Here is a 60948-nt window from a genome sequence, read left to right on the forward strand (position 1 = left end):
TCTTCTTTTAATCTTCTTTGATTTCGCAACACTGATGAACTCTTCTGATTCAACAGACGCCTCCAGGCTCTGCTTCAGCTTCTCGGGGGAATGACTTTACATGTATGTTAGTTAACCAGCTAGCTCCTTGGCTATCTATTCTCTACTCTAACGTTAGTTCTAGCTATATGGAATGCCGCAGCGACGCTACATCGTGTCCATTTTGTTTGATTTCGGTATCTTCGCACCATTCGCATTCTCTCCCCCCTGAATATTTTCCGCGTTGCGGTGTACTAGTCGCGCTTCCCTTTGCTCAAGGCTGAAACAGTCCCTGACATTTCGCTCTGCGCCCTGTTGCTGAGACTCGTACAAATCATTTGTCGCTCTCAAGTCTGCCTCCGCGTTGACTTGGAAACTGCGCACCGAAACCCCTTGAAACTTACTTCTCTTTTTAATGCCCGTGCACAGGTCCCCTCACCTCCCTGTCAGACAATTTACACTCCAGCAGCCAGCAGCGGCAGCGGCAGCGGCAACCCACAAACGTTCCCACGTTCACAAGCTCCACCCGGTGAAGGTGCGGCGGCTTTCGCTTACACTGTATTGTGGGTAATGTGGTCTAACTTAGAACTACAATTTTTTCCTATTTTCCTGCATAAACGGTGGAGCATGACAGAGGTGGCAGTTTGTGACTGCACTTCAAGGATTATTGAGAATTGAATAGAAGCCTCGTATAAATTCATTCTCTGGGTAGAAGATGCAGAGGGGATTTTCCAGAATGACAGCCCACCCGGTACAATAGAACGATGGATAATAAGCTTTAGCTTGATATTATACAAATATCTCAACACAACCAGAAGATGCAGCTTTTGTTGAAAAATATACAACAGACAATGCTTATACTACTTAACAATATTATTAAAAATTATATAAAAACATGTTACAAAACATTTAGTCAGTATACAGTAAACTTGCTAGCACACTGCAGCCTATATCAATATTACTATAATTATTCCTCAATATCAATAATCTTTATGCGGATCCATGAAGAGTTTTCAACAGTGAACTTATCCCTTGGTTTTCAGAAATCTTCTTTGTTATAAGTGCTGCCTCATCACGTGCCTTGTGTTTTTTAAAAAGCCTCCTGCACATATGCTAACATGAAGTGGACATATTTTTCCAGGTCTTATAGTAGGTGCTGTGAAAATTGGTAAACACAATGTAATGATGATTTTAAATGATTTGCTCCTGAATATGAGAAGTGTTTTGTGCTTTCGGGTTTACCAGCAGCAGTGTTCAATATTAAAGTGGGTGGAAGAGCCGTACATTCATGTAAATGAGTTTTGAGACATTAATTAAATTTAATTTAGATTATCCTGATTTATGATCTCTAAGATGTGTCATCAGCTCTTTTTGGGTGAGTCAACAGGGGCCTGCCCTGGGACCTTTAACTGCTTTCTGACTCACTGGTCTAAGGTCTAACACAGTTTCGTGCCAACACTTGGTAGAAATGTTAACACAGCAAAAACAATGTCATATAATCTTTTTGCTTTGGCAATAATCCTTGACAAGTTGAAGGGAAAGCATGCCGGAATTATTGTTTCCAGCTCACTGAAGAAATAAAATGGTGTAGTTTTAAAAAATATTACATCCAGTGATGCAAAATTGTAGAAGTCTCACTTCTCACCACTAGTTTTATATTAGCACAGAGATTAACCATTGAAGTTTAGGAGACAGAAAAGTTTAAATTACTGATTTTGTTATAGATAAATAGTAAGTACTGGTGTCACTGGATTTAATGTGCAGATGCTGTGAAGATACATGCTATTGTGTCAAAGTTAAAACAGAAATGCACAATAAGCCGAAATCTTGTTGAACAAGAAACAGGAAAGAACTATGTCTCTAACATCTGAAGTTGCTCAATACTTGTGGTGTGTGTCATCGAAGGCCAGACTGAAATATGTGAAGAACAAAAATGCATGTATTAAAGATTAAGATGCAAAATGGGATGCAAAAGCCATTTGCTACTATAAGAATGTTTGTTCTTTTGAGTCATGAATTATATTATTTGGATTTCACCTACTCTTCCTAAAAACCCGCATTAAAGGTTCGTGTCTGAACTTTTAGCCATAAAGGCAAAACATGCAATGTGTGAAATCAAAACAATGCCCAAGCTGTGGCTTCTGGGCCATCTGGGTTGTAATTGGAAATCTGATTCTCTCGTGGTTCATAACCTAATTTGTATTTGTATGTCATTGCATGAGTCACCCTAGCAGCTATTTGCATGTGGCACCAGTTTTGCATTTTTTTTCTTTCGTTTTCCTTTCATTTAAAAGACACAAACAAGTGGAGTAAGAGAGGAATTGTGGATAGAAAATGTAAGTATTTGCACATAACTTATTTGTTGCACCAGGATTGTTTGTGTCTATCTACATCTGTGTGTGAACTGGTGCTCTGAACCACAAAAGTGCTGAAACTGGATGACTGCACAGTTTGGTGGTTTTTGTTCTATGCTCAGTGGAAACTATTACTGCTTGACCCTGATGAAAAGTATAATAAGCAAGCAAATCATAATCAAGACTCATTCTAATCTCATTCCTAATTCTACTCAGTAGATTTTTCCTCAATGGTTGTTTATTAAGATGTTGCCATTTTGTTACAACTACTGCTCAAATATGGTTCAGTAACTGGGATCAACATCAAACTTATTCCAAAGTAAATATTTAGAGTTTTTGACCTGAAAGCTATAAAATTAGAAAAAAAGTTTTTGCTAAAGTTAAGAGCTCTCAATATCAGTAGTTTTGAAGGGCCATCATGTTTGTTTGAAAGATGTGGCTTAAGGGTGTGTAGAATGCACTTCATAGTAGCATTAAATCAGGAAGTTACCATTTTGATTAACACTTTATTTCTCAGCTGATTACAGAAAACAGAAACAAAAGTGTAACATCATCAAACCAGGGCCAACCTAAAGTTTTTCTACAATTGCAGTTAATGTAATCTTTAGCAAAAACACTGGCTAGGTTCTTTGTGTACATGTTTACATTTATATTGGAACCACGTATGTAGCTCAAATATTTTTAAATGCATTCACATCTACAGTATGTTGCCTGGTGTTGCAGGTTAGGAGTATATCATTCCCTAAGTGGAGTATATCTTCCTTTTTTGCTGCCACTGAACCTGCTTCAACAAACATGAAAAAGCAAAAGAGCTTTTTTTTACTATTACCTCACAGGTTGCTTTAATCTGTTAACTCTGTTAACTGTTTTTTTTTAACTCTTTCATTTCCGATCATGTGCTTGCAAAAGAACGCATGGCCAGCAATATATTTGTTGCAGTCTTATCATTGTATACATGTTTTAGGAGATTGGGAACTATTCTCATAATGAATACTGATCACATTAAAAAATGTATGTAATCTCTTCATCATTTGAGCTTCTTCACTCACAATCTGCAGATTCTTACTTCCTATATAGTCTAGGTACCATACTGTCTCGACTTGCTGTCAAAATGCCAAAAATTCAATCAGATTAAGGGAAAAGTATATTTTATATCAATATTGCATTAGACTAGTGAAAGCAAAACAAATAACAAAGGCAGTTGGAGATGTTTGATGATTGCACACAGAGGAAGTGTCTGTTACATCACACCATTACCATTAAACAGTTTCACAGCTGTAAATTGGACTCTATCGCCACCATGTGGCTAAATTAAGAAATGTTTCATTTTACAGTAGGCTATTTTACTAGGCCTATATGTTGAATATTGGGAATAACATTGGAATAACAGTCTCTTTACCCTGATCATTTACAAAAAGGTCAAAGACTGAGTCCGTGTAGCTAAGATGACAGAAATCTACAGAATTAACATTTATATTCTGTATAATATATAAACTGTGGGCTTTCAAAGTGACTGGAATCAACATGGCCAGACATAAATTTCCTTTAATGCAATAACGTTAAAGCTGATGACACAATCTCACCACAAGGCCATTTCAGCACCAGCAGTTCATCTTATCACACTATCCACTGCAGAATCTTTATCTACTCCCTTGCAGAGGAAGATCATGTGACATGATTGAAAGCTCCAGAACAGCTACTGAATGGATCTTGTGGTGAGATTATTTTGTCACCTGCCGTTTCCAAGGTCAACAGTGAATGTTCAACCTCAAATTAATTCCAGGCTCTAAAAATATATGTCAACAGTATGTCGTTGACATATGCCAGAGGGACTGGTTTCATCCCTGTGAAACTGTAACTCATAAAGTAACATAGTACAGTTTGAAAAGAAAAAAAGTTCTGTCTGATTCCAACAAGAGAAAAAAAAAGACACATTTTCAAGAATAAAAAATATTTTAGAGATGTATTATTCATACATGGACAAAACAGATATTGCTAATACTTGACTTCCTACTTTCATTTTCTACTGCATTTCCTGCTTCATGCATATAGATATTAGCAACTGGTTGTTGTAATTCAGCGCATGTCCACATGGTGGCAGCCCAGTAACATGAATAGATGTCACAAACTTGTTGCTCTGACGAAAGAAAATGAGAGCACAGCTGCAGAGCCGATTACAGTTTGCCTCAAGTTAAACTTTTAAGGAGTTCGCTGCAGTCAGAAAAAATGTATTTTTGTTTCGTTTTTTTTTTTTTTTTGAGGACTAAACTATTACATTTGTCAGTGCTGTTACTCATCTACATAATATCAAAGCATCTATGCAGGCTGGTCCTTTAAATGTTGTGTTTGGTAAGATTTTAGTCTTCAAATCTTTAAGCACAACAGCACAAGACACCGCATGGTCGTGCATGTTAAAAAGGGATAAATTAGAATCAAGATGAGTATATAGATGTATGTCCTGATGTATTTCAGTCAGCTGTGTGCTAATAATGAAAATAAAAATGGAATCAAAACTTTGTAGCAATTGCATGAAAATTCCAATTTTATTTCAAAGTGAAGGTAAAGCTCAACAGATAATAAGCTCTAGGGATACTAAGAATAACATTTATTTATAATTAGTGATTATTTTCTCTCTTTTTCATCTCATTTATTGATACTGATAAATTTAATACAATCAAAAATATTTCAGAAACACTGAACATTTATTTGGGAATAATGTATGTATAACAGAAAGGAATGTTTGTGACCTCTCCACTTAAAAGAATCTCTTTTTCAATATATGAATTAAATCAGACAACTGTATCTGATATCCAGATAGAACTCTTGGTTCTATGTTCTAGTCCTGAAGGAAGTGTACAGTAGCTGCTGAATCTAGTGGGCATTTCTTCACTGCTTCTGCGGCCATGTGTCTCCTTCGTAGTTCTGAATTTAAACTGACAGCCCCTGTGGAGGAGTTGGGAGACTTCCCCAGCCATCTGTCTTAGAGCAGCCCCCCTTCAACACCCCCTTCCCTCCCTCCACGCATCCCTCATTCCCACACTGGGCCTTTGTCAGCAGTTCCTGTTCCTGGACTAGGCGTGGCGTGCGCAGAGGCTGGGGCGACCGTGGGTGCTTTCAGAGGCACCTGCAGATGGGACAAAGGGCCAAGGGTGCTGGGGCTGAAGACAGATTGATGCTTTGTGCGCTGGGGCTGGAGAGAGCGAGAGAGGGAGAGAGAGCAAGAGAGAGAGAGAGAAGGAGAGAGAGAGGGTGGTGGGGGATAGTTAGCTGAGAAGTTTTCAGGGAGAGGATTTTCGGGGGGACAGGGATGGGTTGGGGGTGAAGGGGGAGGTCTGTCACTCCAGTCTGTGTGAGTCCAAGCTTTGGAGGACCTGGAGAGATTGACAGCTTTTGTGGACTGAATCTCTGCACAATGGTTGTGCTTTAATGGGCAGTAAAGCTAGAGTAGAGCTTTGGGGAAGGTTTGGAAGGGGAGGTAGTGCTTGGTAGTGGTTGCGATGGTGGCGGCGCGGGGAGGCTGAGGGATGGGGGGCCAAAGGCTTTACTGCTTTGCTTGGTGGGGACCAATTCATGGGTATTCAGTCCAAGGCTCGTTATTCACTGAATGCATCCAGTGGAGGAATGCAGCAGCATCAATTAGAATGTGTTAGCAGATAGCAATGCAGGGAAGAAAAACCTTTCTCTCCCTTTTGCTCACAGGACAACACAGTCCCACTATAGGAGGTGTCAGAGCCACAATGCCTTTTTTGTGGGTCTCTCTCCATTACATTACCAGTGCAATATGTAAGGTGGGGACTCTTTTGATTTAAATTAAGTGGAAAAAACACTAAATCCTATTTTTATTCAGCAGGGATAATGGTGTTATACTCTATAAAGGTCTTTAACTACTTATCTGTGGCTTAAAATCTTCCCCAGCTCCCTTTTCACTCCACCTCAGTGTCTTACTCTCATTGGGGGCATTATATTTATTCAATGGTGGAGGGTCAAAGACAGACTGTTAAACAGAGTTGCTTGTAGCCTTAACTGCCGCATCACTTCTAATTGTGTATCAGTGGGTCAGTGGTTTGTTGTGTTGTCCCCCTGTAAGAAAGGAAGAGCGGATATGAATTTAAACAGTATCTTGTACGGCATTGTTTGGAGTGGGCTCAGGCCACCACTTCAGACTCAGAGAGCCTTTTAGAAAAAAAGTTTTTTTTCTATAACTTTCAAGACAGTGATATAAAAGAAGAGGAAAGAGAGGAAAACACTTTGATGGTGATCACATGTCGGGGTTGACACACCATTCTTTTTTTTGAATGTAGAGAGGCCAGCCGCACATGCCCTTCGAACTAATTAGGCTGCGCTTAATTGAATGCTTTTTCAGGTTGTGCACAGCAAACACATTCTGTATTTGAAAACAATGAAAATAGCTCTAATTTCAATCAACCATGCCCCTTCGGCTTTTTTGTGTTTTGTTTTGTTTTGTTTTTTTGTCACTAAAACATTCCTACTAAATTTCCAATTCATGCTACGTGTGATAAATTTAGAAAACAGGCTTCAGGGGGGGAAAAAAGGTTATTCTGCACTAACTTGAACAAACTGATTTTTAAGTTTTCCATCCATGCACTCAGCATCCATTTTGTCTCCAATTTCCCTGCTTTTAACACAAGATGATACAGATGGCATGTGTGCTGAAATGGAACTGGGAATTTTTGTTCTCCTTAGGTTTAATGAGAACTAACTGGCAGGAACCTCTTGTAGAAAGGTGTAGATTTCAATATGAGCAATTATGCTTCATTTGAAGCCAAATGAGCCAAATTTGCATCCTCTGAAAAGGGAACCAGGGCTAAACTGTATGAAAAGTGCAGTAAATTGGGGCAAACATCGCAACGTGCAGAAATGCATCTCCGCTGTAATTGTGTAATTGTAGAAGAGCTCTAAATGCACAGCCCAATTAAACTTGCTTCTTCTGCAAGGCAAAGAATTGGCAGGTTATTATGCAGGAAAGTATCAGCACATTTAAATAGCTGCCTGCTTCATGGGTGGGGATGGAGGGTGGGATCATTTGCAGCAAAATGGAATATCTGATCAAATATGGACAGATGTCTTCATACATGTGGAGCGGCTGTGAATTGGATTGGAAGAGGCAAGATAGATGGATGGCCTCCTCTAAGAGATAGAGCTTCCTGCCCTGAGTACTGAGGGGGCACAAGAGGAAAAGGGTGAGAGAGGGGGAAGGTTAGGCTCTCAGTGGGGGGAGACATTTCCCTGAAACACCAGTTGATGGGCTTCTCCCACAAAGGGTGGAGTGACGCAGTCTGCACTGCTGCAGAACAGCCTGGTCTCTGTCTGGATTAGGCCCTGCAGCACACAAAGGAGAGCTCAAGTAAACGGTTCATGAATGTTGATTAATTGATGCCATTTTTTGCAGTGTGCCATGGAGATTTAGAGGGTAGGGGTGCATGAGGGAGGTTGTGTGTAAGCCGGGAGAACTGTGATCTGAGGCTGGAAATGTGTTTTTGTGAGTGTACTTTTCAGATATGCAAATCTTAAATGGTTGCTATAGATCACAAACTGACACAAGTTTGATTCATAACTTCTGCGGAGATTCCTTCAACTCAGCTGTGGAAAAAAGTTCTCAAAGAGCTCAATCAAGCTGGCGCACTGCGACTATCTTTGGTCTCTGTGTGCTCTGACTCCCGATGGCGTTGTCAGATGTGCCCAGCTGGCACAGTCAGCAGCTCAGGTGGCAGAGGCAGCGACGAGGTTCCCACGATGGGGTTTTTGGGGGTACAGGTGTCCTGAGAGAATGAGGGTGGCCCAGAGCAAGGAGGGGCAAAGCACTGGCCCATAGCCCACCTCAATGGAGGGATCCCAGGGGCCAACTCAATAGCCTGGGTTCCACTTGATGGAGAGAGAAAGGAGCGTTTCAGCAGGAAAGATCTGGTTGTGGGAGACCTCTTTCAAGACTCGCTGTTTGTCTGAAGGCTGTCACAGCAGATGAGTACTCAGCAAACAGCGTGAACAAGGATTTGAACCAGAAAACCAACAGAGCCTTGACAATATTGTGATTGGGCCTTGTCTCTTTAGAGGGGGCTGAAAGCCGAATTGAGAGCGGTAACAAGTGCACATTCAGAGCAGGACGGTGATGCCTTTGGGTTGTGTTTTATGGTTTTGAGGCTTGTATGTGGTGGATAAAGCAAAATCATGTTAATCTCCCCTTTCTCTCATCTAAAAGCAGAATGGGGGTGAACCTGTGGCACTTTAATGGTCTAACCAAAGTCTTACAAAGTCATTGTTCAGTCTTGTAAAGTCAAATGTGAATGAGACCTCTGCGGTCTCTTGACCCAAAACAGAAGACAAGTTGAAGCATTCTTTAAAATGTAAATATCAGCACCGCAGCAAACAGTTACATTGAGTTTTATTTATGTTATTTTCACCTTTTTCTTGAATGCTCCATCTGTTATCAAAGGACCCTATAAATACTGCTGTGGATGCCATATAGATGATACTTAATATTTTACTGTTCTGCAACTTTCCAGTGTCCCTGCTGCACCTCATATTATAATGTAAGATTCACTGTGTGTGAGACGACAAAGCAACTTTAAACTTTATTTAGTTTAGGTTGTAATGACATCTCTGTGTCTGCTTTGGATTATATCTTTTGCACTTAAGATGCACACATACACGTAGGCATGTGTGTATATGTCTACATAAGACATCAGTCAAGCCTGCTTATTTACTTATTTACATGCTTACTACATACATACATGTTTGTAAGCAGGTATTAGATGCATGCTTGCTTACACATTTTGACTCACACAGACACGCAGGCAACTTTCCGCCCCAAAAAAAAGGATTGTAAATCCATCATACCCGTGAGGAACAGAAGAGGCAAGGGGACCTCTAATACCACGCACACACTGCTGTCATATTTTGTGTTCGAATAGTATTTAAAATAATAGTGATGCAATTAAGTATTTATTATGTGGCTCAAATTCTGCTTTGTTAATTTAGAGCAGTGTGTTTTGACACCAACAGGTGCGTAAATATCAAACTAACAGCCAATGACAACAAGCAGAATGCAGAGTGGGAATCAGTGAAATCAGATTACACATAAAACAAACCGATTATATGCCTCAGTTTTGTTTCCTCTCTGACTTTGTATACATTTATCGACCTATTTATCCATTTGATGGTGAGTGAGAGGGGCATACAAAGAGCAATGTTGTCTTTTGGAGGAGTTGGGCTAACTTTGAAGGTTTCTGAAGAGAGAGACTTGTGATGGAATGGGCCGGGAAGGACTGTGACTTCTCCATTGAGAGTGGAGGGGCACGCTGGATTAGCTTGATTTGCCTGTGAATGGGCGCTTTCCATTATTCTTGTTAGGGAGCTGTCACATCGAATTGAGAAAGTGAAAACCTCCTTTTATCAACCTTTTCCAAGTGAAACTGAACAGGCAATCAATAACTGAATTCAGGCCCAGGGGAAAGTCAAGCAGAATGATATGGGGCTGTTATAAAGGGGGTATTTGTCAAATTGCTAATGGGAAAAAGCGGATAACTGATGTAAATTTGGCTCCAAATGCTGTTGAGTTTAACAGAAAACTGAAAATAAAGAAATGAAGTCATAGCAGCACAAATAGAATTTGGTTCCAAGGACTGTTACGAGTAATAAAATTATAATAAAATACAACAACCACTTTGATTACAACTGCCACAACTAATAGTACTAATCATAATATAATGATAGTAATAGTAATAGTATTCGTAGTAATGATGATTTATATTTTTGGGAACAAAACAAGTGAACAATGAAGCATTTAATTGTTTTCTGTTAGAAAACTGAAACAAAAATAATAAAAAAAAACAATTAAAAAACTTTGAGAAAGAAGAAATGCAGCAAATTACAAAACTATTATTTCCCCAGATTTAAACCAGAAGTCAAAAGACTTTGATAAGAGTGTATTTTGTGAGAGTTTTAAGTCATTATACATTCATGTAAAAATGCATTTTTTAAGAATATATTTGTCACATTATGATAATGATAATTTTGCAATGAGATGAATATAACCAAACCACAGTTAGAAAACCAAATAAACCGGGAGTGGCTCACTTTTTATTGTACGAATGACACCATATTGTTTTGGAGTTTCATTATATTGACCTTATTGTGCCATTGTGCTTGTTCTGACACCATGATAATGCCTGAATACAGAGGGAATTATGCTCTGTATAAATAGATCCCATAGTCAAGGATTGCTTCAATTATCCCTCTACACATTGACAACATGAACAGAATAAAAACTAAAGCCTTAGTCCAAGCTGGTCTCAAGGCGCTCTTCAAACATTGTTTTGGCTATTGTTAGAGGGGCAGAGGAACATCATCAGCATCAATGGCAATAGAGAAAAGAAATACATTCATCTGATCTGTGGACCTCTTTTATACAATCAAAGCATTAATTGAGGAAAAAGCTAAAGAAAAGTAAATAAAAACCTATATTTATGGCTTCTTGTGAACTACATTTAGGTTATGTTTTTGCCATTTAACCACTAACTACAAGTCTGTTTGTTTTGCCTCTTTAATATATATTTCTCATATTTTTAATCTTGTTGCATATTCTGTTCTAAATGTATTTTTTAGTGTTTATAGCGATTTTCTATCATATCAAATTGCACACATCATTATGGCGAAGGGCTTCCTGCCCATCCAAACCATTAATCAACAAATTTTCTCACATTGCTGCTCCCAATTTTTACGCTGGATGGAGAAAATGAATTGGATCATTTGGACTCATCAATCAATTTGGTAATTGATGTCTTAATCATTATACAGTTAATTGAGCACCTTGATTGTTGCCTGTCATTGTTCAAAGTGCTCAGATACATCGCCCAGCAACCAGCCCGCAGCAGTTTTGGGGTTATTAAAACAAAAGGCATGAATTTTGTTGCCATAAACTTTTATTATAGTAATATCATATTTCTAAATATTTAGAAAAAGTAAAAGGTTTTTTTTTATTTTTTTTTTTATATGTACTATATATTAGTGCTGTTTTGAAAAGGTGAGTCAAAAATAATGGTATAATGATTTTGTTGAGTGCTCCATTCCTGCCAATAAGGGTATGTGAGGTTTTCATCAGTGTAATTGTCATCCATCCATCTTCTGTGCACAGTGAGTTGATAACAGCCTATGAAAAATGACTCATGGCTGTAATGAGTGTCTCACCTCTGAGTGGTAACCAGGTTCACAGCCCTCCCTGGAACAGCAATTTCCCATTAATTCCGCTCCACTGTCTTTTCTCCACCTCATATACCCTCTTACCTTCACATTTTCACGTAACAAATCTCTCTTTCTCAGCGCAACCAGTCCTGACATTAATTAAACACTAAAGGCCCGGGGCCAGGGGACTGAGGCTGCAGAGGCCACAGGTTCTCACATAGACAGACTCTGATCCAGCAGGGGACAGGTGTAGGATAGCAGTTTGGGCTCGGAGGGACTGGCAGGGGAAGAGTCTTTAATTGAGTTACAGAATACTTTAATTAAGACTGTTTCCCACATACGCTTCGCACACCAGGCAAAAAAACAAAAAAACAACACTCAGTTCCATCCCCAGAGTGCAGCTGTGAGGCAATTATCATCAAGCACCCCTGCATCTGTGTACAAACAATTCCACAGCTGCTGGCGTTGACACTGTATGTGCCGAGAAGAGCAGAGAAAGCTCAGGTTGACCCTGGGTTTCAGTATCGCCTCTAAGACCTATTCATCCGGGAGGTGTGTGTGTGACACCTATGAACACTGGACCTGCTTACCATTTCAAATAAGCTGTCACATACTGTTTACCGCAGTGTGCGCTCTTTGATGATATAGAACGTTGAAGAAAATGCTTGTATCATTATGCAAAATGAGAGAAACAGAAATCAGTAGCTGCTCACTGCAGCACATGTCTGAATTGGGAATTCCCACTTGCCCTAAATATTCTTTTCACACGGGTGTATTTTTGAGAGAAGAAAATAAATGACCAGAGAAGAACATACAATATGGTCTACAGAGAGCCACAAAAGCTTTAACGCCTTCTCTGACAGTTTCCACCTTTTTTATCCTCTTCAGTAGCTTTAAGGTTGGAAACAATCTTATTCCACACCATTTGACAGTATCACATACAATCCGCGCCAGCATTCTCTTAATTGGATCTGAATGTTGTTTAAACACATGTAATCAGTATACATTCACATGCAGAATAATATTGTTTTTCATCTGAATCTCTGCAAACATATTTAAATACATAGCTAGAGATGTGTGTTTGCAATCAGTGTGAATATGTGTGTCTAAGTGGGGTGAATGTGTGTGACCAAAAATGTGAGTGGGCCAGTGAGAGTGACTGAGTGACTGAGTGACTGAGTGGGCCTATTTGTGAGAACAGCGTGACTGAGAGGGCCACTGTGGGATAGAGGGGAGATGGAGGATGACTTTATGACACCGAGGGGACAGGATCAGGGGCAGGAACAGAGAGGGCCTGGCGGAGGTGGAGGTGGTGTGGGGAGAGGGGCAGCCCTAGCTGTCAGCTCTGAGGGGCTGCTGGAAGACTCAGCGGGAGCCCAGCCTGGCCCCCGGGATGCCTTGTCACCACGGCGAGGCCCTGGAATGCACCGACACACAATGAGCTCCTGGGGCTCAGAGGGCACTCCGATTTGATAACCACATTAAAGTCCTAGCAACATCTGTTGGGGTGCAGGAGAAAGGCCTACTGGCAGGTTTTAACCCCCCGAAACTGGGATCATTAACCCTCAGCCCTGTGAGAGAAGGGGGACAACAGCCCTCTATTTGTCAGCCGCCCCGCACAGGGCTGCGGGGGCTAATATTTTACCAAAAACAGCGTGAGAAGAGAAGCGGCCCCGGGCACCATGGAGAGCACTCCTTCACACTTTACACACACATTAGCAGGAAAGTACAGTCTGTTTTACTTTATAGAACTCACAAAATAACATTAGCATAGCCTCCAAAGTAGCGGCCTTCTGAGCATGTTGCTCATTTACATAATATTCATCAAGCAGCTGCACTTGTCTCGCTTTAGTGACTTTAGTTTGCCTTATGTTCATAATTCAGGATGGCAACATTAAAACTAATCTTGCCGTTATTCGCGGCAATGATTGCAAAACAACCCGGCAAATACCAAATAATTATAAAGGACAGATGGATATCATCTTAACGTCATATGTAATACATTGACATCCACAAAGATGCGTGGATATTATTTTCCCCTCCAATTTGTTAATGTGCGGTTAGAGGCGAGGGGGCAAAGTTGATTGAGGACGGAGAAATAACAGGTGTTCTGTCACAAAGACACGTCTCAGGCCCCAGGATCCTCTGGTGCTTCGTGGGTCAGCGCCAAGCCTCATCCACCTCCACAGGTTTCAAAGCGAAGGCCACCTCTCTGTAATGAATAATTAGGAAAACAAAAGGCCCCGAGGGGGTGAGAGGGTGGAGGAGGAGGAGGAGGGGAGCTGTGGAGGGCCTAATGCAACTGGGCCAGATGCAGCGAGGAGAGCTGAGGTTTTTGCCCCTGTGCTTCATAGAAAACATCATCCTAAATGTATTCCCTGGAGATGAGGGGCTGCAGGAGGTGCCCCCAATGCACAGGGTCCTCAAGTGCCTCCACACAAGTAATCCCATTCACTGCAGCTCATTACATGGGCAATTAAGTGCTGGGGGGTGGGGGTAGGAGGGGAGCGGGGTGGGGTGGGGTGGGGTGGGGAGAACGATGGCGAAGAAGAAGTGTGTACGTGCGTGCGTGTGTGTGTATGAGTGTACAGGGCTTTGGGGTGGGGGGGGGGGGGGCAGAGGCCCATCACTGGGTTTTAAGGATTGAAACCCCCCCACCAATCCAATTCCCCCTCTCTACCAGCTTCGCCCTCGTTTGCTGAGCCACCTCCTCCCCACTCCTTCACCTGGGCTGGACACCTGCCTCTCCTAATGAAGATCCATGGCTTCATTTCCATTTCTGGAGTCATATCAGAGACTGCCAAGCACAAAACAGGCCTGTTTCCTCAGAGGCCTGGAGAGCCAGATAGAATGACACGGCTAAGTGCTCTGGCAGAGCAGGGCAGCTGCAGAGCCTGAAAATGGGATTTGCTTGGGGGTTCTGAAGTGGGGGGCTCGGATGGAGAGGACCTGATGTTTGGATTGGCCACAATGGCAGCCGTGTGCTACCTCAGCAGCTCCTCGGCACTAATGAGGCTTTCTGCTGAGATGGAAGAGGAGAGGAGAGGGCACGAGGAGATGGAGAAGAGGAGAACAGAGGAGGAGTGTACCACTACACACCTACCTCACACACCACTCTCACCTCCTCTGCTGATAACAGCTACGCTAACTCTTGAAGACACAAACTGAAGATCTTCTATAACACACAGAGAACACACACACACACACACACACACACACACACACACACATTTTCGCTCTCTCGTGCACAAGAACAGGTGTCGAAACTCACATAACCATCTTTGGTTTACTTAATATTTCCACCTTATATTTTGAGCATAACACACCTGCTTTGCTCCATGGCAGTTTAGACTCTTGTCCTGGGCAGCTGGCATGTACTATAAATGTTTTTTAGTACAAAGAGATAACGCAATTAAATCAAAACAGTTGAAGATTGCTGTTAATAATAAAGAAATAAAAATAAATATCCACAATGAGAAAAACTTGACAATAAGAGGATAACTCTGAAAATATATTTTTTTAGGTCCTGTCAAGACACAGATCAGTAACCACAAAACTTTTCCATGCCTCAGAAAGAGTTTGAATAAACTCTATATTTTTACCCGAAAAACATGATAGATCTGGATGCTCTGGAGCTGGATGCAAGCCTGTTACCTCCTGTGCAGGGGGCGCGTGTGTGTCTTTCAATACAGTGGTTGAGGCTGGGCTTGTTAACATGTTCTAGCTCACTGACCCCTCTCAGCACCCAGTGGGGGGGGTGGGGGGCTCAGAGCTGAGCCAGGTGAGGAAGAGGAAGAGGAAGAGAGAAGGAAAACAAACAAATACCTCAGCCATATCACAGCTGCCTGCTCCAGTAACACACCTGGAGGGAGGAGTGCACAGACACTACAGCTCATTTTATTTCTCAACAAACATATCAAGTCCATACTAGACCACAAAGCTGGGACAATACTGACCGTACGTTAACAGGAGGAAAAACGTTTTGATTATATGCAGAAAAAAGTTTGAATGGCAACAAGAAAGAGATTAATGAGACAAAACATCCACTAGAAGCAGGTGAAAGTAGCAATGAGCCACTTTCAATGTGAAATTGAATCCCTGTCAGTTTCAACATATAGTGTCTGTGAAAGCAAAGGATAAAACCAAGAGAGTCCGACTTCTGTGGAATCAGGAGCAGCCATCAGATGTGAGGGAAGTCCATATACATCTGGCACAATATTTCAAATGAAGAATTCGTCTTCTGTAGCAACTTTGTAAGAAAAAATGCAGGTCAGAGCACAAGGCATAAAGGTGTGGACGTGCCGGGGTGGAGCCTGATAGGTGGGGGGTTTAGGTGAGGATTGTGTGTGGTGTCATTTTGCGGGCCCCTCTGCACTCACCTGGAACAGAGCACTTCCCCTCCCTGAGTCTTATCAGTTCCCAGAGGAAATACCTGCTGCAGGTAAACACGACCCTTCGACCCCTCAGCCATCCACTCTGCCCCACTCTCAGCTGTCCCTGTCCGTCCCTGTCCTGGAGCCTGTCTCGGTCTGAATCCAAAGATTAGCTCTACCGCAGCCCCTTAACACCCAGCTCCACGCCTCACCTCTGCACGCAGACACAGAGGTCTTCTGACAACCCCCTGGCCCCTGCCCCAACCACCTTGGATGTTGTTCTTCATGCACCAGTGAGGAAACCTTTCTCCCCTCCCAGCTCCTCCTCCTCCTCCTCCTCCCCTCCCCCCTCCTCCATCCCTCTGTCTCAAATTTAATCTTATCTACATATCACCAGGTGTAACCAAATATCTCTCTTCTCAACCAAGATGTCTTCAGCTCTGTTTTGCACTGTCACAGTGTTGATTTATTCAGGGGGAAACTGAATATAAATAATATGTCATACGTCACAAGAATCGAGCTGTATTTGCGATGGAAGTTAGCTTCATTAGAGTATGAGAAATATGATGAATTTTCAAAGTGATCACACTAAAGAATGATTGTAATTAAAATTGAGACGTAGTCTACTTTTAATGACTTCGGAGTGTAATTAATTCTTCTACAGTATCTATAACAGAGTTTCTAATAAATGTGGGGGTGGTGATTTATTTTTAATTACTTCCTTAAGAATTTTGAAATAAGACTTTTTCTATGAAATATGACATAGCCAGTGATCACTGTAGAGCAAATGCCACACCCTGCTCATTTTTTATAAATGACATGTGCATGCAGATGCTTGGGCACCCATGTGAGTACAGACAAATAAATACACATACATGCACTTCCCAGGCATGACTGACTGGATAAAGGACAGTTGTACATTGATTTTTTTTTTTCAAATGGCAATAAACAAAGACAACTTTCCCTTTCTTACACACTAAAATAAATGGGGGTATATCACACCAAAGAATGGAAGTTGCAGCTGTGTGTTTTTGAACTTGTTCTCCCGGCCCTGCTGTGGGGTTGCTGGGAAGATGAGGAGGTGGGCGGGGGAGAGGCATTGCTGATACTCCCAGAAAGGACACCGTCTCTCAAGGGACAGCTGGCCCTGTTATAAGGATGCAAAATTCCCACAATCCCCTGTCTGCCTCTGGGACAGACAGCCAGGCCACAGGGCGCTGCCGACCCAGGCCGTCGCAACCCTCCTCCCACCCCCACCCTCCCCTCTCCAACATCACCCACCTCCCCACCACCGCCTCCACTGGGTCAGGGTTACTCTCTCACCCCTGGGCCACCTACATTTCCCCCTCTCCCAGTCCCCCTGCCCCTCCTCCGCTGTCACCTGAGCCACACAGGTAAATGCATGACTTTATTTGATGGATGCGGTTTCCCACGGCGACAGTGATGTACGCAGGGCCAGAAGCCCCTCCTCCCGTCCTCCCACCCTGGTGGAGTCTGGAGCTGGAGTGGTGATTTTGTGCTGATAACCTCCTTGGCGCACCCCTCCTCAGCTGGGGCGAGGGAAACTGGAGAGGACAAGACATCCTGTGTGACGCACCTGAGTGTACGCCTCATCAGGCTGAAACAAAGAGGGCTCCATTCTAAAAGTAGCCCATTAAGACATCTACACACATCAAAATCACATACTTAGTGGTCAGTGAATGTGATGACTGTGTAATGAATGGGAATATGTTTTGTGTGTGCAGATATGTGTATGATCATTTCCATTTTTGGGAAGTTTGTCAACTCATTTCACAATATGTGAAGTCATACAATATCTATTTAGAAATAAACTTAGCATAAGTGAAGTAAGTTTACTGCTGGCACACGACTCAAGCACACATTACGGGAGGTTAAGGTCGGCTCTAATAGAGTAAAGTGTCGCCAAAGCACACCTTAATTAACACAAAAATTATGTTTTTGTTCTTTATCAATGACAAGCCCTCCCTCTATCTCCTCCTCTCTCCTCCCCATTATTAGCAGATAGCGCTACATTAGAGATAAGCAGGACAATGGCTGGGGTGAAGGCCTGGATCACAGTTGTCTCTTATCTCTCACCTCATCTGCAGCCTGTCTCTGTCAGAGGATGTTGTTAAACCAAGTCAAACACTCAAACATCCTGTGGCATCACCCTGCCTGTGTAGCCCACGGCCCCCTGCACACACACATACACACCTCTCCTTTATGGCAGTTCACACTTGGCTGGGGTCTGACCACTGTGGACGGTTCACAGGCCCAAGGATGCCGTTTGCTGAGGTGAGGAAGTCCAGGGTTTCCTTTGGGAGACTTGAAATAGATGAGATGCACGTTAACATCAAGTTAATCAAAGCACATCAGAGCCTGATAATCTAAAAAGAAAATCGTGAGTAAGAAAAAGTGGAAACCAAAAGGAAGTTTGCAATTTGATTGTGATTGTTGAAGCCTCTGAATGGGCCAATTAATTAACAGGCAAATTTTAAATGATTACTCTCATTGTAGTATAAAATTGATCAACAAAATTGAGAGTAAAATGCTGGACCAACTTTCATCAGCACTAGGCTTCAAAATGCTTACACGCTTGCAGTCACACACACACACACACACACACACACACACACACACACACACACACACACAGACACACATCTCCCCTGTGAAGGGAGGAAGCCCGGTGCAGGCAGGTTAATATCAGGAGCACTTGACAACAATGGTGTGTTATGAGGTGCTGCAGCGGTAATAAGGTCTTTGTTGGAACTTTAGAGCACAGCCACATCACATCATTACTCATCCTGGGAGACCAGTTGCCAGTCGGCATGGCAACCGGGACTTGGCTGAAGCCAGAAGCAAGACCAGAATCTCAATGCCCGGAGAGGGAACACACACACAAAGAATGTTCTAGTGGGAGGAAAAAGTTTAGAAGTGGCCACGATGACCCCAGAGCGCAGCCTCTGAGATGGGATGGATTTGATCTAAAACCCAACAAATTAAAAGAAAATAACGTCTTTACAGGAAAGTCTTCCCGAATATGACATCTGTGAAGTAAATCGCTCACTGAATTGCAAATATAATTTCACAGCACGCTAAAATTGTAATTGAATGTTGACATAAATTTTCACATCCAATTGTATGATATTTTTTCTCCTTCAAGATAAACTTCTGATTAGTTCAGATAAGCCGGACTGAATGGATTATCCAGTCAAACAGGAAATGGATTCAATTCAGTCCTGTCACATTTGCACCCATGTTGAGTGTGTGAACGGGGAGATTAGGAGTGGACAGTCAGTCAGTGGAGGTATGCATCGGTGTGAGAGTTTTATCCTGCAGGTTGTTGGGAGTGTTGGGTCAGTGTGGAGCGGTCAGCAGCTGCTGCCTGGCCTAGGTCCCACAGTTCCCAGGCTGGGGGGATTGACAGGCCAGTAATAAAATCAGGCGCCCTGGTTGGGCTGTGTGCGGCCCATTGTTCCCCCAGCAAGGCCCGCGGCTGCTGTTTACTTTCTCCCATATGCATTATTCAACGGCACAGGAGCTCCCGGAGAAAGGGGCCCCATTCAGGGATCCTCTTGCCCTTGTTTTGTTTTGCTAATTTTCAATTAAAATAAACCATCTCTCGCCAGTGCCATGGCTGAGTGGGGAAAGAGAGAGGGACACTGTCCCTGCCATTTGGGCTGTCTGAGGAGATTAGACCGAATGTATAAATGAGAATAAAGTGGGATGTATCATTTATACTGTCAGTGATATGTTTTTCTATAGTAGGATTTAAATAGAGACAATGAAAGGGGTTGCTGTTTCAGTTGAGACCATACGCTGGCCTCTTATGTGTGCTACTGTTGTTGAACGTGTCCCCCAGCATGACCTCTTTTTTTTCTTTTTTTTAAGCGGATTAGATATGTAAACAAAAATAAAATATCTTCAGATTTATTTTCAATCAGTCAACAAGTGTGCTTTTTTTTTTCTGGAGCACATTATGAATTTCACCCTTGAGGTTGCAACAGGAGGATTCCCATATGGTAAGGGAAAGTGTGAAGTAATCACAAAGACAATGACTTTTCAATAATGACTCCCAGAGGTCATTAAATGAAGCCAGCCAGGGCAGTCTGGACTAATCAATAAGTCCAGTGATAGCTCTTTTTTTTTTTTTTTTTTTAATCGCCTCTTTCACACAGGAGGGGGTCTGAGCCAACCTTGTGGAGTGCAGGGACAGATGCAGTGACAGTGGGGAACTAGCAGAGTTAAAGATTCACCACACATCTGTCACTTCAGCTGGGGCAGCAGCTCATAGTCTGCCCCCTCTGACAGCCTGCCTGCCTGCCTGCCTGCCTGCCTGCCTGCCTGCCTGCCTGCCTGCCTGCATGCCTGCCTGACGCCATGCCTACCTGTGGCTGGGGTTTGGTCTGTCACTAAGCTTTACCATCTGCCTCTACTTTGGGGTCTCTGTCAGCCTGATTGCCCACATGTCCCTCTAATTTCTTACCTTAACCTTTCCCTTTGTATTTCTGTTTTCTGATTATGTAAACCCCCGGCTAACAACTCCACAACACACACACACAAACACCTGATATCTGACATCCTCCTCTAAAATTACCTTTTGAAAAAAATTCTGGAAAGCACTCCTAATTGGCTGGCTCCCAAAAGCCCTAACTCTCGCTACCTGTCAAACGCTGATAATTACAGAGTTTAACAGCAACCTGTTGTAGCCTGTTTTGGGTCTGACAGCAGCCAACATTCATTGAACAAAATCATTTACCACAGCATATACAGTACACGTATGTCATCGTCTACACTATCAGCTGAGGATCTGCTCCTGTCTGAAAAGTGAAATGGTTTCTCTCTGGCGGCAGACCCACGCTAGCCCGTTAGTGCCTAGTGAGTGGGGATGTGAATGTGGAGGGCCTCTTGGCTTGGCTGGACACAGTCTGTTCCCCCGCTGGGTGCAGGTGAGCTCTCAATGCAGCCCTCAGCACCTGCCCTCTTTGTTTCCCTTGTTGATGGCTTTATGGCATGAAGGGGATCTGTCTGGCTCTCGTAAAGCCAGCGGCGCGAGGCCTAGTAAAAGCCACACTGCTGCCAGGGCATTGTGTGGGGCCCCCGTGGCTCCCAGAGTGACCCCGCCAGCCAGTTAGAGAGCCTGCTTTAGTGCCCACTACAACTGACACGCATGTTCATAGCACACACCCATATGGGCATTTACATTAACACAAACAAGTACATGAAAAACATGCATGCACATATATGAGAGGACATGCAGAGAGGGGTCCCCAGAGCTGTATCATGATCACTCATCCTGGTGTACCATTTCAAAACATGAACAACTCTCTGTTTACTGCTGTCTTTTCCATTTTTAATTCTCTTTACACTGCTCTGCTGCGCTGCGGGAAACATTCAGAATATACTGACGTCAGTCCAGTAGCTTCAACCTGGGGGACGATCTGGTTTAAACAAACAAAAAATACACTGTTGCCCATAAAGTTGGAATAATTTTGTTTTTCAGACACAGTCCTCTGTTTATTCCTATTTAAATGCATCAGTAATCACTTTGGAAGAGATTAACTACTAAAGTTTTGAGAAGATATAAACTTTATCTGTCAAGAATGAATCACATTGTCACAATCATTTCATGGAAAGAGGAAAAAAATATTTTATTTCAACTTTATGAGCAACAGTATATAAATGATAATAATAACAATTATTGCTGTAAACTAAGTATATTTAGTCAAAAACTGAACTGAAGTACAATTTCAAGACACTTAAAATACATATTAAATTACCCAGCAGCATATAAAGTAATTGGAACAAGCTTAACCTTGATCAGCTAGAACATTAAAATGCTGCATATAATGTGCTTATTATGAAACAATAACATTATACAATACACATAGAAATGTAACCGAATAACCAAAAGGAGCCATTTGCATCAGTGATATTTACTTATTTTTATTTGGCTAAGATTTTGAATTCAGGAAGTTTTTATCTTGTGGTATTTTTAATTTTACAAAAGTTTTAAAAAAAAAAGATAAAGTGAGTTAAATTTAAAGTTTGTGTGTAATCAGGCCAGTTTATGATCACAGCACAGTATCAAGTAGCTGCGGCTCTGAATCTGTGGCACTACTCATTATTGTACTAGAGCTGCATCATTTGTTCTACACAGCAAGATTTATGGTTAAATTGATAAAAACTTAAGTTTAAAAACAAGTAACATCTTTGCATTTAAAGGCATGTAGAACAACCTTTATCCAAAGACTGCAACCTCAAACTTTTCACTTCGTAAGGTTAGAGTCTGTGTCCAGGAGGGTTGAAAACTTCACATCAGTTCGAGGGACAAACAGTGGGTCCCAAACCTGATAAAGCAGCTCAATGGCCGTGGGAGGTCAGTGATTGCACAGAAATAAGCCCTACATTAATGTTTAATTTATATGATTTTCCTGGATATGAAATCTTACTGATAAGCTCAAGCAAATTAAGTGGCTGAAAGGAGGGCCATAAGCAGGTTGGTATTCGAGATCAGGTCTTTGAGTGGAAGCATCTTAGAAACCAATTACCAGACAAGAAATAGATCATTATTTTTTCTTAGAGGATTGGGCTGTGGGGATGTGGAGGGGGGGAGGGGGGCAAAGGTGGTTGCTTAAAGGAAGGGAGGGTTATCTAGATTGAGGAGGGAGGGCACAATAAAGACATAATCATCTACCCTCAACTTTTCCTATCCAACTTTCAGATTTTAATTTGCCGTCTGTGAAGTGGTACCTAATTTACTTTCGCCTCATCCCTTCAATGCACCATTGTTGCTGCTGCTGAGATTCAGAGCTTCCTCTCTTAGCTCACCTCGGCGTGAAATTGGTTTAATGAAGCTGAAAGGTATGGGGCTCTCACAACACTGTGGATTCCAGTGACACTGCTTGATCCACCCACCCCTCCTCTCGGTCCACCCACCCCCCACCCCTCCTGCCCACCCTCAACCCAACTCCCTGCGCACTCGCATTACGGTGACAATTTATAACGCACCCCACAAAAGATCCCTATCTCACACATTACATCAGTGCATATTACTGTCCCTTTGAGAGCGCCAACTCTCAGGCAAACGCTGGAAGAAAAAAAAAAAAGTGACTTGCTCATCAGTTTGGGTGTGTGGCATGCATGAGGCACTTCAAATTATCAGCCAATAAAAGTATTCAAATGGATCAGATACTTGGCTGGTAAGAGAGAGATCGCTTTAAAGTGAAAGAGAAAGAAAAAAAGAATTGAGGTAAATATGAAAAGAAAGGAGAGATATGAAGAGGGTGAAACTAATCAGTGAGCAACCTCGCCTGTTTTTACCCACCTCTTCCAATCTGACCCTGTGAAAGGTGTTCTCCTGTTACTTGTCCTCCTGGGTGTGGTTTCTAATGGGAATGGGAAGGAAGTCCTGTGGGATTATTGTGTGTGCGCGCGTTACATTAATATGATCCCCTTAAGTCATATCGTTTACTTCTTCTCGTCCCCTTTTAGGACAATTGAATGGAAATGCATCCGTAACCGAATATTCCAGCCTGTACCACTCATTTCTGGTTTGAGGCCCAGTTTGGAGCTTGAAGATTGTGGAAAAAAACTGCCGAAAGAGGAAAAGAAAGTGGGGTACGTGGGTGTGTGGAAACAGCAGGATACGTGAAGTTTCCTATTGTGCTGGCTTCCCATGCCAGAGGTGAGGAAGAAGTGTGATGAGCAGCTGTTTACTAAAGGAAAAGGTTCACAATTTCTGAAGTATGTCTTAAAACAACAGCAGGTGCAAGACTGCAACAGGTTACCTTACCTTACCACACAGCAAGGAAACATTTACCAAAGAGATAAAAAGAGTGAAATTAATACAAAAAAAAATACTGTAACTTTGGATGATACTCACTTGATTTGACTAACTCAGACTCATATTCACTTCATATCTCCGTAGCCCACTCTTTACACTGAAAGCTCATTACTACCTCACTATAGTTTACAGACAAACTTGATTGACTGTGAAGCTTTCCTTTGATGCAGAGAAACAGACAGAAAGTTTGATATATAGAAAGAAAGAAAGAAAGAAAGAAAGAAAGAAAGAAAGAATGAAAGAAAGAAAGAAAGAAAGAAAAAGAAAACAGAGGAAGAGCAGGATCAGAAACCTTGAGAGGAAGAGAATAGCCTAAGACGACCTAGAAGGGGACAGGGCTGACTTACAAAGGTTTCTTTGCACTGTAATGATACGGACATTATGCTGAACTTTGGCTGCCGTAACTCAAAAGAACGACCACTTTCACTGCTGCGGAGCTCTGGCCAGCAGCACGCACTGCTGTTTGTCTTTCAAATGCCATTGTGGGTGAGGCCACTAGTGTATGCACAAAGTGCCTGTTACAACTTTCCATTCACTGTGGGATTGTGAAACTCACAAAGGAATGTCCAATTACCGTCCTATGATTTTGTGTAATTTCGAATGTCCAACCATCATCTTGTCAAAGTTGGCAAATGAGTTTTAAACACTTTCTTGTTTCATTTCATAGTCACTGAGGCCAGTTTAGTGATAGTACAAGAGTGGTTATGTATATACAGTATGCATCTCTCCCTCTCTCTCACATACACACACACACACACATTTACACTGAGAGTAGTGCTAAACTGTTGCATTTAGCTTCTTCCCGAGCTAAAACCTGATCCGCAGTGGATGCAGACTGGGAAGATTACAGCTGAACAGAGCCACGGGAGTGCTATCTTTTACAGGTAATTACCCGATTATCAGTAAACACTGTCGCCGAAGACACAATGCCATATAGGGGATCACACAGACCGCCGAATGGTTCACTTCAACACCACAACAACATGCATTCACAAACAGGACAGCCATGTGAAGAAAGGAAAAAGTCATTACACCCACTTGTCAGTACATTCTTGTTGCATGATATAAAGCGTGAAGTGTACACTAAAAAAAAACAGCACATGGGATGTAGGCTTGTCTTATTAATTCCTTTGAAGCAATAAAACCAATGCCTCGGGTCTATGTAAATGCTAAACTACCCTGCATGCATCTAACTTGAACTGACACCAATAAAAAAAGAAGACATTTCTCTCCTATCAATTACATACATTACACAGACAAACTCAACACTGTCAAATCAACTCCCAGGCCGGCTTTGACATGACGGCTTTTCACCACTAGTGGGAGCTGGTAAACAGTTGACATGAGGATCCCCTGCAGGCTCCAATTCTGAAAGAGTTCTTGTTTGAACAGTGTTGGGAACCAACAGTGATTTTATAGTTTGCTTAAAAACACAGGTTAAGACACAGACAGCCAGGTAGATAAATAGATAGATGAGTTTGCTGGGGCCAGGTGTTGGGTTACACTGATTTAGACTGAAAGGATGAGCAAACCCAGAGTCCTTTCATTAGTCTGTAAACATTTAGGCAGAATTAATAGAGCGGAGAAGATGTGACACTTGCCCTGACTGAGAGGAGTAGAGCCGTCAGATTTTAGGCTTTTACCTCCCAGCTTTTCTATCTTTCTTATTTTAGGTTGTGGTTTTCGAAAAGGTTAGTCAGAGGGCAGCTTCTTTCCCCCTGGAGCATGAAACCACACAACACTTACTAACTTAACCAGGGATGGAAACCCGTATGGTGTTACCTGCCTGTGGTCCGTGGTCATACACCTGGTCTAAAGCCACGTCCCACAGCCGCGGTACTACACACTCCCCACATTAGTTAACACACACTCAGTAAAACACTCTCCACTGGAGCAGCCCTGCAGGCCTTCTAAATCTCTCCTGAGACAACCTGCCGTGAGGTAATGAGGAATTAGAGGGGAGGAAGGAGGTCTCTGAAGATTTACAGGTTTTAACTCCTGTTACTGTCACCCAGGAAGAGCTACAGGCCTGTGGCTATCAATAACAACAACACAACCACCTCCCAACACAACCACCTCCCAACACAACGCCACCTCATAACTACTGGGAGATTTGTAAAAAAAAAAAAAAAAAAAAAAAAACACGGCTTTAAATCTTGTATACCTGTCATACACACTAACTTCTCAATGGTCTATTAAAAGCTCATACAACAGAGATAACTCTTTTCCTTTCTGGGTTGTTAGCAAATTAAAACTCTACCATTGCTCCTATGTCACATATGGGTTAATAAATATCGTAAAATGTTTCTAAATACTAACAAACAGGTTTTTTTTCTCCCGCTTTTTTTAATTCTTGAAACTGCATGAAATTAAAAAAAAAATGAATACCACATGTATGTGTTTTTATTTACTAAAATTCTCATTCTGGATATTGATTAAGGCCTTTTTCCATAAACCCAAAATCCACAATTTCAAATTTAATGTCATAAATACTTTACATAAAATTCAAAAATGCACCTGTATATTATTTTAAAAGCTGAGTGATTATTATATTCTTTGTGCTTGTTTGTTTTGGTCAAATAAAAATAAAAGGCTAGTAGATATACCGACGTATCACACTGTTGTATGTTCTTTTAGGCCAATGCCATTTGTGCACACAAAACAGGCTGAATTAAAATGCATAAAAAAAATGCATACTAATGCAGTGCAAGATAATACATGGCAAAAACAAAACAAAAACTATTTTTAGCAGTTTCCTTTTGGTGTGTTGCAGTTGTTTACTTCTAAATGTAATACAGTTGAGTGCATGCAGTGTGTTTTCACACCGTGCTTGTGTGACAACGTCTGTAGCCACTCCTCATTCCATTTGGCTTCTCCCAGAAACAAGCAGGTAAATACTCTGAAATTAGATTGAGCCTTCATTTACCTTTAACCTTCCTATCCCTTCTCCCCTGTTTCTTTTTTAATAGACTTGTTAATTAAGGTACATTCAGCATCTTACCAGGGCATCAAAGACCAGTTGTTTATTATGGTTACATGAAAATCAAAAACTTAAATACAGTGATATGCAGACAACACGTTTAGCAACTATACAAAAGCACACATGAATTAAGTTTGGGTGTTTTAGATCAGTTCTGCAACTGTATGTAGAGCAAAAGGAGCCAAAACCGGCTATTGATAAAATCATGAGATGAAAAGAAAAGCTGTGGCTCTGATTTACAGTTAAGAAAGAGCCTGATATTGGCAAGAACAAGCACCCAAAATAACTACAAAAGAATCCGCTGTTGTGATATTTGCGATGCTTTTGTGGTTGCAGACTACAGACTGTACAACCACAGACGTCACCATCAACTAAACACATGCACACAGAGTCTGACTCATTCAGATGTCATGAAAATAACTGCAGGTTTTAATGTGCACTGATTCACATGTAAAAATGACTGTAGAAAACCATCATGACTTCACTTTTGAAGGGGTGATTCTGGTGCTGTGTGTTTGACATCTCACTTATTGCTTATTTGAGACTGAACCAGCTGATTAAAGCACACAGTGAAAACCTTTCTGTGAACTGTTTTTTTTTTTTTTTTTCTCCAACAGTGTGACACAGAGTGAAGATGTACACTGACAATAACTGATTCTGAATGACAAATATGAGGCTCCCGCTCTCAGTTACGACATTAACGCGAGCCATCTAACAGAGGGGCCCCGTGTTCAGCGGATGGGCTTACACCCTGGACAGGTATGTACCGTGCAAATACCAGACTAGCTCAGAACATGCAATAATCAGTAGGTGCTGTGCCATTAAATATGGGGGCGGTGGTGCAAACAACTTTAAACAGAGACCACTAGTGTCAGGTGTCGAGATTTACTACACCTGACTAATTTTCCCTCCTTTACAACTGCGCGGGGTGTCCTCCAAGACGACGACAGTCTTGAGGACAGTAGCATGACATGGGCTGCGGTGGGTGTGACCAACCATGGGAGAATGTGTGTAGGTGTGCTTACAGTTTTAAAAATAGGGCATGCCTGACAGACAATTGACAAACCGAATGCATGTGTGCGTCTATGTTTGTGTCAAGGAGGACCGTGTGAACGTGGCTCGATCATGTCGAAGTTTGACACGTGGCATGTCGGTCTGTGACGACTCCATCCTCAGCGACGGAGACAGACATAACGTAGAGATGAGGCATGAATGTGCGTGCTGGATGTATGGAAATAGGAGGAAGTAAAGTGTGCTTACATGCTTGAAAACACATATAAGGGAATGCGTGATTTTTTGTGTGCGTGTGAGTGCGAATGCGTGTGTGTGTGTGTGTGTGTGTGTGTGTGTGTGTGTGTGTGTGTGTGTGTGTGTGTGTGCTCAGCCATGTCTGCAGGGTGAGGTGGAGGCTGATGCTTTGGCAGCAGGTCTGGCACGTCTTTCAGGCCCAAACCTGCAGAGGAGTGAGAGAGAGAGAGAAAAGAGAGGTAGAAAGCAAATAGGTGTGAGAGTCTGCCTGCCTTCATGCGATATGCTTCACTTTTAACTCACATCACTAAAAGCTCCTGGCATCGATAAACCGAATACAGGTTAAAGTGGGTTAAGGTCATTAATGCACTGAACAGCGGGGCAGCACGAAAGTACAACACTTTAAAGTGACTTTAGGTTCACACACCCAACAGTGAGTTCCTCTGTAGCTCCAACATATCTACTTCTTGTTTGTATCCACCTGGGTGGTTGCAGTTGTATGATTTTCTCTTCCGTACGTTTCTGTTTAGTTTCATCTCTACACACTTCTCCTACCAACGAGCGTGTAGGGTATCTTTGTTTTGCTTTTCCATTTCAGCCAGGCGCATCGCCTCTGATGAACACATTGTATATCAGCAGTCACGCGTTTTAGGAATGTGTACAAAATGTATTTGTGGTGTTCTTTTTAAAAATCTAACTTTGTTCTCAGTTGTCCGCACACTTCAGCTTTTATATTTTTATTTAAGGCTTCCAGAGATTCTGTTTCATGTTACTATATTAAACATTCTGCCACCCATATCAGCAGCTGGGCTCCTCAGTCATCAAGTTGGTTTAGTATAGTTTGATCTAGATTATGGGTTACATCTCCAAATTAAGTCAAAATTCTGCTGCGGATATTGTTAGATAAAAGGATTTCCTGAATAATATCCAGATAATACCTACACCTCTTCTAAACACTTCTAAAGAGAGTATGTGTTCCCTAAGGCAGTAAATCACTCTACATTGTGACCATGGCACAGAGATGACATTGGAGAGTGTATCAACTCCATAACCTCAAAGGAAATCTCTATTCAGCGGCCATAAAAGAACGCCTTAGCCCACTATCGCTGTGGGGCCGGTTACAGAAAGAGAGAATGGATTAAGAGAGAAAACAGAGAGGAGAAAAGTGGAGAGTGTACAGGTGAAGTCCTATGGCTATGGAGGTTTGCTCAGCTGTGCGGTATTCTTTTCTGTGCCCCACCCAGTAACCAAAGGCCTGGATATCTTTCCATTTCACTCTTTTCCACCCTCCCTCTCTCCATCTCTCTCTCTCTCTCCCTCTCTCTTTCATATTTGCACAGGTGAGAGGACAGCAGTCCAATAATAAGTGTGGGTGGGAGACTTGAAAGTCAGGTTTGCCTGGCTGGTGGAAGGAGTTCACCTGTGGACTGTGGATGGATGGAGATCTGATGGCGGGGGCCCAGCCAGTCTTTTGTCTGGAGAGACAGACAGCAAACACTCAAACACGCAAAAACAGAAGAATTCTGTCGAGGACCGTTTCACTCAAAAGGTTGTTAATCATGACTTGTAGCAGAGTGGAGGAGTAGGAGTAGGAGGCACAACTGTATAACCAACAGAAATAAGGAGCTGCAGCATGAAGAACAAAGTCCTGTCCAACACAAGTGAGCTGCGAAAACACACAGAAGAACAAGCACGATAAAGGGAGAGACCGAATGAAGGGTGGACAGAGAGTAGGCAGGCAGGTGGAGCAGTGCAGGAGTCATAAGGGTGGGGAGATTTTGCTCCAAGGGCCAAAAGTTCAGAGCGAGGCAGAGCGAGCAGGTAACCCTAGCCACCATGTGCCAGAGTCTCACGTGTTCCGCTCATTGTCTTAACAAGCTGAAGCTCGGGTTTCTGGAGCACACAGAGCTTCCTGGGAGCTGAGGTCCAAGCGCCACCACCCACTCCCCTTCTCACCTATCTACCCCTTAGACCCCTTGCCCCACCCTGCAAAGGTAAACACACACACACACGATCAGCAAACACATACATAATACGTCAACACATACACATGCCAGCAATAGGCAAACACTGGAGAACACACTGGAGCCTGAGAAACCAGCTTTTATCGTGCAAGCTCAAGCACACGCCGCTCCAGCCGAGTGGGCAAATAATGTGCAGTTGCTCCAAATCAAAGTGAGACCTTTCTCATTGCAGAGAGTGATGATGAGCCACTCAACGCCTTTCCTTGAGAAAAAAAACAAAAACAAAACAAAAAAAAAAAAACATACAGCCCATGTGATATAATGGTAGCAACTGGAGGAACAAGTTGTAAATCACCATAATTACCATTACGCCCATGTCAAGAGAGTCTCGCACAGACACATGAGGCAGGATTATCAGACATGAGTATATGTACACCAGAGGCAATTGCCCTGTCCGTCTCTGTCTCAGTCTGTCTCTGTCTCTCTCTCTCTCTCATTCTCTCTCTTTTCCTCCTGTGGAATTCCACCCCAGGATCTTTGTCTGATTAATAACTTAGTCAGTGAGATGTTATTCTTTGGCATCCTCTGTCATTGTTGGATTAGCAAGGAACTGAGTTCAACTTCCTTTTCTAGTTTCCTGCAACCAGAACTGCCAGTGCACAAAGTTTATTTCAACTTCTTTCCACTAGAAATTAACTTTGTTCAGACCTGGCATTTCAAGTCATTTCTTGAGCCAAGTTTTATTTTGATCGATCAATGGCTGAGAATCATCACACACTCAGGAGCTCAGTTAAAGAGACTAAGATGATCATGATTGGCCATCCTGGTGGCATAACATTCATGGTCCACAGATGACGACTCCTACTGACTTTGGTGATTCCAGCTTTTTCTCTAGCACCACCAACAGGTTGACGTTTTTGGTTTTTATGTGAGATATCTTGATAATTATTGGGAGTACTGCCATTGACTTCTGTATGTAAGACATGTAAGGTCCACAGAGAATAAATCCTACTGAGTTTGGTGATACCGTGACTTTTCATCTAGTGCAACACCCAGGTCAGTTTGTCCGATACTTTGGTAGCTGCAAAATTAATGACATTCTCATCAGCCTCAGATGTTCTTAATTCTAGTTATTGCTAACAGCACGCTAACACACTAAACCAAGATGGGGAATATGGTAAGTGCTTAACTACAGCCTCACTGAGCTGCTAGCCTGGCTGCAGACGTTGTCTTGTCTGCAATGTGGATCAAGAGAAAGCAAGCTAAAAAGTTCATGGTTAATGCGTGCGGCTATACTTGTCACTGTGCACTTATGCCCTTAAAATAGCAAGTCTGAGTATGTGTAAATGGATTGACACACAGCACTAGTCTGTATGGTTTTTGATTTCTTCTTCTTCTTCTTCTTTTAATTTCTGGCAGATTCCGTATAGGAAGTGCATCGCTGCTTCCCGCCGGTTAAGAACAACAACAAATTTGGTCTTTGGAAACAGATATGATGTCGGTGTTTACTTGCATATACAGCGTGGAGGTGAGATCCAATCACAAGTGGTCACTCGAGACGCACTTGGGGACGCATGTTAATGATAGGTGTGAACAGGACCTAAGGATTAAGGTGCATGTTTCTCATCTTGTGCACTGTAGAGTAACTGTTCTGACTACACTTTGCCATACAGCACACCCTCATCACCATCTTGCTTGTCATTATATTTGTCCAAAATATTATCCGTGTGGCCTTCATCAGGGTCGCAAGTGACAATAAAGTTTTTGTTAATACTACAAATGCTACTTGAGTTTTGATCCCTCTAACTGCTTTTTTAACTTTGTAAAATCTCGTTTGTTTTTCACATCTCTCTTTAGTCATTCTCTCTCTCTCTCTCTCTCTCTCTCTGTCATCCACTGCAAGGACCCAGACTTGAGGCCTGTGATCCCCGTGATCACTGAACACACAGAGCCTGGAATCACTGTGATGTCATCAGGATTCCATGAGGCCTACACAATGACCGTCTCCACGACAACATAACTCAACCAGCTATGGGTTGGAATTTGTGTGTGCGTGTGTGTGTGTGTGTGTGGGTGTGTGAGACCCTAAAACCCTGACCTAAAAATCACGCTGCAGTAGCTCCCAAGAGAGACTGTAATTTGTAATGACACAAAACACCATATATCTAACGTGTTCATATTAAAACTGTGAGATCTTGACCATAATCGAAACGTACATCTCTGACTTCCAAACTGCACGCTATCAGTGTCGTTCCCATAACGACTGTATTGATACTGATAGATAAGCAAGTTTCTCTCCATAGGAGGCAATTTGCCTTGCCTTCCCAGCCGTTGGTCACTCCCTGATTGCTGTTGACAAGGTGCTCAGGCTAATGATCCCCCACTGAGAGAACAAAAGACCCCAGGAGTTACACAGGCTGCAGTAGGTGAGAACCCTTGCAGGTACATGTAGCTTCACCTGATCAGCTCACGAATGCACTTGTACCTTTATATCTGAAGAGAGGAAAAAGGAGGGGGAATTGGACAGTCAAGTGAAATAGGAAAAAAAATGATGCCAAAAGCAGAGAGAGACAACACTAAGAACAAGCAGTATTCTAAAATTCTAATGAATGTCTAAATGTATTAATTATATCGTAAGTGTCTTATTCTTTGTTTTTAATGTAGCAAGTGTTCCTGAAAAGTAGTATTTATAATGAGTGGATTATCCTGGCAAAATAAAGTAGATTAAATTAAGTTATCGCATTAACCATTGTAACAGCGTACTAAATACTACTGAGAAACTAAAGACCATCTTGCGGCGGGATCACACCAGCTGTGGTCCATAAGTACTCATTAGATTTTAGTATATTATTACATGAGTACTTAGTACTCATGGGTTAGACCACACCTATCTTCGACTCAGCCTTCGTGTTGATTTCAACTACAAACCTGTTAAGTTTCGTGACTGCATCTTGTACAGTTGTGATGTTATCACAAACTGTGCCCACAGACAGATATATGAACACCTGCCAAAGTACTCAAAACCACCTCTGTGGGAGCTCCCGCTACAGTAGGTGTCTTCAGGACCACATTTTTCCATAATGACACATACACTGACAAGGCAATAACAATACAAACCACACTGTCACAACTGGTAATACATTTTCCATTAATAACAATAACAGTGTCTAAAAGAGCTCAAACAATTCCTCTACAAAAAAGCATTTGTGTGTAAACCTGTATACATGTGGTCTGGATAAAGTAAAGGGAATACTTTAATGCATTTTGATACAACAACAGAAACTAAGGACTCAAGAACTACCTTGTTAATAAATCTCCGATACAGGATCTACAAAGACGCAATATGACAAAGTTCTCCTATGTTATAGGAATTTAATATTTTGTCAGGTATCCCTGTTATTTTGTCCACTACCTGTATTTCTTCTGCTCTCCTAAAAAAAAAGTATCAAAGCTTTGATTGAAGTCTGGTTTTCCTCTGCATTTTGGAGGCTCCACAGAGCCCTAGGGTGCTGTGTGGAGGTGTGAATGCTAACATGGCTCAATCTGTATGCCACAGAGAAAAAACAATCCATGCTAATCTTCCGCCACAGACAGGAGTCCAGTTAGGCCAATCAGAGGGGAATCGTCTGGAGTGGAGAGGGCTCAGAGAAGTCTAGATCAGGGCCTTGATTGCAGCAGGGTGATTTACAGCCGGAGAACAATGATGGCTGCCTTGGTCAGCACTGATGGAGAGGCTCTGACTGCACCAGCACAGACAGTGCAAACTCACCTGACAGTCATGCACTGATGAGCACACGTGCAGGCACCTACACACAGATATACACAGCCAGCAGAACACTCAGACTTTGGGTTAATCACTAAGGTAACTGGGATCAGCCTTGCCAGGTTTACTCTGTGACCTAAACATGCCCCCAAGGCTTGTGTTTGACCTGCTGCATTTCACTAACAACACATAAAGAAAAACAACTCAGCAAGCTACTTCCTATGAACTCAGCACAGATAAAACGGGAAACTACCTTTGCCCTGCAGTGGCGTATGTAAATACGACAGGAAAGGCTGAGGTTTGCATGAATGAAATGGGGGGGGTGGGGGGTGGGGGGTTCAGATGTTAAGTGTGCATATGAGGGGAGTGGGAAAGAGAAGCAGGGAGGAGGGGAGGTCACCATCAAGAGTTTTCTTTAGAGCATCCCCTTTGATCTGCCCTGTCACTTTGGGAAAGAGGAAGAATCACTAAGGACGAAAGTTCTCCTCAGGGTGACCCCGTGGCTTCTCAGGCACTGGCAGCGACCACTCTTGGGTGAAATAGATCGAATGCTGGCAATGAGGGACTTTGCAACGGCACCCAAGATCTCTGAAGAATAGTGGGCATCACATTTTTGCAAAACGCTCTTATTGGACAAAGTCAAAGTTACACCAAACAAAAAAAGTTCAAAGTTACACATTTAAGAAATGCAATAAGCCACTTTATTCTATCACCTCAAGCCCTACCATTAGTTGCTATTGACAAGGTACAAAAGATGATAATTAACCCCATTTAAATACATACAGCCAAGAAATGGAGAAACTAGCAATATAAGTTCAGTTCAGTGTTTTGCTCACTGATTGAAATGCAGAAGACGCTTTTGTTGTCCAAGCTATGGGCATCAGAGATTTAAAGAGAGATTTAAAGGCCAATAAATAGATATAGATAGACTGCCATTAAAAGCACCAAGGTCCTGCAGCTGCAGGGTGCCTGTATAGAGTGGATCTGCTCCTACTTGCATCTACAGGAGATATATTGGTATTAAGAAAGAGTTAATGCAGGGTTTGTCTTGTGTGTTTTAAAGTGGCCGCACTGTTGCCCCAGGTCCTGTGTGGGAGTTGAGAGGCTGGCTTTGACGTGCGATACTACACAGACGAGATTGCTCTCAGCTTCTAGAATAGGCAGGTGAGTACATGCACATGTGCCCCCCCCAACCCACACGCACACACCTGCACACAAACATGGATACAAAGTCACAGGTCACAAACTCATTCACATAACTGTCCAAGGAGGAAACTGAGTATGAGCAGGGAAAAGTCAGTTTATCTGATATAATATTAAAGTTATGTAATATTAAATAAAGTTTATGTTACGTTCGAGTTAAGAATTCCCAGTCTGTTTTTGTAAATATCTGACAGCGATAAATGGGGATAATAGGACATCCCTGACTGATGACAGAGATTGGAAACCATGACTACTGTTGGCAAATACATCCTGTCTTAGACCTCAGGGGCATGACTCATAACACCAAAACCAACACCTAATAGTCTAAGGTTCAGTTGTTGTGGGTTCTCTTCTTTCAAGCTGCTGGGAACAAACAGGCAACTTCCAGCAGCCTGTGTACTGTACACCCCAGAGCCGGGGCAGGGAGGCCTGGTGAGGGTGAGAAGGCAGTGGGGGAGGTGAGAGAAGTTTTTAGGGTGCCTAGAGTTTTTGGGGCTGAGTGGGTCTATTTAGCCCCCAGCAGATTGCCCCCCCTCTCCTTCCCTCCCCACCTCCTCCTCCACCCCTCTCCTCCCCCTGGCTTTGTGTGCCCTGAGCCTACTCCTCCCCCTTTTGTCACCCGGGCATTCCGCTTTGGTTAGCACACACAATGGGCGCTCAGTGCTCACCCTCCTGACACTGCATTCTGCCTGTGCACCAGGGAGTGGGCACGGGAGGGGGAGGGAAAGGGGTCCAGGGGGGAGGGTTAAAGGATGACAGCAACTCACCCCATGTGACCAAAATGCCATCAAGTATCAACCCCCCCCCCCCTTTTTTTTTCAAAGACCATCGTCTAACTTCATCCATCCAATCTGTACAGATGGGCAGTAAAACTAGTGCCAGCGGGCCTCGTTGGCACGGTGAGAACAAAACCTCGACTTCACCAGCCAAACAAATGAACAGGTGTCTCTTATGGCTGACTGCTGATGTGGAGCCTGCCCTCATCTAGCTTGCTTCCCTAGGTGCCCAGCTACATGTGTGTTCCCTTCATCTTTATGCTGCTATACAAACATAAACACAGACACGCATTCAAGTGCAAGACAAGGAGTTTCATATCTAATCTGTGCAGATATGACTCCCTTCTTAATGGAAACTCACAACAAATAGTGCAGTACACCTGGACGTATCCCATGTGCAAAAAGATGAGAATAAAGTTGCAGAGCATGTAACTATTCATTGACAGGAAATTTAATTCCTACTTAAGAATAGCAACCAGTGGAGTGCAAGCGGATGACTGGGTCTGTGTATGTGTGTGTGGCAGCAGCTCAGAGGCTGGTGGGGGGTTAGTTTGAGTTTCAAAGACCCTGCTTGTTCGCCCATATTTCACACCACGGTGACATCTTAAAGCCTAGACAGGCCTGGTTGCTTTGCCCTCTCTTTCACTTTCCGAGAAAAAAGGGGAATTGGGATGTGAGGGAGGGGGGTACTGAAATATATGCAAATGGTCCCCCAGAGGGGATACGAATTTTATGGGTTCAGAATTTAGTTCAGCCAACCTGAATAATCAAATGTGGGAACAAAAAAAAAAAAAAAAAAACGCCCCCCCCACCATTCCACTACCACCACCAACTCCATACCTCGAGCTTCAACCCCCACCTCAGGCCTCATCACTGTTCTCTCCTGCCAGGTCCTCACATGAGAGGAGCACAGTACATCCAAACTCTTATTAGGATCTCCTTACGGGGCAGGGGAAGGGGAGAGAAATGAGGGGAGAGAGGCGAAGAGGAGGAGGAGGAGGAGGAGGAGGAGGAGGAGGAGGGGTTTGAGGAAACGAGAAGAGGGGCTAGTGTACCTGATCAGGCAGAACTGCCGGGCTCCTGATTACGACACCATTTTCTCAGCAGGCTTCCCAGCCTCATCCTGCTTCTGTGAATATGGAGCATAGGGCCAGCCAATCCCCACAGCGCTCCCTCTCATCTAATGGCAGAATTAAGACCGTTTAGAGTGATTTCCTCTGCCTTCATGGTCGCACTCTGAAAGAACTGAATCTTTTTCCCTTTGCGCCGATTTACAATGTGGGGGGTCTGGCATGCAACGGGTGAGAGAAAAAAGTTCTACATGACTGAACATAACATTACAACAGGTGGGGAATTGAACAGAGACTCGGCAGAACATGGCTGAGAACAATTTTGCTTCACCTATATATTCTTGTTACACTGAACCACTAGTTCAGTTTGGTTGAACTGTTTTACTTTTGTAGCACACTTACCTTCATGTGGGTTTGTGATTATAAAAGCAGCTTCCCCGGGGATCCAGATAGTCAGAACTAAAGTCTGTATATCCACTCGTCACTAGACCTAAATCAGATAATAAAACATACAAAGTTGTGTTAAAGTAACATGTATTATTGCATTTTAAAGTTAGTGTTATAGGTCATGGTTCAAAGGCTGGTGGTGATTATTTTTGTCTTAACCCATGAAAAGACCAAAACCAACAGCAGGTAAATTCATCTCTCAATACTTAATGACTTTACTTTTTCCGTGGCATTTGGTTTTGGTCTTTTCATTGGATTTGTTGACAATTTAAAAAAAAATAGAAAATATCAGACATTTCCTTTATATTTGCAAAATAATTAGAATCCTCCTACTTCTATAAGCTTAATAAATAACAAATTGTTTTTGTTGTTATCTACATGTCTGTCCATTATATCTCTTATGTCACACCTGCTTTGTTATGTTACAGATAAAGTTGGAACAAAAAAAAAAAAAACTATATATAAACTTTAAGATTATTTCATAAATGCATTGTCACTTTTCTTAACACATATAAAGTTGACATGTTGGAGATACGGATTCTTCACAGAGCAGCAGAGGTCTGTTCATTTTACATACATGAGGCTTCTGAATGGAAGTAAAGCGTGCAAGGGTTGAAAGCTGATCATGTGTCAGATCAAACTGATTCATGATGACACTAACCCAAACAGGGTGTAAATCTGGACACAAATCTGCTTAAACTCACTCCTTCCGTGTCAAACTGCATTACATCAGGCCCATCACTGTGGAATATGGCATAGCACCATATCAAACAGCCACAGTTTGAACCTGTTGCTTTTGTGTTTCCCATGCTGTCTAATGATTCCCCCACTTTTCCTCCAACCTCCAGTAGACAAATCCTTCAGCTTTATTGCCCAGACTCAAGGGCTGCAGGTGCACAGGCCACAAAAGGGAGAGACGGGGGTTTGGGGGGTGGGGGGGCGTAGAGGAGGGGATAGGAAAGAGAATGGTGAGTCAGGAGATAAGAGAGGAAGGAACAGAGCCCCCCTACCCTGGTTTAACCTCTACACCCACCCATCCTACCCCTCACCCCTGCCTCCATCCCAGCCCCGTCCCTACCCCTTGCAACACCTCTCTGTTTTGCTCCACTGCCTTGCCACACGTGACAGGAGTGCAAACTGCGAGTGGTGCCGCCTGGCGCTACCAGGCCTTCCTGGGTGTGTGTGGCAGGGGACGAGGGGCAGGCGTGGCAGAGTGGCCATGTGGCGAGACCGGCCCTTTTCTTCTAAACCAGTAGAGGAGCAGTAATGACTGTGAGCTACAGCTGTGCCCACTGAGGCTTGCCCTACCTTGCCCTGCAGTGGCCCCTCAGCCTCATCTCTCCATATCGCCCTCCGCTTCTGGCCTCCGCCACTGTTAATGGAAGCTATTCATCTCCAGAGAGATAAAACTTGGTCTGTAATGGTTATGAGGCTACGACATGGGTTAGTGACAGATGAGATGATGATGTTACTAAAATAAAGCATCAAATATTTACTGAATATCAATGAAAAAAAAGTCTGAATGCATTTAGTCTAAACCAAAGCTTTGTATCTTCCACCCCCAGAAGCAGATCACTGTGTCACAGTCTGCGGGAACTAATGATTATTTTCATCACTGATTAATCTACAGGATATCTTCTTGATAAATCGATTAATCATTTGATCTTCCTCACATTGGAGAAGATACAACGAGCCCTTTTTGCTTTAAAAACAATTATTCAATTTGTCTAAATTGTTGCTAGATCATTTTCTGTCGACTGACAAATCAGTTAAGCTGCTAACTATTTCAGCTCTAATTGAAACAGGTTGTAGGACTGAGGAAGTTGAACGCTGCTGTAGATACTGTGATGTGGGTGAAATCAAAAGTGAATTTTGTTTTCTTGGTAAGTCATGGGGATAAGTGAAAGTGGTTAAAAAAGTTACAACAAAGAAAGTTCAGTGAAGTATGAGGAGAAGTTTTCCCAAGGCTTGGCACAGACTTAAGGCCGGTACATATCTAAGGCCTAATATAATAGATTGTTGATCATTCTTGGTTTAGGGTTTGAATGTTTATTTTAAGTTTGGTGGATTCCAAATCTCAAATACGTACAATGAGGTGATACACTCTGTGTTCATGTGTATATAAGAATTTACCTAACATAACCCAGCGATGTTTTATTATATCTATAATTCATCCTCCCACATATTACTTTCTGCCAATTTCTAAATAAATGACAGTATCTTAAATGTCTTTGGTGATTTGTGAGATAAAAATGTAAACATCTGCAGAACTGGGCTCAAATCCAGGATTATCATGATGATGTGGAAAAAAATGTGAAAGAAATAAAACCTAGCCTCATCATCAAAGATGCTGTGAGCTGGACAGGTTGGATTGTGGTTTCAATGAGTCAGGCCAAGGGAGAGCCTGAAAAGAACACACCATGTGAGTCACATACAGAGAGGATTATGGTTTGATGCCAGTGAAGAGACTAATGGCACAGCAAATCACTTGAAACTTAGTGTGCCAAGTGTTGACTGTGCCCCCAGCTCCCACCTGTTGACAAAAGGCGGTGAGTTACCTATTACACACGTTATATGCTAGCAAAAAAATCTCGCTCTCTGTCACACATTCATATATAAACAAACAATCCCTGCCTGCGTTACTGAAGCTGCTGTGCTGGGAACACACCCTCGGGGACAGGAATAACAGGCCACTCCAGAGCATGAGGACATCCAAGACACAGTGGCACCATACAAGCATGATGACTCTTTAACGTGTCCTTATCTCCATCCTTAATCCTCAGACGCTTTACCATCAGCTACTGTTTACACCAACCATAAGTCAAGAGTAAAAGCAGAAAATGGACTTTCTTCATGCTGAATGACTAAAGTCCACTAGAAAGCCATTGAGGAAGGCCTCTAATGTGGAGGGAGCCTCATATTGAATAAGGATTGAAATTTACATGACAACTTAGGAAAAATGCTTTTTTATTACTCATTCATCCCCTAAATCACTTGGCTCCCCCGCTCCTTTCCTCTGCCTCAGCTATTAAATCACCATCTTGACCCTGCGACCTGGGGCCGCAACCATAAAGAGCCCCCTGTGGGTCAGAGGCCTGATTGTAACATTTGAATATGAAATGGACTTGGATGGGCCTGGAAACAGCCCCATGCGCTGAGACACAGGCTGACCCCCAGGAGAGAGGCCTGCTTCAGCAGCCCCGGGCCTGGAGGCTCCCTCTTCTCTCAGCGAGGATTTACTTGGACTTGAGAAGGAGGGAGAGACAGAGAGAGAGAGAGAGAGAGAGAGAGAGAGAGAGAGGGCTGAAGTCGGGGGTGGAGGGGTGAGGGTGGTGGTGGGGGGGGTTGAAGCGGGGTAGGGGTTGAGCGAGAGTGAGGGAGAGGAGAAAGAGAGAGGGCAGACATTTGAATAAGACAAGAAGCGATTGGTGTTTGCATGACAAAGGAGCCCGCCATCTCCCCTGATTGGTGTCACAGTGCGGCACTAAAGCCATGCAGGCCCCCCGGGGTGGGGTGATGTGTGGAGCACAGGCATGTTTATGCATCCAAGGTGTGATATTAGGGAGGGATAGTGGGGGCCTGTCGTCAAGTTTCGGGTTAAGAACTCTGTGCGCATATTCTTGAAAGGAGAAGAAGTTTGCATTATTCTGACAATAAATTTACAATTTTAAGTGACCATCAAATCCAAAATGTTGCTTTTTGTCTTTGAAGACTATGCTTGAAACTTTATTACTAAATTTACAACCCGCCATATACTTTAATAGGAGAAGTAATAAGGTATAAATCCAGTTTATAATATTTACGTCTGATGTTCATGGTTTTGGGCCTTCTTTTCTAACAGCTGCATTGTTCTCACTAATTTCTGAAACCTGGGAAAATGGTGACATTGTTATAACAAAAGTCCAACAGGGCAAGAAACAGGAGCATTCAGGTGTTCAGACAGGTTGTAAACAAGCCAATAGTTTAGCCACTTTATCTAAAGGACTTACTGCAGCATTTGAAGGGGAAATCTAAAGTGAATACGTCCAAAATGATGGTAATAAACTGCCATTGCTCAGAAAATGGGCAGGAATTCAGTGTGTAAACTGCAACGGATGTTTAGAGAGATGGTTTAGGTCATAATTTCGCCCTTTTCCGTTTCTTTTCTTTCCACCTTGTTCCTGAAAGTAAATACAGGCATGTTGCCCTGTTCGCTACCTGTTGTCCCCAATCTGCTAATTATTCCAGAGAGGTGTGAAGACCACCACCCTCACTGTCCCCTGCTGGGCTGTCAGTGGAGTCCTGAACATCCATGTTCCTCCTGCACCCACTCCTGCTTCCCCGTCTTCTTAACGTTTGATGACAATACAAGAACAAAGATGAGAGGGGATCATATGAGTAGGCAAATCCAGGGGCTATAAAGGGGATTTCACAGCTCGATAAGTTTGGACAATTTGTTTACAATCCCCATTATTACACGTCCCTTGGGAGTAGGTGTATGCATAAACATTGATGCATTTTTTCTTTTTTCAGAGATATTGCAGATTAGCCAAGAGTCGCTCCGCTCAGGAGAATGATGCAAAAGTGCAAGAAAAAGTACCGCAGGAGGTCAAAAAGAGAAGGGATGAGGATGAAGGAAGCACAAGTGAGAGTTAGAGAGGTCACACGCTCACACTCACACATGTACACAAGATATGCACGCACACACTCACCCCCTGCAGACAAAGCCTCCACAGGCTCATCTGGGCAGTGCTGCCGGCCCTCAGGGACACACCTCCAAGAGAGATGGCCTGACTAACTCTCCATGGCAACTAATCAATAAGTGACAGAGTCAGTCAGGACTGACCCGTAGCTGAGTGTGTCCCACCTCCCCCCATGTTCCCAGGGTTACACTCCCATAAACCACACACACAGATTGGGCTGCACTAAAAGACAAAGTCCCCCCCAAACCTGACCAGTGCCCCTTTGCTCGTACTTTGGGTGCATTTGACAACATACCTTTTTTTTTTCAACATGTGCAAGTGTGTTTTGTTTTTTGTTTGTTACTTTTCATGCATGGGAGGGGAGTGTGTTTACGGAGGGGCAGCGGGCACACACACACGTGGGTAGGCCTACAGGTTACTGAATGAACACAGCTCCTGACAATAGCGATATGATCAGGCGGCTTCTGATGGAGCAGAGTCACCACACCACCATTGTGTATCTGTCAATCTGTGTTCCCTCTCACTGTCCTCAACAAACACTAATCAATAACTGTGGCCTACATGAGAGACCTAATCTTCCCCCTCGTCACCCCCTTAACTCCTTATCCCCCCCTGACTCTGCATTGTCTTGCAGCAGTGCCACCCTGTCTTCGCTGTCCCTAGGCATAGTATATACGTCGGCATATATACTTGGCCCCGTTTTTCTGGGCTTCCAGGACAGGTCAGAAGTGGGGTCAGAACTCTAGTTTGGCAAATTAAAAGCAACGCTACATGCTTCAGTGTTCATAGACAAAGTGATGTGTACTACAGAAAGGGACCATCTGCAGCAGACACACTTTTACACACTAGAGAGCCTCGCTTAGCGTCTGAGCCATCCTTAACGCACATTGGAACCAGCCCTTTGTATGTAATTGCCCTTACAGGTTATTCAGGAAGAGGCCTCTAAATCCAGTTTCAGTCCTGGTTGTGTCCTTCTGTGTGTGTGTGTGTGTGCGTGTGTGTGCGTGTGTGTGCATGTGTATGCATGGTCCTACACATCTTCCTCCAACCGCAATTACAAGTGAAAACAAGTTCAAGTAAACCTCAGGAGCGCTTAGCTGAACAAAACGTCAAAGGGATCCTCGTCTGAAAACTTCTCTAAACATACAACCTGCGCAGCAGAAAAACAGAATCCTCCCATTTCAGCTGTTCATGTGATTTGTATTTGTTTTGTTTGGGACAAAAGAGGCGGTAATCCTGTCTCATATTTGACAAGTCTCATATTCACACACACCTGCTGGGACAAAGTAAACACGCCTTCAGAGTCAGACACCTTAATGGATGACCCTCACATTAAAACCTAAGTCAGGATAAACCCTAAAGCAGGTATGTTGACATGATATGGTAAAGAGACGTGCCCATTCCGGATATGAATGATGAGAGCAGTCACGTCACAGCTAACACATGTGCACCAGTGTATACAGTGTGTACATAGGTCAAAAAACATCTGTGTGAAGGTGCATGGCACTTTCTCTCCTCCTTAATTGTAATTATGAATGATTCCATGACACTGAAAGATTTACTCCACGATGCTGTGTAGCACAGGTGTCAGCTGTCTCTGATCAAAGCCAAAGATGTGACTGTGAAAAAACTATTGACAGTAATTTTTTAACTTGTTTTAAAAGTCATTGTGGAACCCCATTTTTTTCCCCCCCAAGGTACCCTACCCTATAAGCAGCTCGGGCGCCTGAAAGTCTATAAGGTCTTAATTCAGACTAATTTACTTTTCACTGACATGTACACAAGTAACTTGCTGCTGGGCGGATGCAGTTTCTTGAGTGGCGGCATGCTTGCCTTTGAAGCGTTTCCCACTCAGCATTCCTTGTGGTTGTGTAAGGCATGGCGATCCAACCACAGCTATCATTAATGAGACATTTGCATCACGGAACAAGTCTGTCGATGCTCACATACGTTCAGGCAAGGAGCTGAAAATTGGGGATGTACTTAAAAGAAGATGTATAAAAAAAAAAAAAATTGAAAAAAAATGGTCAAATGTGATTTTCCAGGGTCTCTGGTGAGTGCTGTCAGTGAATGAGTGAGTGAGTAGGTGAGTGAATGGAGAGGGGATTGAGAGGACGGTGCAGTGGAGAGGGATGGCTCTCAGTGGGTCAGCCCAAAAGCCCTGACCCCAGGAGGATTTGATGCCATTTTCCCACGCAGGGAGTCGACCTGAGAAGAGCTCGTTAACAACATCTGCCCCGGTTCAGGGAGATTAACCCCCACCCCCAACCCCCGCACCTCCATACACACACACACACACACACACACACACACACACACACACACACCGCTCTGCTGTCAATCTGAGTACCTCACATGAGCCCTCTGCTCTGGACAGGCTTGCCCAAGCTGGACAGGCCACTCCGGGCCACTCAGGTCCCTCCAGGCTCAACTCAAAGGGCCTCTCTTGGAGATCCCTAGCCACAGCAAATCAATACAGCCTGACTGTGTCATCGGTACAGTCCCTAACCGCACTCATCCATTCTTTCGTTACACTCAAACTATGTCGTGTAGGTGATGTCTGATCTGTACACCAGACGGGGGTTCCTGATTTGAGTTGGAGATTACGTGAAGAGTTGAGAGTATATTTAGAAGGTGTGTTCCTGCTGCAAGTTGCCCAGCCAGTCGAGCAGGCGAGATAGTGATGTCACCAACGTCAGTCTGTCAGCCAAATTTGTGTAATGAGTTTTCCACTCATCACACTGACGTAGAAAGACACACTCAAAACAAAATCCTATTGCTTTTACCACCTTGTTCACATATACTCCCACAAGACATGCAACTGGCAGGGGCATGTTGTGACATAATACGAGGTGAGGGAAAAACAGGATTGACTGAAACATGGCCTGTGGCCCTGCTGCTATTAAGCTGGAGCTTTGCATGTGCTGCACACATCGATACATAGGTGCGTAAAGACACACAGTGGCAGAATCCACTGGGAATCCGCTGAATCCATGTTCTACAGGGCTATAATTAGGTTAGTTTTTGGAGAGGGGGTTAAACAAACAGGGGCTGTGAGGTCATAGGCAGATGGAAGTGGGATATGCCTGCACTTGCTGAGTGGGCACAGAGCTCCACATGACGGGAGAGAGAGGCCCTCCGGGCGCTCAGCAGGGGGAGAGCAAAGGGGGGGATGGTGGGGGGGTGAGGGTGGAGGGGAGCCAAAACTCGGATGGCCTCACTGCCAGAACATTCAAACACAATCAATAGCTGTGCACGGTGTAGCCACACACCTTCCCACAAACACAGATTTTCACTCCTAAATCATCAGCAGGTATGACATTTCTGTGCCAGATTCCCAGCGACCACATACAGAGCCGGGCTTCACTGCTCAGGAGTTGTAAGAAATATTTCACCGCACTGACATGTTCAAACTTTTGCATCGGTTGCTAAGCAGATACCTCGACATTTTCGGTTGAAAGTTAGCCCAGAACGTGGCGTATTTATCAAAGGAGCCATCCTGAGGTTGCATAATTTTTTCTGAGTCTGATCAATGACTAGAAACCATCACTCTGCCCCAGCCCTCACCAAACAGCCCTGATACCGAGGAGCAGGAAGAGAAAAGCTGCTTAATTACAAAAAAATGAGTTGGAGAGTGTGATTAGGTGACGGGTGGCTGCTGGCACGCTAGAGTGACTTAAGACCCTGTCAGTGAATGCAGGGAGGTCTAGATAATCTTTCCCTCCACAAAGGTGCGTGGGGCTAATCCAGGCCGCTGTGCTGAGCTGTGGATCAAGTCCTACAGGGAGTGTGGGAAGGCCAGCAGGACCGCCACTGCTTCGGCCCTCTTGGTGGCCAGGAGCTTATTTATCCCAAGGTACACTGCAACAGCAGGCCTGTCCATTCTTCCACACACCTTTGCATTATCAGTCAGCAGTGAGTGTGTTGAGGCACCAGTTGAGTTTATGAGTGTGATGCAATTTCAGAGTAATTTGTTGAAAAATTAAATCTACCATATAGATTTAGTTGTTTGAGTTTTAACTAGATTCTAACAGAACCAACTCGAAAAAGCAATTCCAAAATGTCCTGAATGTACATGAACACAACACGAGTTTCTCTGTGGACATCAGAAACTATATGAAAGACCACATGAGAAAAACCCCAGTCAACATGGGAAATACTGACTATTAAATTACACTATAAATTAATTTTATTCTTTAAAACCCTGTATTATATATGTTATTATATTTGCCAAACAGAAAGCCACAAATTATATTTATCAATTACTTTGGCACATCATCACTGACATACAAGATAAATTTACTAAACTTTTTAAAAGCGTTTGAGGCATCTCGTTTTTCAATGGATACATTTAGAAATTTAATAATACACTTTTTTAAATGGGTGAGTTTAGTCCACTTTGTAATGTGAAGTTATCTGACGCTCATCCCATTTCTCTTTTTGTTTTAGGGTTATATATATTTAGATTCTTAATTTTTATTTTTAACAATTAGAAATGATCCAAGTGAATTCTTATAATACAATATTGAAAAAGGAAAACAAATTTAAACCGACTGAGGCAACACAGCCTTTGGAGTGAAATACTCACTCTTCAAGTACATACTGAAATAAGTGAACTGATGAAACCAAGGAAGGAAAAGTATCACAACTTGATTACGGAGGAAAAATGCAGCTTTTCACCAACTATGTAAAAAGTAATTCAGTTAGTGAAATTAGAAACTGAGCCCACTTCAATTTTCTATAAACATAAATTACAAAATGAAATAAAATTTAAAAGGCCCAAGGATTATGTCGAATTATATTCTTAAACGGATGTTTAAAAAGATACACATCAGTTTTTTGAAGTCCAAGAAAGAAAAATAATAAATCTCTCACTAGGCTGCATCTTTAAGGCTTGTAGAGGGACTGGATGATCAGATTATTCCCATGCTGCCTTCTCCATGGAGACAAAGTGAAAATATCACTCTGCCCGTGTAGGTTTAAATAAAATAGCTGTGCATGTTAAATGTAAATTCCAGTTGTTTGGTCTTTGCAAATTTTCCACTGTGAAAATAACAGACTGTCATTGAGCGAGGTCGAAGATCTTCACACATCACCTACTAAATAATCCCTCCTCAATGGTATGTTCCCTTGGGACACAACCTGTCCTGTTCTCCAGAGATTTTAAAAACAATCAAAGTCCAAACTTCATATTTCACACAAAAGACAGAGTCACAAATCATGTTTCGTACAAATTTATTCAGCATTTAAGAATAGAGGATGGTCTTAAAATATGTAGAAACGTCAGTTTAAATAAACGTTTTCGTTCAGGATAATGAGTAAACATGACACTGTCAAAACCATCACAGAACAGAACATCTTACAAAAACAAATTTGAACATTTTTCACGTGACAAAAACATCGGGTTCACAAGCTAAAAAGAAAGAAAAAATCTTACTATAAATAAAACTTGCGTTTGCGACCCGCACAGTCTTAACATTTCATTTAACCTAGGTCATGAGGGGGGGGAGAAAAAAAAAGAGAGAGAGAGAGCGAGAGCGAGAGAGAGAGAGAGAGAGAGAGAGAGAGAGAGAGAGAGAGAGAGAGAGAGAGAGAGACTACAAAATTTGGACACAGTCGAGACAACTGACATTCTACAAATTAAGTGTAAACATTTATGTACCAACTTTCCATCCAGCTTTTCTGAAATACACCAGCCTCTTCACGAGGCCACATGCCTTTTCATAGAGAGAAAATATGGCATTATTTAAAATATAGAAGTCCAATTCTTCTACATATGTTGATTGCTTATACTTGTGATAAAAAGCCTCTTTGCAATGCAATTTACTCTGATGGGCTCAACGTTCACTTTCGATCCATTTAAAATTCATTTAAAATGGACAACTCAAATGATATTGAGATAAAGTTGTTTTTGAACAAAACTGTTGAACGTTGTTTCTTTAGCAACCAAAAAGTTCAAGTATCCGAAGTACTTTTTTTTCTTTTTTTTTTTTCCAAAGTTTTTAGTCTTTTCTTTCTGTTGCTCTCAGATGTGGGTGAGAGGTAGCGTCCCATTGACGCCAGTCCCTGCGGTCTGATAGTGCGGGTGGACGCTGTGTAACCGGCTGCTCTGCAGGGAGGAATGCTCCGCGCTGTCCCCGCCGGGAGGCAGGTACATGCTTATCATATCCCTCAGGTCCCCCAAACACGCCCGCTGAGAGTGGGACGTGATGGCCGGCGGCGGTGAGCTCGGCTCGGTCTTGCACACGGACGCCATGGAGCTCAGTCCCATGGCGTTGGTGGTCTGCTGCGTGTACGCCGGAGACATGCTGTACGTGGACGCCGCGTTCATGTAGGTCTGAGCCGAGGACATCATCGGGTACTGGAGCCCTGCCATCTCGTATCGGTGCATCTGCTGAATCTGAGGGCTGTTCATGCTGTGATGCTGAGGGTAGGCCAACTGGTCCTGCATGAGGGAGTACGCACTGTTTGTCCACCCGTTCATGTGCGCATAACCGTCCATCCGCTGCCCCACCGACACCGAGTTGTTGACGGCGTTGGCTCCTGGCGGCAACAGCCCTCCGGGCAAAGAATACTTGTCTTTCTTGAGCAAGGTCTTGGTCTTCCTGCGGGGACGGTATTTATAATCCGGATGCTCCTTCATGTGCATAGCGCGTAGACGCTTGGCCTCGTCGATGAATGGCCTCTTTTCAGCGTCGGTCAGAAGTTTCCAGTCAGCACCAAGCCGCTTGCTGATTTCAGAGTTGTGCATTTTGGGATTTTCTTGAGCCATCTTCCTCCGCTGTCCCCGGGACCAGACCATGAAGGCGTTCATCGGCCTCTTCACCCGCTCCTGGTCGCTGGCACTGTTGTTCTTTGCGCCCGGCGCCGAGCCCGAGTTGGACTGCGGGAGAGGGGTCTTGATCTCGGTTTCCATCATGTTATACATTCAGGCGGCTTTTAGTGTTCACTCACAGGCACATAAAAAAAAAAAAGTTCACAGAACAGCGCCAAAAGTCAAAGAGGTAGAGGTACTGACCAGTCTCATAAGAAGATGGAAAAAATTTCTGCCCAAAGAGGCAAATGTGTCTGCAGGTGCTTCTGGTTTCTCTCCGCTCAAAGCTGCTCTGTCCCCCACGGCTCTGAAACAGAAGTCTGTAAACTTGTTCGCCAAGCTCATCTGTTAATAGGCCTAGTGGCCGGACCATGTGATGTGGATTGACAGCATGACAATGAGGAGCAGGCGACCAATCAGGGCGCAGCACCATGTAACCAACCGCAGCACACAGTGCTGTGTTTTGGTTAGAGGAGGAGGGAGAGGTAAAGTTTTAAAACAGCAGCGCAGCTCAAAATCCTGAGCGCAAAAATATTAAGAGATTTTAATCGTCTGAGAATGGAGATGAGGAGTTCACGGAAAATGCAGCCGATTTGTTTGTTATTGATTGTTTCCTGATGGCAACAAAATCATTTTTTGGAAGAAATTAAATCCACAAACAGCTGCTTTTATAATCATTTTTTTTCTACACGTGGGAGTCAGCTGAATAAAATTTCATCTCAAACATGCAAAAAAAAAAAAGAAAAAGTTTGTATATGCTTCTTATAAAGAGTCCAAGCTGTACAGTAGGTTACATGTAGCCTATATGCTGCAGGGAAACAGGTCTTCAAGGATCAGTGTTAATACATGTATTTCAGAGGCCAAAACAGAACTGGAATGAAAGCAAATCCTCCAAGTCAAAAGTGGAATATTAGAATAAAATGAACCATTAGCAGAAAAAAAAATCCTCTCATCTCTACCTGCTGTCAGACAGCCGTCAGTTGCTTTTCTTTAATCACAATTTCACCAACATGATTTTGCCAACATCAAAAAGCCCTGTCTTATTTATCAGGATTTCGATGCTTCCTTCAACAGACTTTTTTCTTTTTTTTTAAGTTTAATGAGAACTTTTTTGAAACCACATGCCTGGAAGTTTTTTCTCAGGAGTTTAGCAGTTTCTTTCAGCGCTTTAAAAAAGTCCTCAGCGTGAATTTTCTTTAAACAACTGGAAGACAAACAACTTGTTGAGGAGCTGAAATAATTAATTTTTCTCTTTTAAAAAAAAAAAATATTTTAAAGGTAGCTATGGAGAATAATTTCACATAAGAATAAATGTTGAAATAAAACAGAATAAAGGTTAGTGATTACACTGACAAAAAAAAAAAATCGATTGTGTGTGTTTTTTTGGTTTGTTTTTTAAGAGAATAATTTGTCAGAAACAAGTGCATTATAAAAATGCCATATGCTTGTTTTCTGAAAAATAAGTGTTTAAATCCTAAATCAATGGCACGTTGATGTGGACCGTTTCTGCGGTGTTGCAAAACTTTTAATACATCAACGACCTCTTGTGGAGGGGACTGGCAGTCTCCTCAGTCTCTGGGGGAGAAGTTGAGTTTGAGACAGTGCAAACATGTTCATGCTCATCCCACGCACCATCAGCTGCTGTTTGCTGACTTGTTTTCTCTCCGCGGTGTTAATGGTTATTAAAATGATTGCAGTGGAGTGGGTCTTCATTTGCATGTGTCTCCTTACAAACGACCTGAAGCGTCCCTCCGCCGCAGAAAGCAACTGCTCGACAGGGCAAGGCTCACACCTGCTAATGATTACGAGCGGATCGCCCATCGAAAACAGCCATTAACAGCTCGGTATTTACATGAGCTCTGCAGGGATCGTTCTGCATGTGCATGTCAGCGCGTTTCACCTCCTGGGGCTTTAAAACTTAAAAATGCAGCTTGTGCAGGCCTCCTGCATGTAGAGAATATATACGTTAGATGCAGGGCGGTGCGTTCACCTGAGGGACCAGAGCCTGCAGACTTTTATTTTTTTATTTTTTTTATTTACCATTTATTGCTGTTTGGATTAAAAACCAGAGTGTTTGGAAAAATCAGCTGTGTATTTGGAAACACTGGGTGAGACCAACTCTCATTTACGGATTTAAAGAGCGGCTTCCAATAACTGATCAATGAACCGATAATACCTGTCAGTCATTGTTGCTCTTATCTCTGCAAGAATGAATGAATGTTTCCGTTTTTAAAGTAAAACTAAGAGCAAAATCCAAAGCCCAGAGGAGTGTTTTAAATATAAGCATGTTGCCTTAAGGCTACAACATGTGTTTAGCAGCAATTATAGACAGATTAAGATACAATGAGAGCTGTGGCTTAGAAACAGACATAAAGAAAATAATATTTATGACTTTTAGAATGAGAGAACACACAGGGGCACGAAAAGCTTAAAGAATAAAGCATGACCTGTTATCTTAACGGGAGGCAGAGCCTGCAGCCCCATCAGCCATATAGTTGTAGTAAATCAGCTGAAAAGAGAGACATCACTTCATGAATTTAATTTTCACGTTCAATGGGGCGTTACAAACAGAGCAAGAGCAATAAAACTAACGTCCAATTAGTAGCCATCTAATTCTCAGGAACCGGTTATTTGTTTATCTGGGCAGATCTCAATACTGATCCGCTTGTAATCTTCTTATGGAAATTGACCGGTAGCAGAGAGAGAGAGAGCGAGAGAGAGAGAGAGCGAGAGAGAGAGAGAGGGAGGGAGGGAGAGAGAGAGAGAGAGCGAGAGAGAGAGAGCGGGGGAGCGAGAGAGAGAGAGGGAGAAAGAAAGGAGGAAAAAAACCCAGCAGGAGTAGCCCGGAGTTTGGTTAATGAGGGCTTCTGTGCAGCTAATTTCCTAATTAAGGCACCGAGGACCACCAGCACAGTCCGCTCCGATTCAGACTCAACAAGCCTGACAGACCAAAAGGGCTCTGAGGGCGCGCGGCTGCAGGATCCCACTGTTGAATGTTGGGAAATATGTGGATGTCCTGATGGGAGGATATAACCTGTATGCAATCACATCGAGCCTGGATAATTTCATGTTTTAAAATAAGTGGATGAAATGCGCATGTGCACGTAAGGCGGGGACAGATTCTTCCTCTCAAAGTGTCGATTTCTGAGAAGCCAATTGTACATACATATATATATATATATTTTTTTTTTATAAAAACCTTTTCGTTACAATAAAGATGTGAAACGCGATCGGTTTGTTTACATTTAAGCTGAACTAAAATCCGGTGCCTGGATTTGACAGAAATAAAGGTTTTGGTTGAAGGATGGGTTTAATTGTGGCCTTCGGGGCCTAGAAATAATAATAAAAAATTTTGGTTATTTATGCAGAGAGATTTAAGGGAATTAAAATCTATTGAGACAAAACGACATTAATCTCACCTTGTCCGCACCCTTTGATCGGCTGTCAGCAGAGCTTTATGGTCACACACTTTGAATTCACGACGGACAACACGCGCTCAACTTTAATATTATACGACAAGACACAGACGCTGCGTGTCTGCCATTCATCTGCAAATCACTGACTGATAAGAGCTCGTCACTTATTGCTTTTTATTGCCCTTTATTTATCGTTATAGCCTGCCATGTACAAGTCTTATATTGTCCTTTCATTTTTAATAGTCGCCGGAAAGGAGATAATTTTTTTTTTTTTTTTTTTTTTAAATAATCGAAAGTCTCATCTCAAAGCCACAATAAACAACATTATTTGACGTGTCCATTTTAAACCCCACGACCTCCAGAATCAATAACTTTTTTTGTTTCAGCCCAGTGACTGCGGACAAGGCCTTTGAGAAACAGTAATTAACAAAGAATGGGTTTTCAATTACAACCACAATGGAGACTGTCTCATTAAGATTTGCATGATTTTTGGACCAGGAATGCAAATGAAGATGCAATTTACGCACGGTCTGCTGTCCCTATTGTGTCGGCGTGAATGGTTGCGTCCTCCCAGTTCAACACAGGTAAAATAATATTCACGGGTCATTTAAAGGAAGAAAAGTGCCGCCATTATCACCTCTTTATTTCACGAGGCAGGGGTAGTATATCCTTCATGGTAATGTGACGTATTTGACCCATAAGAGTTATAGTTGACAAAAAAAAAAAAAAAACTTTACAAAAATAGATTCAAATGTTTAATGTCTGTGTGTAATGCAGAGTCGTGGCTGAGGAAACATTTAGACTCTGTTGGATCTTTGTTTTTCTTTTTTTCACATTAATTCATGACAGAAAATTCTTACTGAAGCTGCTAAAACTAAATCTAAAAGTCTTCTCCTAAATGCTTCTTTTTTGCCTTGAAAAACCCATACGTTAATATTATCAATTATTAATGAGCTGCAACAGGTATCATTTAACCTTATTTATATTACTTAATCATAGCATCTAAGAGGCTCCACATAGCAGATCTGTTAGGAGCTTTGAAATATTATCAAATTAAAAAGACTTTCATCGTGGCATAAATAATAATTTGAGAATATTTTTGCACACTGTTGATTTCTGTTTGGTTGGAGACTTGTCAGGAAATTACAGACTCTCTTTGAGAGGCAAATTAACAGAACTGGGAATGACCTGAAAGACCTTTAATTAAAGTAAGTTTCCTTTTCATTATGTTGAAAAAATGATTTTTTTTTTCTTAAATATGTGCAAATGTAGTCCAAACAAAGGATGGTCAAAACCTTGAAATGAATAATGAGATTGTTTGAAGTTGATATTCAGATTCTGAAGGTTTTAAGTGTGTGTTCATTGCCTCCTGACAGACAGGAGTCAGGAGAAGAGAGGGAGTTAACATCTCTGTACGTGCATCAGGGCAGAGAATAAATAAGAGGCCGCGGACTGATCTTCAAGGGGAATTAGATTTTCTCAGGTTCTGATCTGTGTCGTCTGGTTTGTGGAGCTTTAGTCATCATGAGATAGAATGAGAGAGGATGAAGCAGGCAGATTTGCAAACTCACCACACGTTGGGACGCAACCCCCGAGGATCGTCTCCCATGTTAGGCAGTGAAGGTTCAGTCATTACAGGTGAAGGCACTCTCACTCAAACCTTCAAAAAGAACCAAAAACACACACTCAGAGGACAGATTTGTGATTTTCAGGTGAGCTTTAGTGGAGTGCTGCAACTCTGTCAGGAGGAGTCTGGGCTAATGGAGAACGCTGCATTCTCGCCTCCACTGTAGCAGAGTAATTTGTGTTTTCATTGTGGTGGCGGTGGAGTGAAGTCCACGAGTGATGTGTCTGCACTCAACAGCCACCTCGTTCAGCTCTGTGGAATTTATCCATTATTGACCTCTGCTTGTAAAACAACATGCAAAAAGCTGTTTGCCTCCCGTCGCCATCTGCGAAGAATGCTTCAAACTTTAGCCTCTTTTTCTCCTCGCCAGACCAAGCATGTCCCTCCTCATTATGTTCTTGTGTGAGCAAGGCCAAGGCTGCTGACACAGACCCAGTGTAATCTCTTTAACCCGCCACTGTCGTGAGCAGACAAGGCGTGACCACCCAACACTCTGCTCCATCTCACTTAGCCTAGGGAACAGTTTTTCACTTCATCACCTCACCCTCTTTTGGTTGTAGCTGCTTATCATTTCAGGGATGCACATTTTAAACACATTTGATCAAGTATGCTCAACACATGAGTGCATGCAAAATTGCTCAGTTACACACACACGCGCACGCACACTCACACACGCCGCTGGGGTTAATCATTGTTACAAGACCACTTAATATAATCACATGCAGCAGTGTGCAGTTAAAAATTCATATACTCACTGACCCTTGGAGTTCCCATAATTGACATAAGCATTTTTTCCCAGTGGTTATTGACTAATGAAGCTAAAAGCAAATGAAATTAAATCACAGTAGAGGACATCGGTGGAAGCATTTTTAGATGAATATACAATGATTATTAGCTCCTTGAAGTCATTTCTGAGACAAAGACTCTTTACGTTTACTTAGCAGATTAGGAGAAACATCCATATTAAAACATTTGGTATATGATGCGTTAAATGAAAAATAAAATACTAAATTACTGTGAATTATAAGTCCCCGATCCGCTGAAAGCTAATTTCAATTCAGTTTAAATTAAGCAGAAAATTTCAATAAATATGGTTTCGCTTCTGAGCCAGTGGGTGAGGCTAGATGAAACCACCTCGTGCGCAAACATGATCACTTCAGTGTTTGCACAGGAACAAAGTCCGTGCGGCCTCAACTTCCTCAGCTCACACTATCATCTGTGCCATCTTCATTTATCCTATATAGACACAACATATTACATCTCATTTTGCTACACACTAGTTTTCAGAGTGCTACGAGATGTTGTCTGATTATTTCCAAATGTTGTATACGTCTAACAAAAGAGCACACAGTTTAAATTAGGCCTCCAGATGCTTTTTTTTTTTTGCTCCAGTGTTAAAGTTCTGATGGTCTGTTAGCAAGCTGATGCCTGCTGCCTGTGAATGGCATTATCAAGCACCTCTATATGATGATCACTTTAAATAGTGTTATTGCCTGACTGGCTAATTGCGGCACTCATTATTTTCCATGTATCTTTTGAATCATTGCCATGTTCAGTTTTTCCAAAAACAATGGAAACTTTCTCAGTTTTTTGTTTGGGAGAAAGTGCTGAATCGTCACTTTTTGCTTTGCGCCATGCCCAAGCAAGCAGCCCTCTTTTGTTTTAGCCATAATTGAGATCCCACTAATCTAGCCTCTTTTAAAAAATGAAAGTCTCTTTGTCGAGCCTTCATTAGTTTAAGATAATATTGTGAGAATACACAATTAATTTGCAGTGTAACTTTAATTAATTAAATACACCCAATTTTGTAACATGATTAATGTCACCAAGTTGTTATCTGTATTCTCCTCCAAAATGAATATGTAACAGCGATACAGCGCTGAGCATTAATTGCAGAAATTGGGGCTTTTAGGAACCCAAAACTAGGTTAGGTAATTATAAGAGGTAATTTATTAAATCTTAAATAAAGAAACAAACAAGCATAAATTGATATATAAATCATGAGTCCCATTATGTGTAATCTAGCTGTGATTTGGGAGAAAATGACAAATCTTTGTTGCGTGCCAAGCACTTGATAAAGCAGATAGTGGTCATAAATTTAGTCCCAGTCAAGGTCTCATTAAAGGAGGCATAATTTAATTAAGAGTTAGCCATCGCCCTCTAAATATATTAATTACCTTGAGCATGATGAGATGAGTGTGGTGATTATTGCGTATTTCATTAGAGTGAGTCTGCTGGGAGAAGAGCAAACTAAGGCGGGAAGCTGGCTGTGTTGACAAGATAATGGATGGGCTGGCCTGAGATGAATTTGGTCACCTTGCCTTGGGTTGAGCTGAGAGAGGTGAGACAGAGGACAACTCAGGTCCTCAAGAAGGTAGGATGTCCCAGCTCTGTTTACTGGAGCTCCAATATTTCAGGCTTTCAGGTGGATATTCAAAAAGATTTTTTTTTTTTTTTTTTTTTTTTTTAAAAAAGATCTATAATCACACTTAGTTTTTTGTTTGTTTTTTATGCTGCATAAATGATTACCGAGTTATGACAGAATGGAAAAAAAAAAAAAGATCACAAGTTAGAATCAACATTAAAATTTAAGTGTGTGACATTTTCAGTATGACAAATTCAAATTTCAAATTGTTTAAACTAGAAGCTCTTAAATTTGTGATATTAAATGGTAGTGTCTTACCTCTCTTTTTAGAACACCCTCTGAGTATAAAAGATAAAAGAAAATTATTTAAAAAGTGTTAAAGCATAAAAAATGAGTCGGAACCATAATTGTGCTTAATTCTTCATATGACTGCTAAAGTAAATGCTACTGATGTTACTGCCTCTGCTCAGCTCAATCCACTGTGCTGCACTAATAATGCTTCATCTTTATATTGCGATTATATCGACCTTTGCTTTTCACTAACACTATAGTACTTCCACCTATTTGTACACACACACACACACACACACACACACACACACACACACACACACACACACACACACACACACACACACACACACACACACACACACACACACACAGCATAAGTGTGCAGAGGAGTGCAGGCAGATGCGACAGCTCATTGCCCCATAGACTGATATGTCAATGAAACATACAAGATGTTGCCGCTGCATTGGAGCGATTTCCAGCCTCGCTCCTCTCCTGGCTGACAGCAGGACAAAGAGCCTAAGCTACTATTATCTGGAAGCAAGCTCTCATTCCTGCTTTCATCTTTCTCTTCACTTACACAAACATAGATGTATGTGCTTGTGCTAACACACAGAGCTCAGCATAAAGTCACTGATGCATCCAGTGTGCATATCAGACAGGACAGACCCTTTGGTATTGTAGGGAGTTTGAACATTGTTAAAGTGTCAAAATGGTTGTAGACTGTACAAAAAAAAAAAAAAAAAAATGAAACGTTGCCAGAGTTTCATTCTGATCTTCTGAGTCTATGTCAGTTATTTCTTAACGGGACAACTGAAGTGTGATGTTTATGCGCTGTTCTGACTTGATGTTTTTAATTCTCCTGTGTCTGGTCTGAATGACACCTGGACCAAGATGTGACTTTACATGTCTTAAAAAAAAACAAAAAAACAACAACAACAACAACAAAAAAACAAGCAACACATGTAATATGTGAACAGACCACGTAAATACAGAACGCAAAGCTCTCTGCACCATCTTCCTGAATCCCCCCCTCCCTCTCCTCTCCTCTCTTTACTACTAACCTCCTCCCACTTTGGCCACAAAATTGAGGGCACTCACCAAGCTCTGACTGGTCCCAAGGGTGCTGCTGCTTCCCAATCCCTCTGTTAGACACACCTTCAACAGCTGGCTGTCAGCCGGCCCGGCCTAGGAGCAGGACCATGGACTGGAAGATAGCAATGACATCCACAGCCCAGACTCCAACCGTGGCCATTCGGACGGGAGCACCACCACCATGGCAGCTCCCAGTGCAGCAGAGAAATATAAAGAGCGAGAGACCCGGGCAGTCACTGGTGTGGTAGTGCACACTGCAGCTGAGCTCTCCCTGCTCTGGGACCCATCTCATTCAGCCAAGATTGCTTCATACAAAAGTTGACAATGCACCAGTGAAAGCCATTGTTGATATTCAACATTTTTTAAATAGCTGAGCAGAATAGACAACATGGCAGGCTGCAAAACTTGGCAAGGGAAACTGACCTGGAGCTTCCCGTTTGAAAGGGTTGCCACGCTGGGTGAGAGGAGAGAGGGCTATTGTGTTATAAAAAAAAAAAAAAAAAAAAAAAAAAGAGGGAGAGCTGTGAAAGAGCTCAAAAAACAAAACATCTCCCATCCCAGGAGAGCAGAGTACAATGGTTTCTGTGCAGCAGGAAGAGGACAATCACCCCGCACGGTCACAAGCATATATGCATTACCAAGAAAGAGCAGAACAATGAAATCAATGCAATCAGATCCATTTTAAAACAGGATATTATATTTCTGACGTTGGAACCAAAACAAGGAAGCAACCCACATTCTGCTATAGTTGTTAAAAAAATTTAAAAAAAAAACCTCAGCACACACGTGTGTCAAACCCAACATGAAGGTCTAACAGTTAAATATTTTGCCATTACAACCAATCAAAAACTATAATTCAGCCCCTGAGCACCGGCTTGGCTAGCGTCCAGAGGAATGTCTTCCAGAGAGCCATCTATTTCTCTAATGTTGCACAGACGGGGATCATACTGCCTGACGCGGTTAATGGTGTTCTGTTTCCGTCATTGTCAAGCTGACAAGTGTGCAGATTGATATGGATATTTAAGAAGCCTTTAACCTTCCATATGTCGGAGCATCACAGTGCCGCTCGTGCCTCAGAAGCTATCAAAACATCTAATGTAGTGTGTGTGTGTGTGTGTGTTGTGTGTGTGTGTGTGTGTGTGTGTGTAGCCTTGAGGTAAGTCCCAGTATTGTGTTTCATGCATCCTCATGTCTGGAGGTGGGGGTGATTGATGTGGATTTTAAAAACCCTTGAAGGAAACAGCTGCAATACCTGGGTGTCCTTAACCACCCAGCACCACACAAATTCATCCACTCATCATAACTCAATACTGTGATCTCAAAGTAACTTTAAAGTGCACTTAGCCACCTCACACTCTGAGGCTAAACATAAAAAAAAATCTCCTTTCTTTATTAACACTGATGCTATGTCCCGACTAACGCTGCAACTAATGCAACAAAGGCAACAAAGGGTCATGACATGTTCCAGGAGTCCAGGGTGTTCTTCTTTTGGCAGAACAATAATTAAAAACACCCAAAGGAATGAAGTGTCTAACGATATGCAACAGAAGAAATGCCGCAAATTTTGACCTTGAAATTATTTGGTTAAATACACAAATAATTTATCTTTTATTGAAAAAGTTTTTGATAAATTTTCTGTCAAGTGACTAATTATTTAACCCTGGCTTCACTTAACATTCCCACATACCCCAGTGTTGTGAATGTAAAAGTAATAACAGCAATTACAAAAATCAAAAATTTTTACTCATATTTCTTCCTTTTCTTCTGAGCTCATTAAAACCCAGTATATAGAAAGTATTGAAGTGGTAACTGTCTTCCCTCTGCCACATTTGATGAAGGGATGTATGGATAGGACAATTAAGCCCTGTTACTAATCAAATGTCATATGTGCTATGCATGAATAAATTTGTTTGCCAAAAGAAGGGTAATTTACGGACAAAGAAGTGTTCAAGTTATCGTATATTGTGACAGTACTAATGTTTTGGGTCATGTAGACATCAGAGAGATCAAACTCCCTGACAAAACTATTAGAAAACTCAAATAACATAAATGCCAACCGACTCCTTTTGGATTTGAGATGGGCAATGCTGCCTAAAAACTACTGTCATCACCAATCGCAGATGTAGAGTAGGTGAAAATACATTGTTTTTAACCATATTTTACAACAGGAAAACAGAAGTAATGTGTCATTTTCTGCATTGAACTTCTGAAACATGTCATGAGCAGATATCTGAAAATTAAGAAAAGTCGTGAAAAAACAATGTTCAGTACGTCTGCTGAGCTGCTGAAGAGGGTTTGGCATCTCCGGGAGTCCAAACAGAACATTAGAGTGAACTGAGTAATCCTTTAAGCAGCACTACAGTGTCATACACTGCTGTAAAGTGGAGGATTTCTGTAACAAAATCTTTTCCTGCTTGCATCTCACCTGGCCCTGGAATATGAGAGGAACACTGTTAGTCTTGTTCTGCGGTGTCTTCACTTGCTCAAAGGCTGATATATGTATGTGTGTGTGTGTGTGTGTGTGTGTGTGTGTGTGTGTGTGTGTGTGTGTGTGTGTGTGTGTGTGTGTGTGTGTGTGTGTGTGTGTGTGTGTGTGTGAGAGAGAGAGAAGAAGGCACACACAGAAACAGGACCGGTCTAACCCTTTGACATAGGCAGGATTGGAGTTGGAGATGTATAATTATATTGATCAGGGAGAAATTACAGCTCTGAGAAAGAAGGCAGGGCCCGCATAATCTTATAGGTGTGTCAGAGAGGGATAGAGAGAGGGAGGCAGAGAGACAGGGGGAGAGGGAGAGAGGGAGAGAGAGAGAGAGGGAACCTGTGGCGTCTTTACTGGAAATCTACGTCAGTGCCACCCATCACACACTATTAGCTGCCATCAAAGCTCTAATTTTACTCTAGCATTACACCGCGCTCCCTGTATCCCCCTCCCTCCCCTGCTGGTCTGGATGGTGTAGCCTGGTGGGAAAACGACATTCAATCCGCTGTCCGCCCCATTCAGGCCAAATTGGCAAATGACAGCTCTCCGCCTCTCACATTTCGGGAAATGAAAGGTACCACCGCCACCATCCAGCCTGAGCCTCCCTAAAGCTGTTGGTGGGGAAGGAGGTGGAGGAGGGGGCGGGGGGTGCGAGGGGGAAAGCGAAGGCCAGTGAGGCCGAGGAGTGGACTGAGGTGGGTTAACAGCCTCCCTTGTCCTCCTCAGTGGCGACGGTGCTGGACAGAGAACACAGAGAAAAGAGAGAAGAATGCCTACTCAGCAGATCAAAGGAACTTCCCTCAGACCAATGGGAAAAGTTGACCTCAATCCCCTAATCACCCACTTTACCACCCCCGGGCCGAACAGAGCGGGCAGATGAGAATACAGCGTTTGCCCTCATGGAGGTCAACAGCAGCGAGAGGGCAGCACACA

The 60948-nt window shown here is 42.6% G+C and overlaps 2 protein-coding genes and 1 long non-coding RNA gene across 10 annotated transcripts in view; all 3 read right to left on the reverse strand.

The window, feature by feature from the left end:
* atp11c (ATPase phospholipid transporting 11C) overlaps positions 1 to 519 on the reverse strand; it is a 42960-nt gene extending 42441 nt beyond the window's left edge. For all 8 annotated transcript variants that reach the window (XR_008828431.1, XR_008828429.1, XR_008828430.1 and 5 more), the window contains exon 1: positions 1 to 519. This exon is cut by the window's left edge and continues 26 nt beyond it. Coding sequence is in view for 5 of the 8 variants with exons in the window: in XM_056382833.1 (XP_056238808.1) it covers position 1 (1 nt within the window). In the remaining 3 variants the exon portion in view is untranslated.
* A 25522-nt stretch (positions 520 to 26041) lies between these two features.
* Positions 26042 to 57892, reverse strand: LOC130173630 (uncharacterized). Its single transcript, XR_008828457.1, has 6 exons — positions 57540 to 57892; positions 53727 to 53815; positions 37199 to 37286; positions 36782 to 36906; positions 29441 to 29495; positions 26042 to 28225 (listed from the first exon to the last, which is right to left on the reverse strand). It is a non-coding gene; the product is annotated as an uncharacterized LOC130173630 (long non-coding RNA).
* sox3 (SRY-box transcription factor 3) lies at positions 47144 to 49065 on the reverse strand. Its single transcript, XM_056383058.1, has one exon. It carries the CDS (start codon positions 48851 to 48853, stop codon positions 47951 to 47953), a length of 903 nt encoding a protein of 300 aa, XP_056239033.1. The 5' UTR covers positions 48854 to 49065; the 3' UTR covers positions 47144 to 47950.
* Positions 57893 to 60948: the final 3056 nt, after the last annotated feature.

Source organism: Seriola aureovittata, chromosome 8 (assembly GCF_021018895.1).
Source record: "Seriola aureovittata isolate HTS-2021-v1 ecotype China chromosome 8, ASM2101889v1, whole genome shotgun sequence".
Classification (NCBI taxonomy): Eukaryota; Metazoa; Chordata; class Actinopteri; order Carangiformes; family Carangidae; genus Seriola; species Seriola aureovittata.

Coding starts and splice junctions, on each gene's coding strand:
- sox3 (XM_056383058.1), bottom strand. CDS start 48,853: ATGTATAACATGATGGAAACCGAGATCAAGACCCCTCTCCCGCAGTCC.